This window comes from Lactuca sativa, chromosome 3 (assembly GCF_002870075.4).
Source record: "Lactuca sativa cultivar Salinas chromosome 3, Lsat_Salinas_v11, whole genome shotgun sequence".
In the NCBI taxonomy this organism is placed as follows: Eukaryota; Viridiplantae; Streptophyta; class Magnoliopsida; order Asterales; family Asteraceae; genus Lactuca; species Lactuca sativa.
The window spans coordinates 32,955,359-33,027,447 of NC_056625.2; the positions used below are offsets into that span (position 1 = coordinate 32,955,359).

The 72,089-nt window shown below is 37.1% G+C and overlaps 2 protein-coding genes across 5 annotated transcripts; one reads left to right on the plus strand and one right to left on the minus strand.

Moving 5' to 3' along the window:
- The first annotated feature begins 14,892 nt into the window (after window positions 1-14,892).
- On the plus strand, window positions 14,893-23,181 carry LOC111917267 (phospholipase D zeta 1). Its single transcript, XM_023912952.3, has 19 exons — window positions 14,893-15,386; window positions 15,809-15,910; window positions 15,985-16,103; window positions 16,213-16,354; window positions 16,444-16,788; window positions 16,933-17,175; window positions 17,266-17,382; window positions 17,468-17,607; window positions 17,702-17,851; window positions 18,388-18,544; window positions 18,640-19,161; window positions 19,559-19,669; window positions 20,027-20,173; window positions 20,263-20,460; window positions 20,644-20,745; window positions 21,658-21,789; window positions 21,903-21,968; window positions 22,183-22,244; window positions 22,579-23,181. The coding sequence occupies exons 1-19, from the start codon at window positions 15,159-15,161 to the stop codon at window positions 22,826-22,828; spliced, it is 3,333 nt and encodes a 1,110-aa protein (XP_023768720.1). The 5' UTR covers window positions 14,893-15,158; the 3' UTR covers window positions 22,829-23,181.
- A 667-nt stretch (window positions 23,182-23,848) lies between these two features.
- LOC111917266 (probable protein phosphatase 2C 80) lies at window positions 23,849-26,421 on the minus strand. 4 transcript variants are annotated; one of them, XM_023912949.1, is made up of 5 exons: window positions 26,217-26,421; window positions 25,034-25,805; window positions 24,612-24,936; window positions 24,390-24,539; window positions 23,849-24,283 (listed from the first exon to the last, which is right to left on the minus strand). In XM_023912949.1, exons 2-5 carry the CDS (start codon window positions 25,675-25,677, stop codon window positions 23,981-23,983), a joined length of 1,422 nt encoding a protein of 473 aa, XP_023768717.1. In that variant the 5' UTR covers window positions 25,678-25,805; window positions 26,217-26,421; the 3' UTR covers window positions 23,849-23,980. The 4 variants fall into 4 exon arrangements, with proteins under 4 accessions (XP_023768717.1, XP_023768719.1, XP_042755972.1 ...); XM_023912951.3 differs by having other exon boundaries at window positions 26,173-26,398; XM_042900038.2 differs by lacking the exon at window positions 26,217-26,421 and adding an exon at window positions 26,109-26,131.
- Window positions 26,422-72,089: the final 45,668 nt, after the last annotated feature.

Genomic DNA, 72,089 nt, shown 5'->3' on the forward strand with positions numbered 1-72,089 from the left:
CTGTCCCTTTCTCTTACTCCCAGACTCTCGCTTCTTGCTCTTAAGTTTGGGGTTTGTAGTGCCTTGATAAGGTGTCTGTAACGCCCGTAGATCCGGGCTAATCAAGTTTTATTATATGTCACAAGGTTTCCGTGCATATAAAGAAGTTTCGCGACAGAACCGGCACGACCCAGCGCGACGTAAATAGTGAATCTAAGGTAGATAGATATATATCCTTAGTGATCTAAATGAGAATTGAAGATCTCATCGATAGTAGTGCAACGACGGAAAGACGGATGAAAACGGAGTTCAGATGAAGGAGTTATGAATTTCGAACGGAGTTTTCCTGTCCCGGCCTACTAAAGATAATATATAAGTAATATATTTATAATATATTAAAAATAAAGTCAAAATTAGCCAACGGAGTCTAAACGAGATTTGTAGAGCATAATCTCACCTTCGAGTCGATATAAATAACATCGAAAATAGAGTTCGTATGCGAAAGTTATGAATTTCTGAAGTTCGGGGCGCGAAACCCCAAAACTGTCAGAGACCACGACATGGCAAGCAGTGCCACGACGTGGCAAGTCTCCTGACACCTCCGGGAGTCCCCCAGATGCAACTTGCGATGACGCATGTAGCGACGACCAAGCCCACGACGTGGAAAAAGGTTGCCACGATGTGGCAAGGGCCAATTTTTCCCTATAAATAGATTTGATGGGCCAGCCGTTTAGGGTTGCTATTCTCTCTTCTCTCTCTCCCGTTTTACCTCGATTTGCGTGCAAGAAATATCCCGAAGCCCCGGTATCAACCCTGAGACCTGAAGCAAGTCCTGAAGCACCGAAGATCCCGAGAAGAAAAGAGTTTCCGAGCCGAAGCTCTACCCGCGAGAAGTCCGGTGTGTGAAGAGATCACAGTTTCACCGAAGGATACTACTTCTACAAGCCGTAGTGTTGTCCGATCATCTTCTGATCAAGTGAGTGTGTGGTCACTTTCATTTTACACGTAAATATTAAGTATTTGCTATGAAATACGTGCTATGTGTATAATATATTGTTGTTTATTTGAGATGATTGTGGAATGAATGAATTATATAAGTTTTAATGAGTTAAACTATATATGTATTTTGTATCTAAAAATATGTTGGGTAGAACATGAGTAGATGAGATTGTTGGTAGGTGATAAAAGGTGGGTTGGACCATGAGATAAAAGGATAAAGAGATAAACTAGTTTTAGATCCGAGAGTATGGATCAGAGCAGGAGGTTAGTTTTAGATCCAAGGGTATGGATCAGATCAAGAGGTTAGTTTTAGGTCCAGGAATATGGATTAGGTAATGAGGAAAATTTAAGATTCGAGAGTACGGATTATGTATTTTAGAACTACGTATTCATTCGATAAGGTATCATGTGTATAGTCCCTTTTAGGAATCGTGATTTTAAAAACGAGTATTGATTATAATATGAAATATACATATATATGTGAAGTATTTGTCATTGTCCGAAATACGTGTTAGATATATTTGATAATATACAATGTGCGAATCAAATATGGTTCAATATGTGTTAAGATGTGTATATATGATACTATTACTTAAAAACCTTGTGTTAAGTATACACTAGTTAGCGTTTCCTAAACGGAGATAGTATCAAAAAGTGATTATAAACATTGTAGGTTTGCCTAGTGATGGGTTAAGACTTAAATGGGATGTTTAGTTCAATTAGGATTGGGATTTGGGTAGTCTCTTATTAAGAGTACGTGTGGGGTGAGATTGATGATTGGTGGAGTACGTCCTACGTACAGAAGTACATTTTATGTACGAAGTATTTTTCAAAGCTCTGTGTCTTGGGTGCTGCTTGTGCCAGGGTACTATTATGTTCTCAGGTACGATTCTTTCGCATACCAGAGTACTATAATGTGCAAGAAGTACTATCTTGTACAAAGTCTTTTGACACTTTTGTGTGTCGGTTACGGGAGCGTACGGGAATACTCTATTAGTATTTCCCCATACTTTTATTTTGAGAGAGCTTTGGAGTCAGCGTTTCTTTTATGAAGTGATCGACCGAGCTTCATATGTCAGCGTTTTCTTTCACGAAGTAATTAAGGGAACTTCGTAGACTACCTAATAAAGTGCGTTGGTAATAGACCATTGCTAGGTATGTCTGGTGTTATATTGCTGGGATAGGTAGAGTCTGGGGGTATAATACCTCATGATAGTCGGACCACACCTAGGCATTGTTATCTAGATAACTACCCCTGACTTAAAATGTCTTGTGGTTCTTTCTTTTGCGAACGAAGGTTCGTGGTGAAACTTGTTCCATTCCCCTCATTTGATGTCTTTATTGATCCTCGTTTGCTGCCAGGGAATTTCCGAAGCAGCTTCATCAGTTCTTATTCATATCGAATCCTTAGGCTAGATCTCGTAAGATCATTGTATAGGGTCAGTATGTGGGGATCGACGGGATGGGATATGCTGTTTTAGAAATATAATATGTGTTCATAATATCAGTGGTTTTGCAGGATCGAGATATACTTTATTGTCACGTTGTTTGAATTAAGAGCTTTCATACTCTATGTTCCTTAGATAATTAGGTTCATTGGGTAATATTGGAACTAAATGTTCTTTAGGTGTTCTTAAACTAGGTGTCCATTAATTATTGTGAATTGCGTGTTCACCAGAGGTGATCCAAGAACCATGTCAACACTAGACTTTGTGCCAATTCCTTAGGGCAATCCTTAGGAATGAATGGGAGAAGGGTAATCGGTTCTTAGGATAAATATTTAAGAAATAAATGGAGATAAAGGGGGTGGGTAATTGGATTGATTATTTGATAATTAAATATAATAATTATATTATTGTGGGTTGAAAACCCTATATGCTCACCAGGCTCCCAAGCCTGACCCACTCAGTTTTCTTTGTATCACAGGTATCGATACGAAGACATATTTCACAGAGAGATTTAAAGGAGATATAAATCATTAGTGTAATTAAATGTAAGTTCTGTTTATGCTTATATGTCTGTATCGGAACATGACATCCCGAGGTTTTATTATTAAATGAAAATACATTCTCTTTGAGAAATGTTTTGATAAGTTATTATCATATCTTGTTTTGGGAACAAATTCCGCAACCGTTTTCTTTAAAAGATTACTCTGATTTTATAAAACAAAGCATAAACAAATCGGTCTTTTCTGGCCGTGAAAATGGGGATGACACATTGTCACTCGTTGGTTTCCGTGGTTGTTACTTCGGCCAGAGTTGTCGACACTATTACCACCTCTGTTGGTGTTGTTTGCATTGAGTTGTGTCGTAGCAGCGGTTACGACAGCGGTTACAGCAGCTTGGAATGTAGCAGAGTCCATCTGCAGGATTGGTATCTCACGGGTATGCTTGTTATTTCTGTGGGATGACATTTTTTTTGCTGCATGATGACAAGAAAGATTGTAAGTAACGATGGTCATTTCTGGTTGTACTCTATAAATTTCACGTTTTGTTGTATGATTCACAATGTTTCAACCTACATCCCTATGATGTATTTATGGTGGTAAGTAATCGTAGATTTTGCACGAATATTAAGTCTATCCATAGAGTGCATAGATTATTTTGGTTTCGAGATCCTTGAGTATCTAGCGGTTTTGGTGGTTCGGTTGTGCTTTTAAGTGAATTCATGCAATAACATGAAATGGGGAAAACACATAATTGTTTCATTAGTAAATACCATCTTAGTACATGAAAAAGAATCATAACGAATAGTAGTGTGTGGGGGGGGGTGATCCTAATCGTGGGTAGATGCATCTGCTGGTGGTGCTCAAATGCCAAAATAGTGCGCAACAATGTCGGCCAATTCACTCATCTCTCAAGTCATCTCTTTATTCCTCTGCTCTGCTCGCACTTCTCAAGCTTCTGCTGTTAAAAGTTACTGTCTGAGGGTTGCAACCTCCTCCTCCAAGGAACACGTCCGGTCGGTGGAATCCTCTGGTGCTGCGGGATGGTCCTGTATCATTTCTGAAAAGTGAGGCTTGCTAGGGACCTCCTAAATGTCCCTACTTCATCCATCTCCTCATCAGATTTCTTGTACTCATAGTTTGTCTCCACATACTCCTCAGGTCCTAACCTAGATCTGTCCCTTGAATCATACTAGGTTCTCCCTCGATCAACCCATTGGCCACCAGGGCCTGATAGTAAAGGACACCCTATTGGAATTCTTCCATGATGGCTGCACGAGAAACGGAAGGGTGAGAAGTGTGTAAGGAGAGTGTACGTAGATAGCATTCCAAATACTCCTATAGTATTTTTAATTGTTTATGTTTGAGTTCCTTAAAAGATTTTTGGATACAAGGCTGGTTTCTAAATTCATTGCCCACCATGATTACTCTCAAACACATGTTGGTCGTATTTTGAATAAATATAGTTGATCAGGCTCTATTTATCTCCAATACGACTACATAACTGTCCGGGTTTAACCACTGTGGTCAATTTCCTCCAGAGACATTTAGTGTTATTGTATTAATGCACAGCTATGTATGTATTTTAATTATTTTGTTCAGAGTAGTTTAGTCCTATTGTATTTATAGTTGCATATCTTGTATGATTAGATATGTCAGTTCACTATAAACAATGGTCTGATACCAATCTGTCACACCCCCGAACCAGACGGTAGAAACGTCCGGGGGCTTGAGTGACTTCATTCTTGTAGTATCATCACAGTGTATATAATTGAAACATAACATCATCATCATCACACATGTAATATTACAACTGTAATTGCTTACATCAAGTATTGTATTTCAATATTACATGCAAAAATATCCAAAGTATGATGAAAACAAAACATAACAAAATATCCAGGTATTCTTGCTGACCAACCTGCTCAACGATTTCCTGAGAATACAAGTTAATTTGAAAAGGGTCAACATATATAATGTTGGTGAGTTCATAAGCATGTTTAAGTGAAATGTTTTGTATTACTTTGTAAGCACCAGAAAATCCGATATTTTCTGAAAAACGGTTTGAAATGTTTGTGGCCGATCTCGTACTAATGCATGTGTGTTAAGTTTGAAAATGTATAAAATGAATGATCCCAGATAATCCGATATTGTCTACTTATAAAATGTTGTGGTCTTAACACCCTAAGACCGAGTACCAGTGCATGTATGTTACCATGTAAATGTTTTTTGTAAATTTTATAATGGAGTTAATTTTTCTATGTGAGTCGTTATAACCATACTTGTTTAAGGTGAGGTTTGTCACCCTAGACTGGACTAGTCTAACTGTAGTGAACAACTTAGGTGTGCGGTGTCACCCCCGTATAGATCTATACACAAACTCTCACTCTCCTTCTAAAAGACTCTAGTTATGACTACATGCTACGGTTGTACACTCGATAGGTGTCAAACACAATGTCTCACAAGATCCTTAACAGTATTTACGCGAATATTGAATTGCACAGTGTATATTGTTTCCGTGTAAGTTTTAAGTTTACAAAGCCAAACGAGTATGTATGTGAATATGTGAAGTCAACAAGCATGTAGATGGACCACTAAGGCCCAATAAACATGTAAGGTATATTTCAGGCCCAATAAACATGTGAAAGGACAACTAATGTCCACTAAACATGTAACTTTTACTCCAGGCCCAATAAACATGTAAAATGACGTAATTGATCCGTTTGTTATTACGTTGGTTGTTAAGTTTAGTTATTTACCAAAATGACATAAAATGCCCGCTTTTTGTAAAAAGACATTTTGGGTCCTTTAAAACCTTAAGTTTACATTTAAGGGCTTGATTTGCGTGAAATAATATTTTTAACCCCACTTTTGTCAAAAATAGCACTTTTGGCCTCAATTTTATGAAAATTAACATTTTTGGCCCGATTGTGAATAATTTATCTTTTTGACCCAAGATTTAATAAAATCACATTTTCAGCCCTTTTTAACCGAAAATTTACATTTTTGGCTCAATTTTGTTTAAAATGACACTTAAGTCCACAAAAGTCCAAAAATTCTACAATTTTCGCCCAAAAACCGTGAAAGCCTAAGATGAGGCCCATTTGTGAAAATTTACACTTTTAGCCCTTTTAAAATCACAAATACCATAAAGATTCATATTTATCAAAATAAATCCTTTTTGGTCCCTTAAAACCATGGGTATAATATAAATACCTCATGTTTTGTTATTTTGTCATTTTTGGCCCTCTTATGCAATTTTCTTAGTTTTAAGTAACTTTGAAGTGTTTAAAACCTTTTCTTTGCATAATAAGTTGCAATAAATGTTATGTTCTACAAATATCATCATATTTTAACATATCTTCAAGTTTATGAAGTTTCTAACACATAACCATACTTATATCATGAAAAACACATAAAATCATGCATACACACATAGATCTACACAAAACAACTTGTATTCTCCCCCAAAACATAGTAAAAACCGAAAAATAGGGGGTATGAACTCACATTGGTTTGATGGTTTCAATTTTTGGAGAAGATTGGGAGTGTTTTCGGTCTTGGAGTGTTCCTTGGGAAGGAACTTCGATAACAAGGTGATCATATGAAGATAAACACGAGGATGGTGTTGTTTTGAGGAAGATCTTAGCATAAAGTGGAAGTTTAACATCTTAATATAATGTACTTACCAAGATAGATGAACTTTGGTGACAACTTGTTGAAAAAACTCACACCACTTCACAGTTTTCTTGAAGGAGATATGGAGGAGTTTCTTGGAGATTTAGAGAGAGTAATTCAGAAATGAATTGAAGTTGAAATGAAGGGTGGGAGGCCGAGAATGAGATAAGAGGAAGAGATGGATTTGATTTGTGGTTATTACATGGAGGATTAGGGAACAAATCCTAGATCTTTGTTAATTAATTAGCCTAGATATCCATTAAATAAACATGAGGTGTCAAGCCTTAATCTTATCCCATCTTTTTCTCTTTTTTTTTTGTAGAATCCGAGAATTAGAGATGGGAGGGAAAAGAAAGGAATTGTTTGGGACATTATGAGTATATTCAAAATTCATAAGCCCAAAGTGAAGGTTTTCAGCCTATTGGGCCCTCCTATGGGTTTACGGCCCAAAAAGGGTGAACATAATGGGTTTTCGGCCCATTTAAGTTTAAGAAGGTTGTTCATGGCCCATTAAGGCCCATGAAAATATAATTAGTCATTTTAGGCCTATTAAATCCCAAATGCTATAACTTAATGAATGTGGGTCCAATTAGGGACCAAATGAAGACGCTTAGCTTAAAAAAAATCAAGTTGAGGGTTTATTTGCCCATTAGGCCCAAAAAAAGGATCCTGGTCCATTCTGAGTTTGAACCGGGATATTAGGGTTTCAAACCTATAGTTGAGTATATGAGATGTATTGAATTAGGTTTTGATTCAAATGATTGTTTTTGGAATGAGCATTTGTTCATAACATCAACTTAGATCACAAGTTACACTAGGGTTGATTTCATGAAGACTGAATTTCCTAGCCAAAATGCTAGTTGTGACATACCAGTTCAATTTCCTACCTTCTGTCAGGAAGAGCCTCTGTAAGTTAAGCTACACTCTAGTCTTTTCTGTGTAACTTATATTTATAGTGATAAGTCGTCATTATGAACCTATAAATAAGATTTATCAGTAATTACATGTCGTGATACTGATTGATCTACTTACAGGAGAGGAGTCTATAATGGTCATGTTGGCTTGGTTGTTGGATTTCAGAAAAGTTATTATGTCAAAATGATCCTGCCTGACTGATCCTTACTTGATAGATCTTGATGGATACATTGGGATTAGTGAGGATCTAGACTATTCTTAGTCTCCAGGATCATTATACTAAAACTTTGTAGTAATTATACTTAGGTCACGTTAAGGAATATCTGAGGTGTTAGACGAAGCTCTGCCCAGATCACCAGTCATCAATTTTATCATGTGAGTGCATAGTTAGTTTCATCTTACACATAGATATAAAGTATTTAAGATAATTACATGCTATATGTGTCTATTATCTGTGTGCCTGGTATCTATGCTAGATGAACGATTTATAAATGTTTTACTTCATTTTAAATTGTATATGTATTTTATTACCTATAAATATGTTGGATAAAGAGGGGTAGATATAAGATGAAATAAATGATGAGAGATGAAAGATGATATAGATTATTAGAGGGCTTTACATTAAAGATGATCCAGTTGTCCAGCGGAGTATAGATAATGACCACAGACTATTCTAGACAGTCTAGTGGAACGTTAGCAGGCTCACAACCTGTAGGTGTTTTCTGAACTTAGTGTTTACCAAGTGTACTCCACCTCCCCCCATGATTGCCTCACTGACATATATTGCTATGTACTCCCCTAAGCATTATTGTCTATCCCGAAGATGATTCTTAGGATATGTCCCTTGAAATTAGATGTTAGGGACAAAGAGTGAGGATAGCAGGAAGGGTAATCGGGTTGATGATTTGATAGGAATCAATAAAGATTTAATTATTGTGGGTTGAAAATCCTATGTGCTCACCAGGCCCCCAAGCCTGACCCACTCAGTTTCTTATATTACAGGTAGTGGCATAAGAGCACAGGTGTGATGATATGATGGATGCCTATAGGCCAGTAGTTTAGACAAACTAGTGTAAGGCCTGTAATATTTTGTTTATGCTTATGTACAATATCGAAAATGACATCCTAAGGTTTTTAATATAAATAAATACGTTTCTTTGGAAATGTTTTGATAATATCATTATCATGTTTTTGGGAAAAATTTCACAATATTATTCTTGTAAGGATACTCCGATTTCAAAATAAGCATAAATAAATCGGTCTTTTCTGGTCATAAAATTGGGGATGTCACACAGTACATGACCATCATCCCCTTCATCAAAACTTTCATGAACCACAACGGTAGTGGTGTTGCTGTTTGATTCTCTCTTGAACTTCCCATTCTTCAGTTGTGGACAATTTCACTTGAAGTGCCCCTCATCCTTACAATTATAACATTTTGCATTCGATGAACCTTTAGACTTCAATTTTGAATGTGATATCCCTCTGTTTTCCCCTTTCCTCTCTTATATCCTTCCTCTCCTTACGAAAAAACTGAAGTTGGACACCTCCTCTCCAACATAAACTTTTTTTCAGTTCCTTAGACATCAGAGAGTCCTTCACATTATTCATAGTGACTGTTGTCCCACCATAAAGCATGATACCTACGAAATTTTCATATGAGTTCGCAAGAGAACATAAGAGAATTAGCATATGATCTTCATCTTTAATCTTCACATCAACCCCTTGTATATCCAGGATGATGCAATTGAAGTTATCCAGATGATCTTTCACTTGGGTACTTTGAGACATTCTGAGAGTGTACAAACTTTGCTTCCGATACAACATGTTCGTTAGTGAGTTGTTCTGGTACTTTTCATAAAGTTTATCCCAAAGCCCATAAACAGTTTTTTGATCCATGACCTCCCTCGGTACTTCATCTATTAAGCTCAACATAATGGTACTATGTACCTTCGTCAGAATGTCCACCTTCTTTTCAACTGCCATGTCTTTAGGCAGTGTCGCCTCTCCTCCCATTGTTGTTGCACATCCTTGAACTATAAGAGCCTTCATCTTTACCTTCAAAAATGTGAATTCATTTGAACCATTGAATTTCTCCAAATCAAACTTGTGAGTAGACATTTTCAATCACAGGAATACAAACCACAGCTCTGATACCACTTGTTAGGAAGTAAAGTGGATAACTAACAAAACTATACAAGAAACAATATTTACGTGGTTCGGTCAAGGTGACCTACATCCATAGGCACGAGGGGAGTATTCTTTATTTCATAGCTCTCAAACATAGGTTACAAGTACAATTTTTATAAAGATTCGCCTAACACTCTAGAATTCAAGATACAAAATGATCTAGCATGCATCTTTATTTATACTTGAGGGATTAGAGCTAAAACCCTAGTGAGCCAAGCTCATTTTCCCATAGGCCCATAAAAGGTTTCAACCAATCACAATCTGCCATGCATCATCTTCTGGAACATTCTTCCATGTCATACAATCCATGAGTATCAGCAGCGCACATGATGGACTACCTTGAACATAGTAGATCATCAGGATGCACAAGTGGTGTCATGAACACTAATGACCCAACATCCATCATGGTGGCACAACATGGTGTATTCTTTAGTATGATCATCTTCTAGGGAAACGTGGATCAACATGACACAATAAAGGAATTGAGATGGCGCATCATGTACCAAGATGGTGCAACATCTCACGAGGATGACGCAACTTCTCCTTAAGATGGAACAACTTCTCCTCCTTGGCGCAATTCCACTCCTTGATGGTGCAACATCAATCTCTTGGCGCAACTTCACTCCATCATGGTGCAACATCCATTCCTTTGGCACAACTCCTTTCCTATTGGTTCAACAACTTCATGAATGGCGCACGATATGATCCCAGGGCACAACATCCTCTATGCTTGGAGCAACATGTTGCTCCACGTTGCTCCAAGTTAATCCAAACCACTCCAAGTTGCTCCAAGCCACTCTAAGTTGCTCCAAACCACCTTTTGGAAGATCCATTCCTCTGTTAATCGATTTGTTTCTTTGTCTGATGATCCATTCCTTTCTCAGAAGACCCGTTCCTTTGTCACATGCTTTGTGAACCCTAAGTGCTCAATTGTGATCTAAGTGCTCCAAATGCTCCATGAGCATGATCCAAATGCTTATGTAACATTTAACAGTTTTTATGAACATCAAAAAACAAGTTTAATGATAATAGAGTACAAAAAAAGTGACCAAATATGAACAAAACCGATAGTTCGTTACCCTTTAAATTCATGTTCCCTATTTCCATGAATGAAAAAGATTTAAAACAAATAAAAACATTCCCATATTCATTAAACATAAAAAAATTATTTACCAGTTATTCTTTAACTTAACTTTTTCACTAAATCATTAGAAGTATAACAAAGTATTTTTTTCGTAGTAAAAATTATTGGCAACCTTCTTAACATCATTAGATGTTAAGGTTCAAAAATTCCATAAAATCACTAATAAAACTTGACTTGATGAGACAGTTCGCTTATAGAATTTCAAATGCAATTGCTACCAAACAACTATTGTTAGTGTTAGGTGCATAAACTGCACCTTTTTACATAATTATTTCATGTTTTTTATAGAATTACATGACATTTTAGTTTAGTTTTACATGTATTTTGCACCTACGAGACAATTCGAGTATCAATCTACTTTTCATGGTTTTTGTGCATGTTTTAGGGTGATTTGAAGATTGGAACATGCTTAGGATGTTCGAGGGAATCTCTCGATAAAGTTTTGCAACTTTGGAAGTCGAATTGAAGAAATTGCAAAATTAGAAAAATCACATTTCTCAGCTTATTATGCGACCCACACTTTGGAGTTTCTCAGCGCATCAGGATCATTACACGGCCATGTAATGTAAGGCATATTATTACACGGGTCGTGTAACGTGGTCTCGTAGTTTTTTATGTTTGCAACTTCTAATTAAAAGAGATTTCTGGTCATTTTTCAAAGAATTTTCGAATCTAGACTTCAAGAGGGAGATTTTAGGAGAAAGTATCAATCATTAGCACTTTGGGAACACTTTGTCTTTGATTTTGTAAGTTTATTTTAAGATTAAACTAGTTGAATTTATGTTCTAAGTTAGTCATGTGTGTCTAACTTTTCTTATCATTTCCGGTTTTAGATTCATATGTACTTGTTTAGATTGTAATTCACACTAGATTCTATGTTTCTATCTAGTAATCTTTAATTGGTCTTCATTAAATGTTTGATTTGTACTCATTTTCACTTTATCAATGGAATTAGGGTTCTTATCATCCTAGTTATTCAAATTGTGAAATTTGTACTGTTTTGTGATTTGAAGTTGATAACAAACACTTAATTGGTTTCAAATAGATCAAAACCGGTGTAATCAAAGATGAGATGCTTTTACATTCCCGAGCATATAAGGAGTATTGAGCATTGTTAGTGATTGCTGTAAGATCTGTGATGTCATCTAATGATTTAATCCAAAAGCTTATTTGTATTGAACCAATTAGATGAGTTTTGCTTAAAGATCATATTTTGAGTAAAATACTTTTGTCAACTTAGAGATATAAGCATTTTAATATCTTGATCACCAACCTAGATTTAACATGAAGTGATGTCATATTACATCTTACAACATAATACTTGAATAGTATTTGGAATCATAAATGTATTTTAAATTAAGAATTTTAGTCTTTAAGTTGTCTATTTATGATTTTTAATTTGAAATTAACAACCCCCCACTTTTTTTAACAATTAGTAATGTATTGTGCGAAAACATGGTGAAACATTAAGTTTCGTATCTCTATTGTCTGACCCTGCTTATTATATATTATCTAGTAGTATATTGTAGCAGTAATTTGTATTTATTTGTTATTATTTATCCCTTTATTTGCTGGTTTGACACCCAAACAATCAGCTAGAAATGGTTAATAACTAAGGCAAATTCCAAGAAAGTCACTATATTACATAAAATTTCGATTTTGACACCGAGTTTTTTTACTCAATTATGTCATTATATTTAAATTTTTGTTGCAATATCAACCAAATGACCGGTTCTTCCTGTTCTCCCAGTGATCACTTTTCTCAAATTGAAATAAAGTCATTGTATTTCCACAAATTTCGATTTGGCATTGAGGTTTTTTTCCATTTATGTCATTATATTTACATTTTGGTTGCAATATCAACCAAATGACCGATTCGATGAAAACCCTATAATTGAAATTCAATCCTTCCATATAAGATATGATGTGGCTTCCACATCGTAATACCGACATGTCATTTATTTGGTAACTTGCTAGAGTGATGGTAATCGATCACTCGGAGCAACATTAATAATATTTGAACATAGTAAAGGAAGAACAAGTTCAACAACATTGATGTTGGTATACCCTCGTGACATGAACTCTAGAAGAATGCCAATAATCCTTGGGCGAGTCACATAAGTTGGTCTCTTCTTTCCATATATGTGGGACACAAATTGATCAAACATGAGTTAAGTGAAATCCAAATGTTTATTTTTGAACATAGCATACAAGATCTCGAGTTCAATTTAACTGGTCAATACTTCCAATTTTATGCCCTAGGCATTTACCAATGACACTAGTGAGAAACTTCCAGCTAGGGAGAAGACATTGTCTAAGAACAAAAGTAGAAGCATCTCGGGTTCCTTGAAGGGAAAGATCATACCCTAACCCGACAAGCACAAAATTGCTCTTCTTTTCAGATGGGCAAGTAGAAAATGCAACATAATTAGGAAGACATTGTATTGCAAGGTTTGGGGAAGAGAGCTCGTCTTTAACGATGATACTAAACAATCTATTTTTGAAATGTGTCATGCACCTTTCTCCTAGCGAACTCCTGATTTAAGCCCATAAAGTTTGACTTGAGACCTCCTGTATGGGTGCCCGGTGAGTCGTGAGTCGTGAGTCACCAACTATACTATAGTTATGACTTATGATAGAAATGGAACCAAAAAAAGTGATGCCACGAGTGATAATTATTTTCCCTAGCTACTTTTAAGTATAGTTCTTGTTTCAAATAAAAAATTATTTGAAATTATATGTATCTTAATTCTTGAACATTAAAAGTAAATATCATAATGTAAATGTATAAGGATCAAGCTCTCTCTCGCCCAAACATTGCAAGAGTTGAAGGGAAAAATCATACCATCAATCTAGCAAGTTGCAAAACTGATCCGTTCTTGTTAATGAGGTTGTTGAAACTAATTGCATACATCGTCTTCTAAATTATGTCGTGTTTTTTTCTTCTTCATCTGAAAAGAAATGTAATTTTGTGCTTGCTAGGTTAGGGTATGATCTTTCCCTTCAAGGAACTCGAGATTGCTCTACTTTTGTTCTCAATCAATGTCTTCCCCTGGCTGCAACAAAAGACTTACTTATGTGACTCACCCAAGGATGATTGGCATTCTTTTGGAGTTCATGCCACCTGGGTATACCAACATCAATGTTGTTGAACTCGTTGTTCCTCTACTATCTTTAAAGATTATTAATGTTGCTCCAAGTGACTGATTGCCATCAGTCTAACAAGTTATCAAATAAATGGCATAACAATATTATGACGTGGAAGCAACATTGGATCTTATGTGACAAAATTGAGTTTCAAATATAGGGATTGCATTGAACCAGTCATTTGGTTAATATTACAATAAAATTGTAAATATAATGACATATTTGAGAACAAAAAAAAAAATCGGCGTCAAAATCAAAATTTTGTGGTAAGATAGTGACTTTATTGCAATTTGGAAAAAATGGTTACCGGAAGAACCGGTCATTTTGTTGATATTGCAACAAAATTGTAAATATAATGATATAATTGATAAAGAAAAGAATCGGTGTCAAAATCGAAATTTTACAATAATATAATGATTTTCTTGGAATTTACCCTAATAACTATTAGTTGCCTAGAGTTGAGAACACTACAAAAATATATATAGACATGTGGAACTAAGGCCTCAAAATAAACCTATCCAACAAAAATGCAAATATTGTTGATGAACACTAAGTATTAACTGAAATTAAAACCTCACAAAAAAATTGAAACACCACACAAATGTTTATAAAATAGGTAATTGGTTGCTATAATGATAAATTCTATAAAGTATATTGCTATTATAAAATAATCAAAGTACAACACATTTTTTCTGTATAACATTAAAATTTAAAAAAAAAAATACTAATAAAATGAAAGGAAATGAAATATGTTGCTAAACACTTGCAACGTGCGTTAAATAGATGAATATTCAAAAACCAATAAGAGAACGAGGAAAAGGTTGGATTTGTTTGTAGGCCGCTTCGAAGACATAAAACCGGTGCGACGTCCACAATGGAGAGAAAGCGGAAAAGCCAAACCCGACCCGACGTAAAGATCGGGACCCATCCATAATCCACGTACAATGTGCTTCGGAACACAATCATAATCACTTTCCATGGTTTTGGCGATTTTCTTCAATCACTAACCAATTTTTTCGTTCTTTCGTTTGAATTATCAGATTCAATCTCACTTTTTGATCTCAAACAACAAACATAAGAACTTGTATAAATCAATACACGTTCGTAATCTTTAATTTGGTGATGATTATCGTATTATTTTGATCGGAATTGTGCGATAAGATGGCATCGGAACAATTAATGCCTGAGGGGGGAAGCGGGTCTCGTTACTCGCAAATGCAATCGGAGCAATCGGCGATGTCGTCGTTCTTCTCGCTTCAGAACCCGCCTGAGGCAAGTCGAATTTTCGATGAGCTGCCAAATGCTACAATCGTTCAAGTATCTCGTAATGAGGCTGGTGATATTAGCCCCATGCTCCTGACTTACACTATTGACTTCGAATACAAACAGGTCTTGTTTTATGTAATATATCTTCATGAATCATGATGGTAACAATTGTTTTTCTTTTGCGTTCTTTCATAAGGCTATTTTTTAAAGCCCCGACAATGCATCTTATTAGTCAATTATGATTTACGACATTAAAGCGCGCAAACAGAGACGTATTCTTAATGAAAATTCGTCCTTAAAAATTCCAATTTTGCTATGTGGACCCTTCTAATTTGAGATTCACAGTTTTCTGATTATGAGTGGCATTGTTGTAGGACACGTCCTCTGATGTTTCAAAATAAAGCTAAATCAAGTGATTAGGTTTTCTAACAACATTCTGTCGTTCGTTTACTGTTATGATAAATTACTTTCGTATAACATATTGAAATTCATCACTCACTTCCGTTTTTACTGATTTACTCTATGTGTTTACCATGGGATTGCAGTTTAAGTGGCAACTAGTGAAGAAGGCTTCACATGTATTTTATTTACACTTTGCATTGAAGAAACGTGCCATCATTGAAGAAATCCATGAAAAACAAGAGCAGGTGAGTTTATCTTCTTATTTAGTATAAAATAAAGTTGTGGCAAAGTGGGGTTTACAGTGGTCTTCCTCTTGAAGGTCAGAGAATGGCTTCAAAATCTAGGAATCATGGATCACCATGCAGTTGTGCATGGTGATGATGAAGAACCCGATGATGATGTCACACCAGTAACCAATGATGAGAGTGTCAGAAACAGGTGATTGCTGAATATCTTGAATCTTTTCAGGATTGGTGGATGTGTTAAATGTTGATTCATCCTTTCTTGCTATAATGATTATAGTTCTTACAGGTGGTTTTTTGTTCAGAGATGTTCCATCAAGAGCAGCATTGCCAATCATTCGCCCAGCACTTGGAAGACAACATTCCATGTCAGACCAAGCAAAGCAATCAATGCAGGGGTATTTAAATCATTTTCTTGGGAACCTGGACATTGCAAATTCCAGAGAGGTAATTAATTAATGCTTTTCTTCATCTCTACTCATATATAATAAAGTAAGTTCTTGAATCTTGATTGACATGAACAATCTTTGATGCAGGTTTGCAGGTTTATGGAGGCTTCTAAGTTATCGTTTTGTCCAGAATATGGCTCAAAACATAAAGAAGAATATGTACTTGTGAGACATTTACCGAAATTTCCAAGTAATGATGACAGTAGAATGTGTTCTGCTTGTCATTTGTTCAGTTGCTGTAATGACAACTGGCAGCAGGTTTGGGCTGTTCTTAAACCGGGTTTTTTGGCCCTGTTAAAAGATCCGTTTGACAAGGAGCCATTAGATATTATTGTCTTTGATGTTCTACCTTCATCAAATGCAAATGGAGAAAATGGAGTGTCATTAGCACTTGAAATCAATGAACATAACCCCTTACGCCATGCATTTGAGGCAAGTCTAATGAACTGTTTGAATCTGAGTAAATTACTATTTTACCCTTCTGTTCCTTTCACCTCATGCTTTCTTTTGCACCTCACACAACACTTAAAAGAAAACATGTATACTTATCCTTCTTGATCTTGAAAACGACATTAGGTGTCAAGTGGGAATCGAAGAATAAGATTAAGAAGTAAAAATAAAGCTAAAGTAAAATCATGGGTTACTGCCATTAATGATGCTGGACTCCGGCCACCTGAGGGCTGGTGTCATCCTCACCGGTTTGGCTCTTTTGCTCCACCTCGCGGTCTGACTGATGATGATAGTCAAGCTCAGTGGTTTGTTGATGGTCGTGCAGCTTTTGATGCAATTGCTTTAGCAATTGAAGAGGCAAAATCAGAGGTTCTTTTCTTGTAATGTTATCTTAATTCAAATTCATTTCTAGTCTCTTTTTTATTAACACCTTTTAATATGATTATTGTCTTCATGCAGATATTTATGTGCGGATGGTGGCTGTGTCCAGATTTGTATTTGAGGCGTCCTTTTCATGCAAATGCATCCTCTCGCCTTGATGCTTTACTGGAGGCAAGAGCCAAGCAAGGTGTTCAGGTAGACTTAATTGTTCTTTTGAACCGAATTATTAGATTCATTAAAGAGTTTATGGAACTTTACAGTTTAAAACTTTTAAATGCAGATTTATATTCTCATGTACAAAGAGCTTGCTCTTGCGCTCAAAATTAATAGCTTTTTTAGTAAGAAAAAGCTGGCAGCTCTTCATGAGAATATCAGAGTTTTACGTTACCCTGACCATTTCTCTAGTGGTGTGTATCTATGGTAAGTGGTCTACATTGCAATTTGTATAAGTTTAATATTTTTGTTTTTCTTATTGTTTTTGAAAACTAATTCGTTTACTTATGGTAAAACGTAGGTCCCATCATGAGAAATTGGTCATTGTTGATTATGAGGTATGCTTTATTGGTGGACTAGATCTTTGCTTTGGTCGTTATGACTCATATGAACACAAAGTGGGTGATCACCCTCCTACGATATGGCCTGGAAAGGACTACTATAACCCAAGGTAATTCTTTTTTTACTATCATACATGAATAAGAATATGAATAGCGGAATAGGTATCTTCCATTAAGGGGCTGCTTCTTTTTGACTTAATAGGCTTAATGTTTTAAGCACTTAATCTGGATAGTATACATGACTGTTTCTTTTTGACTTAATCGGGACAAAATGACATAATGGGTTATGCCAAAAAAAAGTATGGCTTAATGTATTAAGACACTAACCCTTCAACTATATTCCCTTCTCTTTTCCTCTCAACTCATCTCGCGATAAAATTGATGAATACTTTTTGTATTGATGTATATTATGGAATTTATTTTCTGGAATGCAATAGTAAAATGGTCATTTGGTTTCATTAAGACGGTTTATTCGGTCTAGAAAAGAAACATACCTTGTGTATACATCACTTTATCAAGATAGCCACTTTATCCATACAGTGCTTAAGGGAGAAAAAGAAACAACCCCTAAATCCTGTTAATGGAAGTCACTTGGATATGTTCCCATAGAAAGTTCCCTTTAAGAAATTGATCCCAATTTTTACAGGGAATCTGAGCCTAATTCTTGGGAAGATACTATGAAGGATGAACTGAATCGTGAAAAATATCCTCGTATGCCATGGCATGATGTCCACTGTGCCTTGTGGGGACCACCATGTCGTGATATTGCTCGCCACTTTGTTCAGCGTTGGAATTATGCTAAGGTTTTTACTTTTTTTTTTTTTTTTTTTCTCAAAGGTAAAACCTTTATGGCCAAAATGTTTTCTTGTGGTCTGATTTGGGTATATAATTCTTTCAGAGAAATAAAGCTCCCAATGAGCAAACAATTCCACTACTTATGCCTCAACAACACATGGTTATCCCACATTACATGGGTTCTGGTAGAGAACAAGAAGATGGAAATACTGGACTCATGAATGCAACCCAACCAATCAACAGACAGGATTCATTTTCCTCTCTTGCTGCCTTTCAAGACATCCCATTGCTAATCCCACAAGAAGCTGATGGAGTTGATTCTGCTAGTGGAAATTTAAGACAAAGTGGATTGGGTAAATCAAATAATAATTTTCATGGCCAGCCTCAGCCAAGCAGGCCTCCAAGGGCTCCTTTTTCTTTTAGAAAATCCAAAATTGCACCTTTGTTTATGGATATGCCAATGAGAGGGTTTGTAGATGAACAAGGGAGGTCTTCTGTTACAGTTGTGCACCCTCCCATGAAGTCTCATGATAGAGAATGGTGGGAGAGTCAGGAGAGAGGTAATCTTGTTGTTTCTGCAGATGAAAGTGGGCAGGTTGGTCCTCGTGTTACGTGTCGCTGTCAGGTGACTTTCTTTTCTTTTTTTGACTCAATGGGCTTAATGGGTTAATCAGTTAATCTAGACAACTATGCATATTTGTCTCTTTTTTACTTAATCTGGACATAATGGCTTAATGGGTTAAGCCGAAAAACAAGGCTAAATGTATCACGACACTATATAACCTTTTACCTATTTTCTCTTCTTCTTTTTTCCTCCCGACTCCTCTCATGTAAAAATTGATGACATTTGCTTTTGTGAATGTAAGGGTAAGATGGTCATTTAGTGTCATTCATACGGTTTATTCAATCCAAAAAAGAAACAGGTCAAATGTATACAACACTTTATCCATGCAAACACACATCATTATCCATTCAACCACTTTACCCATACAGAAGTTAATGAGACATCGGATTTATTACAGGTTATAAGGAGTGTGAGTCTTTGGTCGGCTGGCACAAGTCAAGTTGAAGGGAGCATTCACAATGCTTACTGTTCCCTTATTGAGAAAGCAGAACACTTGGTCTACATCGAGGTATGTTATAAACTCACCCATATGGGAATTTTCTTAGATCTTTTTAGTGGACGAATTTTGTAAAATGGATTTAATAAATAACATGCTTTGAAGGGTATACCTTAAAGATACCAAAGGGTAAATGTTCGTCAGTAAAGGGGTAACGTAACCCTAGTACCCTTTTGACAATTAAAAAAAAAAAACATAGTTTTTCTTTTGTGATATTTGTCTATGGTATGCGATGTTTCTTTCTTAACTACGTTACATAGAGCTCAAATGGTCTAAACTCTCTCCATGGATACACTAACTTTTACTATTAAAATACTTGCCATCATTAAAAGTGTGGTGTAACTTATATCTGATTCAATTTGTGCCCAGAACCAATTTTTCATCTCAGGTCTATCTGGAGATGAGATCATACGAAATCGTGTGTTGGATGCCTTGTACAAGCGCATTTTGCGGGCATATCAAGAAAGGCAGTGTTTTAGGGCCATCATTGTTATACCACTATTACCTGGATTCCAGGTGCTTATAATCTTCTTGGACATTTATCAACACACATATTCATAACTCTCTGTTTGTTTGTTTTGGTTCATCTAAATTAAGTTTTACAGGGTGGACTAGATGATGGTGGCGCAGCATCTGTAAGGGCTATTATGCATTGGCAGTATCGAACAATATCAAGAGGACCCAATTCCATATTGCATAATCTCTCTGATCGACTTGGTCCCATTGTTGATGACTACATATCTTTTTATGGTCTGAGGGCTTATGGTAGACTTTCTAATGATGGTCTTGTTGCCTCCAGTCCGGTATTTTTCTTAAATTACTTCACTTTTTAATCTTTATACCATTGACATTATTAGTCTTGTCTTCTAAATTTGAACATAGAATGCAAAAGGGGTTGAAGTTTGACCTGATCAACTATCATTTTGAGGATTTAGTGTGGTCTTATGTGGATTGTCTATTTACATTTGATCTCCTAATCAATGTAGGTATATGTACATAGCAAGATCATGATAGTAGATGATACTGCAGCCTTGGTTGGGTCAGCTAATATCAATGACAGGAGTTTACTTGGATTACGTGACTCCGAGGTAATTTATGCATCATTTCTTTCCCACAATCATCTTTAACTTTTTTATGCCATTTTTTATGATGGTTATGGATTTTAAATACAGAGAAAACTACCAAAAAAAAAAAAAAACTTTCACCATTTTATTGATTTAAGCACTTAACTATTTTTCGTAGTTATTAAACCATTATACTTTTTTCTAACGTTTAAAAAACCTTATTCCCTGGTTTTGGAAAAGGCCAAAATGCAGAACAGCAAGTTATTTCACCATTTAACCATTGAACTATTTATTTTTTATGATTATTAGTGGAGTGAATTACATTCTTGGTTCTTGACTGTAGCTAATTGTTAAAATTTTGGACCCAAAAGGTTTTCTCTTGCAATTATCATCCTTATCTGAGGTTTTTGTAACGTTTTTGGTCCATGTTCCAAGTAAAATGACTATTTTTGGTCTGTAAATATACCTGATTTTTGCAAATTTGGTCCAAAAATAATCATTTTACTTGGAACATTGACCAAAAATGTTACAAAAACCTCAAATAAGGACAAAAACTGCAAGAGAACTTATTGGGACCAAAATTGTAATATACTGCTATTATTTTATAGTAGTTCAGTGCCCATGTTAATAAGATGGTAAAAAGTACCTTGTGCTTTTCAATATTTTTTTTCCTTGATATTACTATTACCTCAAAACCAGGTAACCAGGAATTTTCTTTATAATTGGTCAAAAAAGTATAATGGTGTAATCACTACAGAAAAAATAGTTGAGTAGGTGCATCAATGGAATGGTAAAGGTTTTGCATATGTTCATATGATGCATCTTTTTCATCATTCCACCTTTTCTTTATAAAGAAAATCATTGGCCTACTTCATGTCCAACCTACAAAATACACCTTTTGTTTTGAAGTAACATTAATTAGATATATTTATCCAGATTGGAGTACTTATTGAAGATAAAGAAGTGGTTGGATCGTATATGGGAGGCAACCCATGGAAGGCTGGGAAATTTGCATTGAGTCTTCGTCTTTCACTATGGTCTGAGCACCTTGGTCTTCATGGTAGTGAGGTTGGTTGGTTGTTAAATCAATTTTACCTCTTTGGTCCCTCACTTTCCTCCACTTTTTACTTTTTATTTCCACCTGTATGAACAACTTTTTATGCTTATATCCATCTTTCTAGATCCACAAAATAGCTGACCCTGTAATTGATTCTACCTACAAAGACATATGGATGGCAACTGCTAAGGTAAACATCATTTCAAGACTTTATAGAGTTAGGCCATGTTTCTTTTCATTATCTCCGGATTAAGTCAAAGTTAAGCAGTCATCATTAGCTGTCCAGATTAAGTGCTTAAACCATTAAGTCATTTGAAAACAATATTACCAATTGTTTTCCTTCAGTCTTCTTCTAGGAATAATTCTTCTCTAATTTCATGTTTTACTCTTTTTTATATTAACAGGAAAATACCATGATCTACCAAGATGTCTTCTCTTGCATTCCTAATAATCTCATACATTCCAGGTACAATCAATTCAATTTTATTTTATCTGTTTTATCCTATTTTTTTCCCATTAAATCGGGGAAAATTTATAGACAATTAAGACTTAAAGGTTTATGAAGTCGTTTTTTTTAATATAAAGTAAAAAAGAAACATGCATATATTATTGGGTAAATTACACGAATGGTCCCTATGGTTTAGGGTAACTTGCGCGTTTGGTCCCTAACTTGTTTTTTTAACTCGGAAGGTCCCTACTGTTTGTTTTTGTAACACGCTTAGTCTTGATTAAGTAAAGTAGAAACAGTATCCAAGATTGTATTGATTGAGAAGCTTTGTAAAATGTAAACTAATGCACAGAGCATCTTTGAGGCAACGTATGGGTGAATTGAAAGGAAAAATAGGGCATACTACCATCGACATAGGAATAGCTCCAAAGAAGTTGGAACCATATCAAGATGGAAATGCTAAAGGAAGTGACCCCATGGATAGATTAGAGGGTGTAAGAGGGCATCTTGTTTCTTTTCCTTCAGATTTTATGTGCAAAGAAGATCTAAGACCCGTGTTTAAAGAAAGCGAGTATTATGCATCGCCTCAAGTTTTCCATTAAATTTATTTCATGCCATTTCAGGCATGCGGTGCCATTTCAGGCATGCGGGTAAATAGATACCATTCTTTTTTGTTTCCGGTTTGTTGGGACAAAATAACATTCTTATTTTTGGATTTGTTGTATAGATTCCATTCTTTAATGTATGCATGCCTCCAATTATTTGATCATATATGATCTTTGATTTGAAACTGTGATCAATGGTGTTATCTTTATATGTAACTGAGATGTTATATTAACTTTTGGATTGCTTTTAACCAACTTCTAGTGAAAAATGACAAAGAAAGTTGTGATGTTGAAAGGGAAGAAAATGAAACTTTCTTTAAGTTATTGTGAATCATGTGCATTTTGGTGAAGAAAATTTGGAACTGTGATTGATATCAAACTCATTACAATTACTAATCACATAGACTACATATGAGTCAACGTTTTTTTTTGCCTTTACTTCATGTCCTTAGTCTCATTTAAACTTGGAAAGGATCATCATGAACATAAAAATTGGTTATTCTTGCTACATATAGTATTTCTTTTAATAAATGTTATGCTTTATTAACAAAAAAGGAGCATGTGTTGAACAACCTCATAGGACATGTTTTGAAAAAGCATTACACTTTTCAAAAATAGAATATTTTGCTCAAAAGACACTAAAAGTCCAACAGTTTTAGAACACGTAAATCCCATAGATGATTATGGAGAATGATGATAGATGAAAAGCAAAGATATTTAGAAGGCTACATTTATTTATGTATGGTTTCACTTTTTGACTTATATTTTAATAATTCGTTGACACGCCCTCATATAACTAAAATTAAAAACCTTGAAACGTTTAAGTTGGAATTGTGGGACCTTTATTCTGAAAAATGATTTTTAAATTCATTAAATAATTTAAACTTCACTCATGTTTTCAACTTTTTTATAGCTTGCAAACAGATCAATGAATATGATTTTTAAATTCATTAAATGATCTTAATAATCTTGATTCCGATCCTATTTAGGAGAATAAAAAAGAAACAAAAAGATAACTAGTATCAAAATAAACCCGCCTCATAAATGTGAAGGATAAACATAAACAATACGTCTCATTAAGTTCTCTAAGCTTGGCTCCCTATGACAAGTAGTAACATTTCAAAAATTAAAAAGTAAAAGTAAAAAAACTCAAACCTCAGTTGAGGTTGAGGCAGTAACAAATGAGACAACAACAGTAATATCATCAAGTTTACCACCATGATAACGGAATCCCGCTTCCTGAGCTGCAGTAGAAAATGGTGACTGTCGTTTCCTGTCTAAAGCTTTAACACGTGCCAAATCCGCTATATTTTTAGCCATTGCTTCAGGACTTAGCCTTGACCTAACCCCTTGAACCACAAGAGCCGTTACTTCATTGTTATATAAATTATCAAACAATCCATCCGTTCCCGCAACAATTACATCACCCACTGCCACTGGAATCTTGAATACCTGTTTGTTTGTTTGTTCATCACAAAACAAAATACCATTTTTTAGGGTTTTGGATTTTGGTTCAAATCCTCCATCCAACTATTTCTAAATGGTGAGGTGAACTTACTTGACCAGAACTTGGCTGATCACCTTCATTGCCATTCGCAAGCTGAAAAGTAAAATTGAAGTCATGCTGTTGTACAGGGGTGTGAAAGATTGTGCATCCATCTCTGATCACAACAAATCCACTATCCCCTAGATTAATCGCATGAAGACCCTGCAATAAGATTTTATTTCCCCATTTTATCATATTTCCTCAAACATCATTAAAATGAAACATGTTACAAACCTCATCTCTGAGGGCTATGATGCATGCTGTAGAGGAACCCTGTGCTTTTGTGGCTGAATGAGCTTTAGTCAACACTCTAGCAGGGTCAATGGCTTCCTTTGGTTCATCCTGTATTGCTCTCACAGAATTAGACATGAGAGAACGTGAATATAATCCAGCGTTTATTCCAACATCTGCCCACCCTCCAACTCCATCTGCTACACCAATTACTTGCTCTTCAACACAAATGAAATGAGCATCTTCTCCACCAGTTGCTTCTTTATCAGGATGTGGCAGGTATGAAGATCCAGATAATAGTTTCAGAGTTCTAACATGCATGCCCTTCCTAGATACCAAAAAATATAAATACTATAAATATGTTTTATCAAGATATTCAGAAATATATATACGATTAAGTGAAGTACATAGTACATAGTACATACCCATTGGCTTCAATAGCAAGACTTGTGATTGTTTCATCGTGTGACGATTCTTTCAGTACCTCATCTGAAACTCCACCATCTGAATAACATGTTGAAGAGGAAGTGTTGCATCTTCTTTGCAATCGTCCACCAGGTGTATGAATGTTGCTTGTTATGTGAGTAACGCCATATATAAAATACCCATGAACTCCATGGCTTTTGCTTGGTTCTCTATTTTTCATACCCATGCTAGCTGTATGAAAGCTCCGGGTATTTCTTTCAAAAAGGTGACCAGAAGGTTGGGCAAAATTTGACACATTGCCACAACTTGAAATGATATTATCCACAATGAGATCCCCTGAAGCAGTTACAGAACCCGAGGTAGCCATGGTTTTTGGAAAATATGGGTTTTTAGTGTACCCAAAAACCTGACTACTGTTAAATCTGGATACAGAGATACAAGAATGCAACTTGATAACACCTGCAACTTGAAAATCTTTCCTCAAATTCCCAAACTTTTGATCTGAGTTTGGGATGAGGGCTTTTCCTGGTTTTAAAGACGAACAAATACTTGGTTGGACCTGGTTTTTACTATGCAATCTAATGCCTTTTCGAAGCCCAAAACCAAGAGGAATATTCAACTTAGAAAGAGAACCGGTTGGCATAATTCTACTCGCTGAAACAGAACCAGTTGCTATATCCGTTGTGGGATGAAATCATCATATACAGCTAAAAGCATTTAGAAGTCCCTGATTTTGATGTACTCTGTATTCTGTCCCCCGAGTGCAAATTCCTGCAGATTTTACAATTCACATATGAGAACCCTCCAAAGGCAAAAGAAAACTATTCAATTTGGTGACTTTTGCCGACATTTACATTCTGACTGAAATCAGAACTTTTAATCTTGTGTTGGATACTTCCAGGGTCGAGGAAATGAGTTTGAAAAAGAGAAAGGTTATCTTTTGACTTTAAAATTGAACCAATAAGAAAAGAAAAGAATGTCGTGTTCAATTAACAACAAAGTTCTTCTGATTTTGGAAAATACTACTAGATTCTACATCATGAATCGAAGTGCAGCACTTTGGTTTTCCCCTACCAGATTAGATATGAAGAAACATAAGCATATTTAACAAGTAATACATTAAATGTAAGAGCATTACGGCAACATAAAAGCTATAAAATTAGGCGATAGATTAGCATCTACCTGTTCACAGGTAATGTATGGATAGAGATGGAGAGACAATGAGAACGTTATCCAATGAAAATGGAAACTTGAAAGGCGTAGACCAAACAAAAATCGAACAAATCCAAGTGAAAAAAAGAAAAAAAAGAAACCCTAATAAAAAGAGGGGAATATCCGCTATTATATCGTCTTCTATATGAAACTTCTGTTTCCTTGGTTTGTTCATCTACTTACCCATTCTCTAGGAATCAAGTAGATCCGGGTAAAACTCGCCAACGCCCCAGACCGGTTCAAATAGGACTTACTCACCCGGTCCACGTTCATGTTCAGGTCCAGATTTTTTTTATTTTCCTAACTAAAAGCCCGGCCTGCATCTAGGACAGTCGACGGGCCAAGGCTGGACTTCCATAAAAACCGGCTTTGAGGTGGCCTGGTCTGGTTTTTTTAGATTGATTTTTTTCCTATCGTTTTTCCATTTTTTTTTTCAGATAATAACGAGACAAATGATCATTTACCTATATGAACAACCATCAACCGTGTAGCGGCTAGTTTTAAGGCTACATAGGATATCTTCCAAGAGTGTTAAAGATCAGAATCTTTTATATATATATATATATATATATATATATATATATATATATATATATATATATATATATATATATATATATATATATATATATATATATATATATATATATATATATATATATATATATATTTTCCGTTTTGCAAGATTGTTATCGTAAGATTAAATCGGATCATAAGATCCTACCAAAAATATTTTAAAACATAAAAAATAAATATTCATCAACCAGTTAACAATAAATATATCATTTAATGATAAACAATTCAAAATAGATATTCTACGTAGTTAGTCCAATAATAACATTAGATTTTTAAAAAAAAAATATTAACGAGCCTATGATCTTATGATCCTATAGAAAAACGATCCACGTAAGATCGGAATCGATTTACCTAGGTGGGATCATAGGTTCGTACGATCCTACGATCATGATCGTGATTTTAACAACCTTATCTTCGGCAAACTAGTTGGTGGGCAGAAACTAGAAGTTGTAATTTTTATTTGTGTATATGTGTTTTGGCGAAAGTCATAGCGAAAACGAATATAAAGAAGTCATTCAAAAAACTTAATTGTTTTGTGTTGGTTCGAGGTTTTTGTTCACATTCTAAGACAAGTAACAATATTAAAGGTTTTAATGTATACATTTTGTTATATATTACGGGAGTAACTTAATAGTTTTGGTTATGTTTCATAGATTAAAAACGGTCTCGCAGTAACTATCGATGAGAGAAATGTGAGTGTATGAAATGAATTTCACAACTGGTTTTTATCGACATTTTAAGTAGACACTCTTAGGGAAACCTCCAGAAAAGTCTCTACATTTTGGTCTAGTTTCTGAGAAAGTCCCAAAATTTATTTTGTTAACAAAAAAAGTCCTGATTACCAGATAAAAAAAATTAATAAACCTTTTTTTACCGGTAACTATAATTTACCCGGTTACCTTCAGATATTATTTTGGCCAAGTTTATGAAAAAGTCCTGATTTTTTTCACTTCAACTTTTTTATGATTTCACTAAAAATGTAGAAATTTCTAGGTTCAAGTTATGAATAGGAATAAACGTTATTAAGCTCCATAAAACTAATGATTAAAGTCATCTATAACAAATTATTTGCCACAAAACAATGACGTTAGTGTCATTTTGAACTCACCATCGTCCATATATGTAATATCTATTTCTAGGTATTGCTCTCGAGACCCATCATTTCTAACTTTGAGAGTTTTTATGGCTGCCACGACGTGGTAGCACTCCATAAAGGAACGCACGTTTTCAATCACCACAACGTGGCGGCGACCGAATAAGAAACCTAATTTCGGGTCTTGTGCCATATTCAAACAACATTATGGTTAAGGTATGCTCTCAACTCCAGCCTCCATCCATTTGAGAGAAATTCTAGAGAGAGAGGGAGAGAGAGAGAGAGAGAGTGGGTGTGTGTGTGTGTATTTATGTGTGTTCTTGGAAAAAAAAAGTGTGTGTTCTTGGCCTTTCAAGGTTCTTTGAAGAAGGAAAGGGTGATTCAAGCTTGTGATGCGACTTGTTGCTGTTGAGGGCTGCTTTTACTTCAATCCTTATGTTCCAAGAGGTATGTTAGGTTCATTTTATGCACCCATTTTGCACTTTCATTTCATTTCATTGCATTGCATTTAGGCTTAAGCTTATACATTTTATATGTTTTATGGGATATTCCATGATATTATTTCACTCACACACTTTTGTGATATTTCATGGACTCTTGGAGGTGGGATCTCGCTTAGGGAGGTGACTAGAAGATGCGGACAAGATTTCACGACTTTTGGAGCATCGGGGAGGAGGATATGGAAAATTTGAGGAATGCAGCCATCCAGGGACTTCATGGCAGTGTAAATTATAACCATGAGTTTACACAGGCCATGTAATCGAGCACATTTCAGCAACGCACTTTGAAGGCTCAAGCATTTTGAGTAGTCTACTTATTGCATTTCCACGGGCCGTGTAAGCGTCAATGTAAATTTACACGGGCCGTGTAAACATTGATGTGGGTTTAGTGATAATTTTTCATCTTTCCTAAAAAGAGGCAACTGATTTCATATTTCGATCTATCGAATTTTGGAGCAGAGAAAATGATTTTCTAGAGATTTTTGGAGTTAATTAACACTTGGGAACATTTGATTTCATTTTGTAAGTACTTTAATTCCATTTTCTAGATTTGTGATCTTGTTCTAGTCATGTGTGACTAGAACCCTAGTTTCTCCAACTTAATGTCTTGACTGTTTAGTTGTTTTTTCAATCATGTGATTTGATGTTTGCTTCCAATTTTTATCTGGTGAATTTAATTTTGTTTCAATTGAGTGTTTGATTCTAATTGTGATTCTTACTGGCCATTTAAATTAGGGTTAGATCATTCAAGTTATCTAATTGCATAATCCGTAATTTTTTTGTAAATTGGACTAAGTAACAAGTACTAAACCGATTTCCATTGAATGAATTTAGTGTAAATCTTATTCACGTACTCTTATGCTCCCGAGCTAATGAGGAGTATTGGTTGTTGTTGGGAACATTCACATAAATCTTATAGCAACCTTTTGATTTCTATCTAAGAGCCTGTTTAGACTTAAAGTAGAAGGTTAGGTTATTTTAAAAGAGCTTGTTTTAGATTTGACAACTTGGTGAGTGGTAAGTGTTAGAGTTTGTTAACACTTTCAAGTACCAACTTAGGTACAATTGATTAGACATCATATCATCCTTGGAATCGTATTGCTAAATTGTCTTCCATTGAGTTGGAGTCCTCACATATCCTGAATTTGTTTCATTTAATGGATCATTTACTTATTTCTTTGTTCTCTTGTTTAAATCATTGCATATAAACCCCTATTTCCGTGGCCATTTTTGTACCTTACACAAAAAGGTATAAGCATTTGTTCCGTGTCTCTGTTGATCAACTCTGCTTACCTTGTGTTACATTTTTAGGTGCAAAGTAGCAGTGTTTTTGGAGTCATTTTGTACCCATTTATTTGTTGGGCTTGACACACCTAAAAAATTGGCACCATTTCAAGGGACACGGTGTTACTAATTTTTTATGTCTAAATCTTTTTGTACAGGTATATCATTACCAATTGACACGGAGATAGAGAAGACTACAAAGAGGTTATGGAAGCAAGCCAAGCTTCGTAAGAGGCAACTGGGTTCCAAGACTTCTTCATCATCTACCCCTTCGGTCATCAACATTTGGGAGGATACACCCCTCACAAGTATGTCAGAAACTGAAATAGAAACCCTCTCACTCCCATCTCATCCATCCTCATCTAGAAATACCACTCCACCCTTTTCACCTACTCATAACATCCCAAACTCAACACCCACAGAAACCTTAATTCCTACTTCTACCATGGGAGACCAAGGAGGAAATGGAGGCAACAACAACAAAAATCATGGTCAACAAAACCCACCCGAGCAAACCCTTCGCCAATGGGCGAGGCAAGAGGTTACTTAACAACCTCTTTGCATCGCTTATCCGACAGCCACAAACCTGGAACTAAAATCCGAACTCATCCACTTACTCCCAACCTTTAGAGACCTTGAAAACAAAGATCCCCACAAGTTCCTCACCAAATTCCATGTTGTATGTGTTGGCATGAAACCACATAATCTCATGGAGGATCAAATCAAGCTTAGGGCATTCTCCTTTGTAGTGCAAGATGGAGCTAAAGACTGGCTTTATGATCTCCCACCGGGGACAATCAACACATGGGTAGATCTTTCACGCCTCTTCTTAGACAAATACTTCCCAAAATTGAAAGCCTCAACTCTAAGAAGAGAGATAATTGGGATCAAACAACACAAGAGAGAATCCTTTCATATATGTTGGGAGAGGTTCAAAAAGCTTTGTGCTCGTTGTCCAAAGCATGGTATTAGTGAGTATAAAATCCTCCAATACTTCATTGAAGGCATGACTCCTTGGAAAAGAATACTTCTTAATGCTTTAAGTGGAGGATCCTTAACCAATAAGACCCATACCGAGATTCGGGATCTCATAAAAAACATGGCGGAGGATTCAAAGCATATGAGTCAAGATAAAGATTGGTATACGGATACGCCCTAAGGTGTAAAATAGGTGTATACTCCTCAAATTGAAGGTCAACTATCTGAGTTGACTAATGTGGTAATGATGCTTGCTAAGGACAAAGATGTGCAATCCACACCCCGTCCTTGTGGTATTTGCACTCAAGTGGGACACCCACCCAATATGTGTCCTCAATTGTAAGAAGAAGATTATGAATAAGCAAATGCTTTAGGAGGTTTCCTTGGGAAAAATCAAAGAAATTTTGATCAGCCCCGAGGCAATGAAGGGTGGAACTACAACCAATGGTAGGGAGGAAATCAAAATGGGGGTTACTAACAAAGACCACAATTTCAACCAAATCAATAAAGACCACCATTTCAACCTCAGAATTTCCAGCCAAGGCAGCCACAACAACTACCTCAACAAGCGGGTTCATCAAGCATGTCTTTGGAAGACATAGTCACTACTAGAAAATACCCTTTAATAACATGCATTGCGTGTCATAAAAGGTATAGTTGACACACAAATACGTGTTAAGGAAGGCCTTGTCATAAAGGAAGACGACACACATTTGCGTGTCGTTGCGCATTTACGACACACATTGCGTGTCAAGGAAGCCCTTTTCATAAAGGAAGACGACACACATTTTTGCGTGTCATAATTTTAAGGTTTTTTTTTTAAAAAAAAATTTATCGATTTACTAATTTTCAAATAATATGAAAATTAATGTATCATTATATAAAAGAACATATCATACAAAAAACAATCCATTTCACAATATATAATATTAATATTTCAAATATAAATAATCATTCTAATGCTAAATAAATGTAATACATTGATACTAAGGGTCTTTCCCTAACTATATAATCTCATAGTACATTGTCATACAATTAAGTTGCATAATTTTAGTGTTTTGTCTAGTGCAAAACTCTTATAATGCCATTTCTCTCGTTATAGCTCCAACCAAGACTTTTTCCATTGCATGTAGGAATATTTATTATATTAATACAAAACACAACATTAAAAGGAACTCTTGAGTAATTTCTCCTTTCATAGTCTCCATTGCAGCTTTAAGCCTTGCAACTACACTTGAGTATGCATCAACTCAACCAATGTTGACTCATTTTCTACAAGTTTTCTGCACTTGGGGACATAAAATGACTTATATAATGAAAACAATAAATTACGATTTTTTTTCAAGTCAAATCAATTAAGTATGCTACTATTTCTTGTATTTTAACTAAAAAGGGCCTAAATGGATGAAATAGCAACTTACTTCAACTTATTTCTAGTAAAAGAAGCTTAAATGTAAGAAATAGCAAAGTATATTGTTATTTCCTGCATTTGGTCTTGAAAGCAATTAAATGACATATGGCAAGTAAGAATACTTACATAACTTGCAAAGATGTGATGTTAGTTAACTGCACTAGGATTGGACTAGTCAAATTGTAATTGTTGAGCTAGGACAAGTATCTTAATTCTTAAAGATGATCATATAACATCATAGGTTACAAAAGTCAAAGCATTGATATAATTGGAATTGAAACATGCATATCACATACATTAATTAAAAAATGCATTGTTTTGTTTAAGACATGTATGTATGTATGTATGTATTGTTGGATTAGGTGTATAAGCCCATAACTATAATTGGTATGTACTTGACCCGATAGTAGCATGGTCCTTTTAGGTTGCCTTCAACGGAGCAATTTGATAAGATGGATATTTGAGAAAGAGGTTATTTGTGATATATTAATATATTATAAGAATAATATATTAATTGAGAAATCATATTATTTAATTGGGCCCCGCCCACTGCATCAGGCCCCGCCCGGCATCGGACCGAAGTCCGGAATAAACTACACATAACATAAACATGAACATATAACATAATCACATATACTGCATCGGGCTTGCCCAACATCGGACCGAAGTCCAGAACATATAACAAACATCATAAACATGCATGAATCACAAAGACATCACGCATACGTACTACTTCTCGGGACTACCCCGGCATCGGACTGAAGTCCGAAACTACTATCATCTAAACAGGTCGGCATTATGGTCGTAGACCCATTCCTAATGGAAGGAAACTCACCTCTCAACTAACTGTTGAATAACTTGTGCAAAGGTGACACCGTTGACTGCTCCAACTACTCCTCGACTATACTGACCAAATAAACATTTAGTCAAAAACTAATGGCTCTTCTATGGATGAAATGACTATTTTACCCCTTCGATTTAAGTTGGACCATGACCTAGGCCCACTCCATTCTAGTCCTCACCAGGGTCCATTAAGTCCCCAAATGGCCCAATTTTCTAAATTGGGCCCAACTCTTCAAATGGGCTTCCTTCCAAGCCCAAACCAACTGTTGGGCCCATAACTGGCTTCTTAAGACCCATCACGGCCCAACTACTGCTATAACCAAAGCTAGGCCCAAACCAAGGCCCAATAGCTTGAAACCCACAACCTGAGCGTATGCTGAGCGTACCCATCTGTACGCTGCGCGTACTGCTTGAATGGTTGTACGCTGCGCGTACAGGCGTGTACGCGCAACATACTCTCCTGTTAAGCCATCTTTTCCAAAACAACTTAATCCCTTAAGACAGGACGTCCAACTTACAGATCTGAGTCGCATGCTTCGTCCTAGTCCTTAAAGTTGGTCACTTGGTGGCTTGCAATCCACCAAATGAGCCCAATACTAAAAATGACAATGAACTTCCAAAGAAAAGGCTAGATCTCTTGCATGGCTTCATAAGAGCCTCGAAGCTTGCAACTTTACTGCTAAAGGAACCCATTGAGCTTCAAGGGTGGCAACCCTAAGCTCAAAACCGAAGTTGCATGATCAAGATCCAATCTTTGGACCTAAAAAGGTCCAAATCTTCCAAAACCCTAGATCTAGACTTTGAGGAGGAAATTTAGGAGCTTTATACCTTCTCTTGATGCTAAATGATGAGCTTAATCCAGATCCCTAAGCTCAAGGTACTCAAAGGCTTCTTCTCCAACCTCTCCTTCTCTTCTTCAAAGCTTTTCTTCACCAAAATGAGCTCAAAAAGGTCAAACACATACAACAATGGAGTAAGAGGCGTATTAGGGTTTTCTGAGGGTGAGGGGGCTGGTAGGAAGGCCAGGGGTGGCTATAATGGGGTATTTATATGTCTTAAACCCTAAAAATTAGGGTTTGGCATCTGCTCACGTACGCTGCGCGTATGTGCGCACGCCCCCCGCATCTGATGCATGCCTCTACGCCCCGCGTACGCCAAGGCTACGCCCAGCGTACGTCTTATGGGCAGCCCAAATCCTTGGCCCCTTTGCTTAAGTCCTATCCAATAGTCCTTTTATCTAATATGGACCCAACTATAATTTTTAGGAAATAATAAATAATTGATACCTCAAAGTCGGTCGTTACAATTTGAGCTAGTTTCTCCATGTTGTGATGTTTTGAGAGGTTAGCTGTAATAAAGTTTGCAACTTTATTACTCGATGAGGTCACAAGGGTGTTATATATGTTTTAGATCTGGACTCACTTGTTTTGGTGTGATACATGGGGTTTTGATCCCATTTCTCACCATTTTGACCTAAAATGGTGTGGGACATGCATTGGGCATGCATGCCCATGAAGTTATGATATTTATGAGTCATAGGAGTAAAATAAAGGCCTTTCATCAAGTATGAGACTTGGACGTTAGATTAAGCAATTAATCGATTAAGTGGTTCACCAGCGAGGCCACGACGCGAGAAAGGCCTGGCTGCATTGCGGTGGTGAGGAAGCCATCGTGATATGATGTCAGGACCATGACGCAATCGAGGGCTTGGCACGACGTGATGGTTGGTCCTGGTTGACCGTTGACTGTTGACTTTTTGACCACTTTCACTTTTGGTCAAACTTTGGTAGAATTAAGTATATGACTAAGGACATTACTGAAGCAACTATTGAGCTCATGTTGAGTAGTTCATGTGAGTCTTCTCACTATACTATGTAGTACATTTGATGTTACTTGTCTTTGTGACTCTTGCATGGATTGTGTGAAATACCAAGATTTGACCTCTGGCAATTATATTAAAGACCAGGATTTGACCCCTGATAATTGTTTGAAAGACTAGGATTTGACCCCTAAAAATGTATGAAAGACCAGGATTTGGCCTCTAGAAATTGTATCAAAGACTAGCATCCGATCCCTGGGAGGAAGTGTCCATAAGACTATGATTTGACCAATAGCATTTACTTGGGGTTGAAATAGACCCGTTACTTTTTGTATGATTGTATGTGGTATCTTGGGGAACTCACTAAGTTTTGTGCTTACGATTTTATGTTTAAATTGTTTCAGGTTTTCTTATATTGAAGGAAAGGTGTGACTTGATTGTATCGCATCCTTTGGAGATTTTTCCGCACTTAATAACTCTTATGACTATACTCTGATAAATGTTTTGAATTTAATGATTTTACTAGATCTTGGAAGTTGGAGTTGGAAGAAATACTTTTAAATTTCTAAATGAAAATTTTGGTTTGAAATTTGGTGTAGCACCTGGTTCCTGGTACGTAAATCTTATTTGACTATTTTCCATTTTTAGCCTTGGACTCGGCGAGTCATAGGTCCGACTCGCCGAGTAGAGACGGGACCCGGGGCATGTTTAAGTTGGCGACTCGGCGAGTCCATATCCTGGACTCGGTGAGTCACCGCTGTTTGATGAAACCCTAAGTTTCAAGGGTTTGCACCCTATTTAATCTCTCATTTCCGCCCCAAGCCAGCCCCCATTCACCCTCAGAGCCCTATACCTCGTTCTAAGCCTTAATTCTTGTGGATTTGAAGCCTTTGGTGTTCTCTTGAAGCTTTGGAGTGAGAAGGAGAGGAGATCAAGAAGGAGAAGAGGAGGTCAAGCATCTTTGAGCTATCTCAGAGTGTTCACTAAGGTATGGCTCGTTTTCCCCCATGTTTTCATGCTTATGGCCCCATTAAAGTCCTCCTTGAACCATTTCCAAGCTTGTGTTTACTTGAGGACTCGTAATAAGCAGAGTAGCTTTAGATCTAAGTGGAATCGAGCTCCAGGAGCCTGGATCTACCACCTTTATGGACCCATGTTGCTTGTTCACCCTAGATCTACCCTTTTGAGGCATTTTGAGCCCTAAATCCCTTATTGGTGAGTATCTACACGTAAAGTTGGAAAGTTTACGTGTTATTCATACTCTAGGAACCAGATCTGTGGATAGCATAAGATGGATTCAAGCAAAATCGACCATTTAGAGACTGCATGGTAACGACTCGACGAGTCGTTCATCTGACTCGGCGAGTCTGCTCACGAGTCTTCGAGTTGTCCCCTTTTCGTTGTGTCGAGTGTGAGTAGTGAGTCACGGGGTGTGACTCGGTGAGTTGGAAGCCGAACTCATCCATGAAGGAACTCGGCGAGTCATTGCCCAACTTGACGAGTTCAAGGCAATCTCCTTAGATCAAGAACAGACTCGGCGAGTTGTTCATACAACTCGGCGAGTCGCAACATAAGTGTTCATCGGATGAAGATGAACTCGACGAGTTGTTCATACAACTCGGCGAGTCTCAACATAAGTGTTCTTCGGATGAAGACGAACTCGGCAAGTTGTTCATCAACTCGACGAGTAGGATGAAGGACTTGAACCTCAGTTTAGAAGAAGAACTCGACGAGTAGGGACGGGATCCAGGACAATCGAGTGGATAGGGACTCGGCGAGTTGGAGAGCCAACTCGGCGAGTCGGGTCAACTGAAAGTTAACTCTGACTTTGACTTATGACATGATCAGGGGTAAAATGGTCATTTTACCCAAAGGACATTTAGCAGTGATTGATTGAGTATGTTGTGGGAATTGCAGCCGGAGGATTTCCGGAGCAGCAACAGCAGCAGTAGTCAGTCAATTCCCGATCAGATCAGCAGCTACTAAGAGGTGAGTTACCTTCCAGTAGCGGTGGGTCTACGACCACAATGCCGGCCCACCAGTAGGAGTCGTATGTTAGATGATTGTCTTTGTGATGTCATCTAGGTTTGCTACTACTTGATATGTTATATGCTTGCATGACATGTTTTATATGATAGAAGTAGAGATCGGTTGTTAGGACTGAAGGGTAGTTCAGACACCCCAGAAATGTCTGACAGTATGTGATGATATGTTTGCATGCTAGCTTGCATGTTATATGCGATATAGGTAGTAGGAGGGGACTAGTCCCCGAGGATCGGTTGTCAGGACCGATGGGCAGTCAGCACCCCAGAATAGCTTGACACGGGTAGTCAGCACCCCAAAATGGCTTGACACGGGTAGGACGGCACCCCAGAATGGCCGCACGGGTAGTCGGCACCCCAGAATGGCCGTATCGGGTAGTCAGGCACCCCAGAATAGCCTGGCAATATGTGCGTTATGTGTTTGCTTGGTATGTGGTACGATGGGGGAACTCACTAAGCTTTGTGCTTACGTTTTTCAGTTGTTGTTTCAGGTACCTCTTTAGCCAAGGGGAAGGAGCAGGCGCGGTAGCCCCTCATCACACACACTCCTTGATTCCGCATTTATGAGTTTACCCTGGGATTAATACTCTGATATTTTGGTTGTATAACTGTTATGGATTTCAAATTCGGTTTTCGATGTGAAATGGGTTAATTAAGCAATGTTTTAATTATTAATGTTTGCTAAAGTAATGTTTTAAAAACGAAATTTTTGGACGTGAAAATTGGGATGTTACATTTGGGACGTTACATTCTGTGCCAAATATGCACTATGCCTATAATTCAGATTTTTGAGAAAAAATTGTTCAGGAGATCGACCTGATCAAAACCCCTCTTATCCATTCTAGTCCCGTGACTTTAGTTTTCTATTGTTAATTTGATCAACTCTTATTTGTTTGTATGTGTGGACCAATATGTGGTACGAGGTAGCAAGTGCTACCCCTCAAGTGTAAATTTAGCGAAAATTCGTTCAAATCTGTCACAGATTTGTCACAAAGTCCAATAAGTAATTTTAGTGTTAATTTGTCGGCAAAACCTTTTAGTGACAGATTTTATGATAGAAACTGACGTTAGAAATGAATTTTCTCTAATATTGCAACCCGATTTTTTTTTTTGGTACAAGTCCTTAATTTTTCTTTATGGGTCTGCTGTTAAATTTGCGAGTCTAATAAATTCATTCTAGATATGAGTTTTGTTACTTATGTTTTGTGATATATATATATATATATATATATATATATATATATATATATATATATATATATATATATATATATATATATATATATATATATATATATATATATATATATATATATATATATATTTCTGGGCCTTGAAGTTTTATCAAACTCTTCTTTTGGTTTTCTTTTATCATTATTGCCATTAATATTGCTAAAAGAAGAAATAAGTAAGAAAATAGAAGGAAGGGAGGGATCTGAGAAGAAAGATAACACAACCAATTAAGTACGTACAACTATCATTTAAGTAGTCAATCTTGTCACATCCCCATAAAACCGAAAAATGGCAAGGGATGGATTCAAGGTAGGTACACACCAAGTATTGAAGTACATAAGATAGCAGCAAGATAATTGTAGCTAGGTATATCTAAAATTACTAGCTACTAATTAATAAAAGAACCACCCGTTATGGATAGGCTTCCTGTTAGTTTTAGGGTAGTCCACAAGCAGAGTCCCACCATACATGTTTGCCGCCTGGTAGGAATCTATCACCATCTCTGTTTCTGGCGGTGCTTGTTGAACAAAATATGTCTGCTGCGGTTTGTATTGACATGGAAACATCTGTGGTTGAGTTCTATATGGTGGAGCAGTTGCTGCTGCTGCTGCTGATGCTGATGAACGCTTCGAGTTTTGCCCACGTGGGCAATGATCATCGAGGAGAGAAAACCCTTCGGCCCCAATCTTTTTGAGGTCGGTCTTTGCTTTTGAGTAATATGACATTTTAGAATAAGGTGATTTATCTAACCACAAGAGAAGAAGTAGATTTTTTGTTGTATTTGCTTATGGTGTCAATACAAGAGATCATATACATGTATATATAGAAATGTTAATGTAGCTCTTTAGTTAATGGCAATGTCCGTAATTTTTTTGTATTCTTCACCTTTTTGGTTTTTTGGAAATTAATATCTTAGTTACGTGTCGAATAATTTCTTTTTAATCAATTTACAAAATCACGTATCACTGTACCTACCTGCTAGTAAAGGAATTATCGTTTAAAAGTTCGTAAATGTGTTTTTCAGTACTTACATATTCAATTTAATAATTATTTCATTCTTCTTTGTGAATATCATTTTTTGTTATATCAATATACGTACAGGACATATGGATGTGTAAATATTTTTAATAACAAGTATTAAATCGATTTAATATATTAGGAATTGTTATTCTCCTATTTCTGCAAAATCTCTTTAATTAGGTAATTATCTAAACAAAGTTCATAATCACTGCTTTCGATTAGGGAATATCTAAAATACAAAAGATAATATTAAATAAAGAGGACTAAATAATTAATTAAGATACAGTCTGAAGTGAATCAGATTTGATGCAAATATAAAGTTGTATCAGATATATCATATCAGATCCTTGATTATCTATAAAATTTATTAGTTAAGATACAAAGCCAACGAAATTGGTAAAGGTCTATTATTCTCTTGAGTGCGTGTTTGTTTAAAATAGAAACTTCAAAAGATATTTGAATTTATTCCTTCCAATCTTATAGTTTAATCATGATTCTTTCTCCATTCGTTGTGGAGTCTTGGAGATTCCCCTCAATCATTTACATATATAGTGACATATCCTCTCGTGACGTATCATATCACATGTCATGTATGCTGTCTTGTTGAATTTCCATTTATTTTTGAGATCAAAGAACATGCCATTCTCGTTCTTGAGAAAACACTAAGATCGTTCGGAGGGTATGGGATGGACTCTTCTCTCATTTTTGGTGGGCCATACCCCTTTTTCCCTCACTTTTTTTTCCCTCACAAAAAAGCCAAGGAATTGGTGGGAAACCATTCCCTCCCTTTTTTTTTAATATATTTCATACATATATTATACTCATTTTGTAGGGAATTAAAAACCATGAATTTTGATATATTTTTTATACTTTTATAATAAATATATAATTTTATAAATATTAAAAAAGATAAAAAAAAAAAAATAACTGACCAATGAGAAGAGGAGAGAAAGTGCGGCACCCTCTCCCCCCCCCTCTTTTCCCGCACTCCATTCCCTCACCCACAGAGTGGTGTTCAAGAGGAGAGGGAAGCTTCCCTCACCCACTCCGTCCGGCGTAAGAAAATGGCTTCCATGGCTTCACATTGTAGGGCTTTGTTTTGAAAGTTTATCGATGACGTCGTGCTTTCTAACCTTGATTGGACCATATATATATATATATATATATATATATATATATATATATATATATATATATATATATATATATATATATATATATATATATATATATATATATATATATATATATATTCCAAGTTTAAAATGGAAAATTTTATTTATGACCTTGGTTTGGTATAATGAACATTGAAAACAAATATCATACAAATGAGAAATTAATACCAAAAAAAAAAAATCCTTTTTTCAGTCTCACTAGCTTCTAGTTAAAAATATTGTTGCTAAAAGCCTAAAAGAGTGGTGTTGACATGTTATGTTTAAAAAAATTGAACATTTTCTTTCAGTTTTATTAGAGTGCTTAAGACACAAATTAATTATGTTTTTTCAGTTATTATTTGTGTGTTTAAAACCTAATTAAACATAATATTGATGACCATTAAACCCTGTTCGTTACTTGGTTATAATTTGTGTGTTTAAAACCGTGTTAATCATGATAATGGTGACAATTATGATTTTGATGTACAACTAACCACGAGTACATACAAAAAGCAGAACGAAAAAAATAATTATGCTTCCACTTTGCTTCATCTCGTTATTGATTAATCTAAAACTTTTACATGTGCGTAAATTAAGTTCTGGTCTAATGGCATCAGGAGTCTCAAATAACTATTTCAGATGTTGTATTACTCGAGCCAAACATTCAATAGTGTGAGCGTAATTGTGATGTAATCGTTTGTTCTAGCTTCTCGTTAGTTTTGAAGTCTTGTTATTCAAATAAATAAATAAATAAATAGTGTGAGCATAATCTGTTTCAAGAAAAGAAGTGTTTCACACATACCTCAGTTAACATGCACATTCTCGACATACGACTCGAACTCAAGTCGTATAGTTCAATTACTTTTTTTTTCTTCATGTTTTGGGGTTAAATTATTAGTGTCCAGTTTTACATTAATCCATAAGTACTTCGTGATGCATCCATCTAAACCGCATGGGTTATTACGAAGAAGCTGGAGTTTTTGGAGCAGATTAGATGATGTTACATTAATTATATGTATGTGTACGTATATATAAAAATTAATTATATGTATATTAGTGACATTTGGATAAGAAAAAAATAATTAGTTAAAATGATTAACAATGTGAAATAAAAATGTGCTTTCAGTTTTTATAAATATGTTATCACAACACTTTATAATAAATGTTGCGTATTTCCATGAGAATAATACGTACTTACAAATAAATTTACGTTGTTCTACAAACTTTAACAACTCCAAGTGCTTCTTTTCTCTTTTTTTTTTTAGTAAATTACACAAATAGTCCCTATGGTTTGGTTAATTTGCATGTTTGATCCATAATTTTTTTTTTTTAATTCGGAAGGTCCCTAAGGTGTGGTATGTAAGGTAGGTAAGGTAAGGTGGAAGTGAGGTTGGGGTGTGTTTATTTGAATAAATAAAAAAATCAAGGGCAAAATAGTTTTTTTAGGTAAGACAGAGACCAAACACGCAACAAAAACAAACAGTAGGGACCTTCCGAGTTAAAAAAATAAGTTAAGACCAAACTTACAAATTATCCCAAACCATAGGGACCATTCGTATAATTTACTTTTTTTTTTTTTTTTTTTTTTTTTTTTTTTTTAATCTTGATTTTCTCAACAAAATATGCAACATCTAGGAATGAAGTGTAGCATTAGATGTTAAGTTCTTTTTAAATCATCATATTTGGTTAATGTCACAGTAGTATTTTCCGAGTGTAATTTACGATGGATTACCGACGTAATAATATCATATTCATATTACAACGGTTATCCATTTATAATTCCGTTGATGATTATATTAGCAATTGATGAAATAATTTATAATAATTAATTATGTCCTTGTAAACTGTTGATGTGCAAATATTACTTCGAATGTATGTTAGAGTACAAACTCAGGAAATGTAGAAAGCCAATGTATAATTTCAGGCAATTATATAAGTAGACTGGACAAATGTCCACGCGTTGCACATAAACATCTATATAGTTGATGTCTTTACAAATATATGTTTTTCTAAATATAGAAATAACGTTGTTGTTAAATTTAATATAATAATTCGTATACTAAATTGATATCATATATTAATTATTTTGAATTATATGATAATATATACATCTATTATAACTGCATAATCCCAATCGTTTGAATGACTTCTATCCGTGAGTTACACATGAATAAAATTAAATATGATATATGGTTTAATGTTATTTATAGTTGTTGTTATTTTAAATAAATTTTTTAAAATTTATTTGCTTAATGTTTTAATTTATATCATTATAATTATTTAAAACATCAAACATTGTTTTTTGATTTTAAAGATAACAATATAATCATTTATATAAAATTATTTTTAACTATTGTTAATGTAAGTTATCTTAAGCTACTTATTTGAAAACTTTTAACGATTATAAAAATATCTTTAGGAAATATTTTAGTTAAATTGAGATTACAATTTAGTTTTTGTATTTATCACTATAATTTATCAATTTTAACTATTTATAAAATGTTCTTTGATTTTTTTTAAGTGGAACTGAAATTTCTATTTTCGTTAGCATTGTAATGTTATATTTAAATTAACAATTTAAGTATTTTGTCCAAACTGTTCAAAAGTTGTAGCTTTAAACTGATAATGGTTTACATACAACAACATATTAAATCTATTAAATTAAGTATAATATGTTAAAAGTTAAAGACATAACTTTATAAGTAGAAGTAAATATATTATTTTAACATTGAACTTTAGTATATTTATGATTACACTTTAGGTTTGATATTTATTATACTTATAAACCAACTTATAATCATTATTAGAAAGACACTACAATTAATCACTTTTAACTATTTACAAAATGTTCTTTGGGTTGTTGAAGTTAAGCTAAAATTTATACTTAAGTTGACCCTGTAATGTTATATTCAAATTAATAGTTTAAATATTTTATACAAATTGTTCCAAAAATTGTATCTTTAAAATGATAATGGTTTACATCCAAAAATATACTAAACCTAATAAATTAAGTATAATATGTTAAAAGTTAAAAAACATAACTTTATAACTTATAAGTAGAAGTAAAGATATTATTTTAATATTGAAATTTAGTTTATATATGATTACACTTTAGATTTGATATTTATTTAACTTTATTAACCAACTTATAATTATTATTTGAAAGAAATTGAAAAGTCATGGGAGTTTCAAATGAATGTGGTGAAAGGAAAAATACATAGGAGTTTTAAATGAATGCGGTGAAAGGAAAAATGCTTCTTTTATAATATAGTTTGATATGATATGATATGAAGATTCCATGAACCCACTACTAGAAAAGTGAGTATTACCACCATTGAAGAACGACATAACCCTAGCTGGCGTCGATGCAGTTTGTGTTTCTCCTTCGTCGGAACCAAGAACCTGTAGTCGTTGCTCACTGACGTCCATCAATACCCCGCCATTAATCGATTGTTTGCCTCATGTCTGTCTCGTATTTGACGTTCCCCTGCACCAAAGCCACCGTCTGTCGCCGACTATTGCTTCCGTTTCACCGACATTCACTTCCGACATCAATCAATCTTCCCTAACATCTAGGTTTTTGGTATTGTACCCTTCACCACTCTCTTTTCTAATATTCTACATTTCACCGTCTAATTTCTTGTGTAAATTTCGAGCACCGCAGTTAATTAAAGACTATTTAAGTTTCGGTGCATCTATGTTTGCATATGTATGCATTACCTTATGTATATAATCATATTCTCATATGTCCATTTCCATAACTATCAGATGCTTGATAAAATTCCCCAATGAAGGAAAATGGGTTAATATGAGCTTCTATGTGTATACAAACATGTTTTGGTGCATCTATTGGAGAACTAGAGAAGTTAATTAATTTCTAAGTCAAGGTAGGTGATGTAATGATAGCTTACAAATTGAAATCTATATGTAATATGTTTTATTTTTACTTACTATGAGAAAATATCAATTTTCTTAAATTTTCAAAGGAAAAGATTGCTTTTGTTCGAGAAAGTTTATCTCCTACAAGGGAGTTAAAGCTTGAATTCAGATTTACCAAAAGTAGTACAATACTTGATCCCTATAAAAATATAAACAAGTGTGAAGAATTGTTCATTGATGTCAATTTTCTTGTTGATACTTGTTATTAGGATTCCTTCTTTGATTACCTTGAAGGAAATGATTGTTCTGATGCAGAAGTGTATCCAATTGTAGAAGGATCAGTTGTCTTATGTAAAATACCCCTGATGAGAGTTAAAGGACCAATGGTTGTGAGTCAATCAGTTAAATGAACTGTTTTACATTTACCCCACAAGATAGTTTTTGAAAGAATGTTAATTGAAATGCATTTATATTTTGTTTCTTACAGGTGGTTTGGTTGTTGGAAGCTCCTTATGTGAGTCTTATAAGTTATGCATCATTAAAATTCAAACTTCTTCTTGAATTAGGATACAATATGTATTGTTCAACCTTATAATCTTACAATATTATTAAATAATTATTATTTTGCCCTAAGTTCCACTTTTTTGGCAAGTTGATTTTGTTCCAAACTTTGACAGGTTGATTTTATTGAACCTTCTAATCTTTTGTCCTTTTTCCAAGACTTTGGAAGGTATAAGTGATATCTGCGATGAGAGTGATCAATCGGGAACACAGATAGTCATTGAGGTAGTTATATGAAATTCTTTTGTAAAGTAATTTATGAAATTTTATAAACTTAAACTTTTTTCATTCAAACTTTTCAGCTTAAGAGGGGCCTGATCCAACAATTAGTATGAATAATCTATGTTGCTCCACTGCTCTACAGTCAAGTTTTAGCCACAACATGGTTTGGTGAGTGGTTAGTAGTTGGTCACTTTTGTCCTAATTATGTCTTCAAATTTAAACAGGGTCTGATTGAATTTTGACTTTCATGTTTTACTCATCTGGTAGTATTCTTTATGGACAACCTAAACAAATGGGCTTAATAGAATTGCTTAAGGCAACTCATGAACATACATGCTCTCTTACTATATTTATATATAACCTATAGTCACTTTTTGTATTTATGTATGACCTACATGTTAGGTTTTGAATGGCTACAAAACACAAACTTTTAAATATATTCCATTTACTTAATCACTTATCCTATATGCTTTCTTTGATTTTAGACGCTGAGTGGTTGAAAGACGTGCAAGGTTTAAGCTTTTGCACAAGACAGCTAGAGACAAAAATCATATTGTTGAGGTATGTATGTTTGTATGTATGTAACTGTAACTTGTAAGTATATGTATATACGCATAAAATCTCTGCCCGACATTTGTTTACATGAAGATTTTGGTCCTGAATTGGACCACACTAAGAAATGAATGGCTAATGACTGTTAACATATTTTCTTTTCTGCGTAAATGAAGGGTATCTTAATTGGGCTCAATGATGCAATTGATATGATCAGAAAAATTACAAGTAACTCAGTGGCATCAACTGATCTTAGGAAATATAAGGCACACTATTGTTTTATTATCTATACAGTGAAGTGACATGATTAAAGTATTTACTTGCTCTTTTGAGTTCATGATGTGAAATTATGATTATGATCTATATTGTAGAATTTTAATTATCCGAAAACAAGTTGAAGAAATATCAGATATCAACTTATGAAGACTTACATTGCTTGAGGTCCTACGCCTTCTCTATTTGTTTCCATTTTTATTTTGAATATTACGTATTTTACTTATCTTTTTAATCACATTAAGAAATGTTGGGAAAATTAGGGTTTGCGGTGGAGATTTAGATACCAGCTTGGATCGTGATATCACTTTCCGAACTGATATTTCTACCCTATGTCTGGGTTACAAGAAATTTAGCCTAGGATAATCCAAGCGGACACCTACGTTTCTAGGCACAGAAAACGTAAGCTATTATGCTAAAAGGTTCTGTGAATGTGTGATGAAAAACGAGAGCTAAAGAACGTCCGTCTTCTGGAAAGGAAGAGTTGTTTATATACTAAACACGATCAGAGTTTCATTAGGGTTGGGACGTCATTACTTGCTTTGGAAGCAAGTAATATTAATCCAGATTAGGGTTACCAAAAACTAACGAGTTTCGTTAGTTTTTACCATAATCACCCTCAAGAAATTGAATTTTCCATTATATACTAGCGGGACCCCAGCCAGGGGGCTCTGCCCCTTGGACCCCGCTAAGGGCGCTGCCCCTAGACCCCGCCAAAGGGGCACTGCCCCCGGACCCCCCGACTAGTCGTCGAACCGGCTTCTGACTCGATCTTATACATGCGTGAACTCCGCACAACCCCGTACATGTATTAGAGTACAAATCATGAAGCCCCTTAGCTCACATGTTAGTTTCAGTTACTTAAAATGACATGGTGACACTAAAATCACCAACAAGAAATGTCTTTTATTGTTTTGCATAGAGGTCAAGTACATTAATGAAGGAAAATCCTTGACTGACCAAATTTCTAACTTGGAGGAACTTCTATCAAGCAAATTGCAAATATTACTAGTATATCATATACCTTTTTGATTGTATCTATTAGTTTTATTTAGTATAAAGTATGTTATACATCTTTTTTTTCTATTTAGGGAATAAAACAAAAAGCAAGATATAAAGAATAAATTCTCAACTCCATGGCATTCCACTTTTGAAGATGCTGATAATGTCACACTTGATTTAGATGTTATCCCAAATGAAGAAATGCTATTGGTACTTCAAAACTCTAAACACTCAGTTAATTTCTGTTTTATTTTATAAAGCTAACAACATTTTAATCCAATGTCAGACACTTTGTGAAAAGGGTTATGTCAAAAGAATGAAACCAGACACTTTCAATCAACAAAAACGCGCCTTCTCTTGAGACATTGTTGTTTTAAGAAGGCTCGGTTAGCATTGAGCAATGAAATGAGCTATCTCTTAACAAGCCTTCAATTGAGTCCCTCACTCAAACTATTAGCAGTTTTCAAACCAATGTATAATAATTTTTATAATTTTTAGTTTCTATTATTAAAGTACAAACATACGAATTAGTTAATTAATTATTTAGTCCCTTTTTGTATGTATTTGAAAATTTTGGATTTAATGTACGTCGAATATTGAAACTTTTTTACTTTTATATCAGTTAGGTTTTAAAATATAGATTTGATGCATGTCTTAAGATTTGTATGAGTTGAATATGTAGTTATTTTTTTTATAATGCCAAAATCCGTCGCTAATCTGTTACAGAAAATTTGTCGGTAATCCGTTAGTAAGTTATTTTGGGATTCCGTCGGTAATCTGTTAGTGAGTTATTCCGTCGGTAATCCGTTGCAAACACATTCCGTCGAAAATCTTTTGCAAAATATTTCTGCTAGTGATCAGTTACTAATTACAGATGGAAAAATCCGTCGCTAAAAATTTGTCGTAGCCATCGGAAATCCGTTACAAACCATTAACGACAAGAATATACCGACGGATTTTGGTATGTTGCAATTCCGCCGGTAGAGCCTATAGCGACGGATTACTGCCGGTTTTGGCCGTCGGTAATGCTTTTTTTTTTGTAGTAGTGATCGATCCAACAGTATCAGCTGTTACTCTCCCTCCTTGATGTTGAAGACTCAAGTCTCGTCGTTGACATCTATAGAATTAAAGAGTAGATTAGATTTGCTATTAAAGAAAAAAAAATAGATTCGAAGATGAAGTGTTAACTGCAAGATTGTATGTACTCGTTATATTAAAATTTTAAAGTGTACATAAGGCTTATGCACTAATTTGGGAACATATGCGATAAGTATGGAGTTTTAACTAACTTTGACCAAACTATATATAATTCCCCATGATTGAAGTTTATGCACAGTTTTTGGTACATCTGCTGTATACTGACTAGATTTTAGGTAACTAGAATTTGTTAATTTATGTTCGATTTCAGACTATATTTGATATCCGCAGCTATCACCAAGTTCTTAAATGGACCACGTATTTGTGTTGAAAGATTCGATGACTGTACCACTTATTTGTGTTGAAAAATTTGATGACTTATGGCAGGGACGATCACATTCCACCAAACATGCAGAGACCGAATGTCATCGGCACAAAGCGATTGAGAATCATTAGTTTTTAGGTTTTAACAAACCGTTCTAGTTTAAATAAAAATCTTCGTTTGATAGTACGAGCGTTTAACTTTTAATTTAAATAAAACACTTCAAATCTAAAAGCAACTCAATATAGCGTTTAACAAAACGTCACTGAGCTTTTTAAATCAATTTCTAAAATTGCATTTAAAAATATATTTATATATTTATCTTTTTTAAACAATCGTCTTTTTATGTTTTAAATGTTTCAAAAGTTTTCAACTATTTTTGTCAAATAATCATATAAAAAATAAAAACAACAGCTTCTAGCTACATAATAGTTTTGTCAAACATGCCCCTAATGATCTGAAAAATGCTACAATCGATGCTTTTGCCGGTAACATTTTCAAAAAATTTGTTAAATATCAAATCTTTTTATTGTTATTTAACAAAATTATTCAATTAGGCTATCATGAATACCCATCATATCACCGCACGCATTAAAAAATATTATCGTGTCTCACAGCTATATCATCATAACATCCACACTGTACCATTATATGATACTTGTAGTCATCACTCCATATCACTTATTTAATTTTCATTTTCATTTTTGTAATAAAAATCATAAATGAAGCAAATAAAAATATTAGATTTAATAGAAAAAAAACTTATATTAATTTAAATAAAAGAAAATGTACATATAGACTAAATAAAAGTAACCGGTAAAAAAATTACAGCTTCCTTTATTTATTGCGGATTCGTTTTTTCACCGATAAAAATATTTTTATGTCTTCATCCTCGAGATTGCTAGGCATCTCGATTACGGTTTCAGTTTGTTGGTGGAGTATTGAGATTTTGTTAATGGCAGCAAAGTAAGATACATAGTATTTGAAATTTAAAAAAAAAAAAAAAAAACTTCATAAATGGCCCATGTGGTTTTGTAGAATATAGGCTTTAGTCCCTAACTTCAAAAAACTTCATGAAAGACCCTTGTGGTTTTCAATTTCTATCGTAGTTGGCCCTTCACTAATATAAAAAGACTTTTATACCCATTTTATTTCTTTTTATAATTAATTTTAACTAAAACTATTAAAAAATAAAATAGATAACCACTTTCTCTCCAATCTTTTTTTTTTCTTGTTCCTCACATGCACCGTCATTCTCTTCCCTTCTCTTGTTTCGGTACCCTCAACCCAATCTTCATTAACCTCCACCATGATTTGTCGCAATATGAACTCCAAGAATTGTTGTTCTTGAAAGGGAAGAATTTCATCAACATACAAACATACAAGAAAGATGTAATCAGATTCAACCTGAATGTATTGAAAACACAAATGAAACTACAATTGCTTTGAAGAGAACAGACATGCAAAAGGTAGAAAGAATAAATTATCCCTAAAAAATTATACAACACACAAACAGACCCATTGATTCCTCTATCATTATCCAAAAGGAACAAATCAATCACACCATTGAAGAAAAAACAACTATGTTCAAATTCAAACGTATAAAGATCCAATTGGATCAACAATTAAAGCTATAAGTTTCTCAAGATAAAGAATCGCTACCAACAATCGAAAGCAAACCTCCATCTATCGCCTTTTGTTCATCGAGAAACAAGTCATCTGGGCTTCTAATAGCAAAAATGGAAAACAATTACCAAACTGAAACCCTATATTTTGGGATGTTATTGCTAATGGATTTGTAAAGGTAAAGGGATAACACCGTAAAAATTAAAACAATTTTTCGCATTTTCAAAACACATTTTCCAAACACATTTATTAATAAAATGTCATTGTATCATATCCTTGTTTCACAAAACATCCCCCAAGATCGAAATACATAAAATCCCATGTGTGTGTATGAATCATGCCGGCGCCTTCCCACGGTCATCACCGGTACCTGAAACACATAACACATAACACTGTAAGCATAAAGCTTAGTGAGTTCCCTAAAATACCACTCTAACATATATTAGCCACTCGAGGCTATAACTTTGTTGACCCTCTGGTCAATGTGTCTCAGTGGGACCCTCCAGCCCCAACTCTCTGTGGGCCCTATGGCCCTAACTCTATGGACCCAAAGGCCCTAACTCTATGGACCCACTAGTCCTACTCTATAAACTCTAAATCATGCATATCACGTATCAAAATAAATCACAACACATAAATAACATGCAAATACACTAGCACACAGCTCTAAATTACACTGTCATATGACTCTGTTACCACACTAGGTAAAGTATAGTGAGAAGACTCACATCTGGTATCTCGGTAAATCTCTGTCTCGGTAAACGCTGGCCTAGCCTCCGCCTAATCATATGAAATAAATACTCTATTTAATATAACTCTCAAAGGCTAGACTATGTCCTCTTATGACACTCTTAGAAGGGTAAAAGACCATTTTACCCCTCTCATAACTCAAAAGGCCCCTTAATAGACCATACCCTAAAAGTCAACCAAAAGTCAACTTTCCGGGTTACGCTGCGCGTACCAGATGTGTACGTTGAGCGTACCCGGCTGCCTCTCAAAATCAGGGAACGCCACCCAGTACGCGTCGGAATTACGCCCGGCGTACTCCCCAACTTCAGCCCCTTAGCTCTTGAGGTCTTAAACAGTTAAGACCCACGTCCAACTTCTAGATCTGACCACATCTAAGCCTCTTAATCCATAAAGTTGATGACTTTAAGCCTTTGCATGACTGAACAAGCCACTAACTCCCATAATATTCCATCCTCTAACTCTAGAAGGCTTAATACTCAAGCATGACCTCAAACTAACAACCAAGATGGAAACTTTATGGTTCTAAATCACTAATACCACTGAAAAGGGACAGATCTCGGACCATGGAGCACCTTATACTCATAAAGTCTCCACCTTTGGGGTTTTTAACCCTAGAAATGGCACATGCAACAACAACCAAAAGAAGAGGAAAGTTTTGAACTTATACCTCTAAGTGTAGCCCCTTTCTCTGTATGTCTCAGATCCAAATTGACACTTCAAGCTTTAGCTTCCAAGAGCTCATTTCCTTCTTCTTCACTAAGCCACCAAAGCACAATTAGCTCCAACAACACTCACACACACTAAGGACGATGGGAGGCTCTCTCTTAGGGTTTCACTCACTGATATGGAGGCTGAGAAATGAGCCTTAGCACCCTTTAAATAGTGCACAAGACGGATTAGGGTTTTTGCTCCTGGGCCAGGTACGCCCGGCGTAACTCTGGGTACGCCCAACGTACCTTGGCGACTCCGCGTCCAAACTAAGCGCATGAGTACGTGCAACGTACCCCTCTGGTACGCCCAACGTACTCACTTGCTAGTTTCCCTCCACTCAAGGACTAATCATGACCAATTGACAAAGAATAAGGGTGAAAGAAATGCACCTGAATCTTGGGGTGTTACAATTCTCCCCCACTAGAACCAGACTTCGCCCCCGAAGTCTCATTCCTCGAACAACTTTGGGTGCTGCCCTCGCATCTCCGACTCTGACTCCCAAGTCATCTCGGACCCCTTTCGATGTTGCCACTGAACCAAAACCAGAGGCACTCCATGCCACGATACCACCTCTCTCACGTACAACTCTGCCAACCTTTCAGCGGAAGAGCTCTCACTGATAGCAAGGAAGTGGGCGCTCTTCATCAACCTGTCCACAATCACCCAACTTGCATCGACTCCCCTAGTAGTCCTCGGCAATTTGGTGATAAAATTGTTGGGTTTTGAGCAATCTAACACTTCCTAAGTGTGCATGCAACCCTAATAAACCTTGGATCTATGTTTATCTAAATACATGCAAAATAATAATTTTCGAAGGTTTATAACCTATCTAACATGGCATGGGGAACATTTCAACATAAAAGAGTTAGAAGAGATTACATACCTTTTTGATGAGTTTGGTTCTTGAGGAGTTTGAGGGCCAAGCACCAATAGTGTGAATGCCTTAAATGGAATCACAAAACACCACAAACTCTTGGAAAAATTTGAGAGAGTATACACACTTGTATATTTCGGCCACACACAAGCTCACACACACTAGTTCACTAGTTCCCATTTCATGCTCCAAAAGCATGCTTATATAGTGTGCATGGTTAGGGTGAAACCCTAATAACCCATGACCTTTCCTTTTCCAAGGATCCATGGGTTAAAAGCTCCATGGATCATCCATGGACTTCCATCCAAGCCTAGCCCATTAACAAATGAGTGTTAGCCCACACCATATAAAACAAATAGCCCATAATCTAATTAGTCTTCCTTTTAATCTCTAAATTAATTCATAATTAATTTAAGACTAAAACTAATTAAATAACATAACCTCATATTAATATATTATAACTTATAATATATTAATAAACATATGTGTATAACTCTCATAAAATTATCCATAAATAGTTCGGGTGAGATGCAACCCAAATGGACCATGCCGGGTCGGGTCAAGTATATACCAAATAAGTTATGGACTTAGACACCTTATCCAACAGACTCCCACTTGGATAAGTCTCATAACTGTATTTGCCTATATAACTTCAGGAACCAACCAGCAATCGTAGCTCTCGAAAACTCCGTTGAACTATGAAGCGCCATTTTAAGACAAGTGATCATATTATCCTCTGTTCTCATGATATCAGCCGGACAAACACATGGAACTATGTCTTGCTTATTATTTGGCAGTTGTTTCTCGATTTACGATTTGTTTGACAAAGAACTTCACTGAACACATCGGTTTAGTTCTGATCGGGCCCGGTACATGGGTCAACACAAAATCATCGAGGGGCCCAGATATCGCTTCTATTTCTAGAAGGAACAGATAAACTTCGACTCATATGCTCGTTCTACTACTTGTTGAATTGTACACAAAGGCACGTTTTATAACATCAAGTTACTGATGCGTTTACGTGCAATCAATGTACAACCAACTCATAGGTAACAACTCATATCTCTAGGTTTGAAGATTTATATGATATTATCGTCTCACGATCACTCGAGATAAATTCCATGAAGTGATACAAGTGAGCGTGGGTTTATGCCAATACTCATAACTTATGAGTACTCATGAATGTTGCAGCAACCATTGCCATGTATAAACACCTTTAGCCATCTACAAACCCAATTCATGACAATCTTGATTCATACCTACTTCCGACGTATGATCGATTGTGGAGGTTTGAATAAATTAATTATTCTGGAAGTCAAAACATGCAAAACTGAAACAATAGTAAATAATTGACAATGACAGTAACACTTTACTCATAAATAAATCACAAATTTTATTCATCATCAAACGTCGATTACATTTTACAAGTTTCAGGAAAACTATCTAATCTGTAAAACTAATATCGTCCCTCAGCCCGATGCGCCTCGCATGCTGAAAATGCTTAACCCTCGTCAGTCCCTTCATAAGGGGATCTGCAGGATTCTCATGCGATGATATCCTCCTTGTCACGAGGAGTCCTTCTTCAATCTTGTGTCTTATGAAGTGATATTTTCTGTCAATGTGTCGGGATCTGCCATGATCTCTTGGTTCCTTGGCTAAGGCAACCGCACTATTGTTGTCACAGAAAATCTCCATAGGTTCCTTACTAGCTGGTACAACTCCAAGGTCTCCGATGAAGTTCTTTAGCCATATCGCCTCCTTCGCTGCTTCACTCGCTGCTATATACTCTGATTCACAAGTCGAATCAGCCACCGTCTCCTGCTTGGAACTCTTCCAAGAAATTGCCCCTCCATTTAAGGTAAAGATCCAGTCCGACTGAGAGCGGAAGTTATCCCTATCAGTCTGAAAACCAGCATCACTATACCCTAATACTCTCAAGTCATCACTCCCACCAAGGGTAAGGATCCAATCCTTAGTCCTCCGCAGGTACTTGAGAATGTTCTTTACGGCGGTCCAATGAGCCTTGCCAGGGTTCCCCTGATACCTGCTAACCATGCTCAAAGCAAAGGCCACATCAGGGCGGGTACAAGTCATAGCATACATGATCGAACCAACAGCGGAAGCATACGGTAGTTGGCTCATCTCAGCTATCTCTGCCTCTGTACTCGGACTCTGATTTTTACTCAGTTTGGCATTGCTTTGGATTGGTAAATCTCCTTTCTTGGAATTCTCCATGTTGAACCTTTTCAACACCTTATCCAAGTAGGTACTCTGACTAAGTCCAATTAGTCTTTTACTCCTTTCTCTTAATATCCTTATCCCTAGGATATAGGCAGCCTCCCCTAGGTCCTTCATAGCAAAACACTTCCCAAGCCATGACTTAACCTCGTGCAAGGTTGGAATGTCATTTCCTATAAGTAGTATGTCATCCACATACAGTACCAAGAAGCTAACTATACTCCCACTAGCTCTGACATACACGCAAGACTCATCTTCGCTTCTCGAGAAACCAAACTCTTTGACCTTCTCATCAAAACAAAGATTCCAACTACGAGATGCTTGTTTTAATCCATAAATGGACTTCTTAAGCTTGCATACTCTATTTGGGTACTCTGCACTGACAAAACCCTCTGGCTGATTCATGTACACATCCTCAGCCAACTTTCCATTAAGGAAAGTGGTTTTGACATCCATTTGCCATATTTCATAATCATGAAATGCGGCAATGGCTAGCATAACCCTAATAGACTTAATCTTTGCTACCGGCGAGAAGGTTTCATCATAATCAATACCCTGAGTCTAAGTAAAACCCTTCGCAACCAGTCGAGCCTTATAAGTATGCACTTTTCCTTCCATGTCAGTCTTCTTCTTGAAGATCCATTTGCACCCGACTGTTTTACGGCCTGGTACATTATCAACCAAGTTCCAAACTTGATTGTCATACATGGACTGTATTGATGGGTTTTGAGCATTCTAACACTTCCTAAGTGTACATGCAACCCTAATAAAGCTTGGATCTATGTTTGTCTAAGATACATGCAAATAATTATTTTTCCAAGGCTTATATCCTAACTAGCATGGCATGGGGAACTTGAATCAAATAAAGCTAGTAGAAACACTTACCTTGTAGTTGTAGTTGATTGCTTGGAGTTTTAGAGCCTAGCACCAATAGTGTGGATGCCTCAAATGAAAGTCACAAATCACCACAAACTTGGAACTTTGAGAGAATAGTCACACTTCTCTTGAAATCGGCCCTCACCTCAACATGTGTCAACTACTGTGATTTCAAGAGCCAAAGCCTCCTTTATATAGTGTGGTGGATTAGGGTTACATCCATGTAAACCCTAATACCCATGTCTCTTCATTTCCATGAGATCCATGGGTTAAAGTTCCATGGAGTATCCATGGACTTCTCCATCCAAGCCTAGCCCATTCCAAATAAGCATAAGCCCACACTATATAAATATAGAAGCCCATATTTAATTAGTAATATCTTTGATCACTAAATTAATCCTAGATTAATTATAGATCACTACTAATTAAATAATATGATCTTATATTAATATATTAGAACTTATAATATATTAATAAATCATAACTTGTACTATTCTCAAATATTATCCATAAATTGTTCGGGTGAAGTGCAACCCAAATGGACCATGCCGGGTCGGGTCAAGTACATACCAAATATAGTTATGGACTTAGACACTATATCCAACAGTCTCCCACTTGGATAAGTCTAATAACTATATTTGCAAGTATAAATTCAGGAACCGATCAGCAATCGTAGCTCTTTAAACTCTGTTGAACTAGAACGCGCCATTTAGATAAGTGATCATATAATCCTTTGTTCTAGATATCAGCCGGACAAATACATGGAACATTGTCTTGCTTATTGTACAGGATTTGTTTCCCGATTTCCGATTTGTTTGACATAGAACTCAATTGAACACATCAATTTAGTTCTGACCGGGCCCGGTACATAGGTCAAAACAAAATCATCGAGGGGCCCAGATATCAGCTTCTAATCCAAGAAGGAACAGATAAACTTCGACTCATATGTTTGTTCTACCACTCATTGAATTACACACAAAAGCACGTTTTATAACATCGAGTTACCAATGCGTTTACGTACAATCAATGCATAATCAACTCGTAAGTAACAAATCATATCTCTAGGTTTGAAGACTTATATGATATTACCGTCTCACGATCACTCGAGATAAAATTCCATGAAGTGATTCCAATGAGCGTGGGTTGAGTCCAATGCTCAGAACTTATGAGCACTCATGATTGTTGTAGCCATGTCCAACACCTTAGACCTCTGCAACCAATCATGACAGTCTTGATTCATACCTACTTCCGACATATGACCGACTGTGGAGATTTGAATAATATGATATACCAAACATAATTATTCTGGAAGTCAAAACATGCAAAAGAAATATAGTAAAAGATCAACAAGAGATAGCAACACTTTACTCATAAATAAAACACCTTTTATTCATCATCAAATGTCAATTACACTTTACAAATTTCATAATTTATCTAACTACTAAAACTTATATCATCCTTCAGTCCTATGCTCCGAGCATGCTGGAGATGCTTAACCCTACTCAGTCCCTTCGTGAGGGGATCTGCTGGGTTCTCATCCGATGATACCCTCTTTGCCATGAGGAGTCCTTCTTCGATTCGATGTCTGATAAAATGGTATTTTCTGTCGATGTGTCTGGATCTCCCGTGATCCCTTGGTTCCTTGGCTAAGGCAACCGCACTATTGTTGTCACAGAAAATCTCCATTGGCTCTTTTATAGCTTGTACAACTCCAAGGTCTCCGATGAAGTTCTTTAGCCATATCGCCTCCTTTGCTGCCTCGCTTGCTGCTATATACTCTGATTCACAAGTGGAATCAGCCACTGTCTCCTGCTTGGAACTCTTCCAAGAAATTGCTCCTCCGTTTAGGGTAAAGACCCAGCCCGACTGAGAGCGGAAATTATCCCTATCAGTCTGGAAGCTAGCATCACTATACCCTACAACTCTCAAGTCATCACTCCCACCGAAGGTAAGGACCCAGTCCTTAGTCCTTCGCAGGTACTTGAGGATATTCTTTACCGCAGTCCAGTGTTCCTTGCCAGGGTTCGCCTGATACCTGCTAACCATGCTCAAAACAAAAGCTACATCAGGTCGAGTACACGTCATGGCATACATGATCGATCCTACAGCTGAAGCATAAGGAAGTCGACTCATTTCTGCTATTTCAGCCTCACTACTAGGGCTTTGTGTCTTACTCAATCTGGCATTACACTGAATGGGTAACTCACCTTTCTTGGAGTTATGCATGTTGAATCTTTTCAACACTTTGTCCAAGTAGGTACTTTGACTAAGTCCAATTAGCCTTTTACTCCTGTTTCTCAAAATCTTTATCCCTAGGATATAGGCAGCTTCACTAAGGTCCTTCATAGCGAAACACTTCCCAAGCCAGGACTTTACTTCCTGTAGGGTTGGAATGTCATTTCCTATGAGTAGTATGTCATCCACATACAGTACCAAAAAACTGACTATGCTCCCACTAGCCTTGATATAGACGCAAGATTCATCTTCACTCCTCGAAAAGCCAAATTCCTTGACTTTCTCATCAAAGCAAAGATTCCCCCTGCGAGGTGCCTGTTTCAATCCATAAATGGCTTTCTCGAGTTTACACACTCTATTAGGGTACTCGTTGCTGACAAAACCCTCTGGCTGACTCATGTAAACATCTTCAGCCGACTTTCCATTAAGGAAAGCGGTTTTGACATCCATTTGCCATATTTCATAGTCATGAAATGCAGCTATGACTAACAGAACCCGAATAGACTTAATCTTGGCTACTGGAGAAAAGGTCTCATCATAGTCCACTCCAGGAATTTGAGAGAAGCCCTTTGCAACCAGTCTCGCCTTATAAGTGTGTACTTTACCATCCATGTCGGTCTTCTTCTTGAAGACCCATTTGCACCCTATAGTCTTACGACCTGGTACATTCTCAACCAAGTTCCAAACTTGATTGTCATACATGGATTGTATCTCGCTATCCATGGCCTCTTTCCATTTAGCAGCCTCAGGGCCTGCCATGGCTTCCGTGTAGCTGTTAGGTTCATCCAGACCTACTAGTGTCTCATCACTAATAAGTGTCTCACCTTCCGCAGTAATATGGAAGCCATAATAATGCTCAGGTGCATTTCTAAATCTCGTGGAACGCCTCAGAGGTACGGGCACATCAACTGGCTCAACAGGAGTTTCCTCCTCAAGTTGAGGGCTAGGGTTCAAAGTTCCTTCACCACTTGACTCTTGAATTTCTTCAAGATCAATTTGCCTCCCACTGTCTCTTTGGCTTATAAATTCTCTCTCTCGAAAAACTCCTCTTCTTGCTACAAAGACCACATTATCACTAGGTCTGTAGAAGAGGTAACCAAAGGATTGTTGTGGATAGCCGATGAAAATACACCTCTCGGTTCGAGGTTCGAGCTTATCATGAGTCTCGTGTCTCACGAAAGCCTCACAACCCCAAATCTTGATGTGGTCTAGCTTAGGTACTTTGCCAGTCCACATCTCGTGAGGAGTTTTGGCAACTTTCTTTGTAGGGATAAGATTAAGAATATGGGCGGCAGTCTCTAAGGCATACCCCTAGAATGAGATTGGTAGTGTAGCTCGACTCATCATGGAACGAACCATATCCAACAAGGTTCGATTACGCCTCTCAGCCACACCATTCAACTGTGGTGTCCTGGGAGGTGTCAATTGTGAGACAATCCCATATTCCCTAAGATAGTCGAGGAACTCTGAACTAAGATACTCACCTCCTCGATCGGATCGAAGCATCTTAATGTTCCTGCCCAATTGATTCTCGACTTCCTGTTTAAATTCCTTAAACCTCTCGAAAGTCTCTGACTTATGCTTGATTAAGTAGACATATCCATATCTACTGTAATCATCAGTAAAAGTCAAATAATAACGATTAGCATCCCTTGTGGCATGTTTGAATGGTCCACACACATCCGTGTGTACAAGGTCCAAGAAACCTTCACCCCTTTCACACGAGCCTGTGAAGGATGACTTTGTCATTTTTCCAAGTAAGCATGATTTGCAACTATCATCTAACTTTAGGTCAAACGACTCCAAGACTCCATCCTTTTGGAGTTGGCCTATGCGTTTCTTGCTTATATGTCCAAGACGACAATGCCATAATGATGCTTTATCCAAGTTATTATGATTAGTAGAATCAATACACAAAACATTATTTCCTAAGTTATCTACAACAGATATAGCTTCATACACACCATCACAAGGTAATGCTTTAAAATAAAAAACATTATTATAGAAAACATCGACAGAACCAACTTCATTATTAAATGAAAAGGTAAACCCTTGTTTGTACAAAGCATGAAAGGAAATAATATTTCTTGCCATTCCTGGCGAGTAACAACATTTATTCAAATCTAAATTAAACCCACTACTTAGCGATAAAGTATAAACTCCAATCTTGGTGACAGGTGAAACTTTCCTATTCCCCATGATCAAGTTTATTCTTCCTTGCTCCACATCCTCACTTCTTCTTAGTCCCTGCAAGTCACAACAAATATGAATACCACAACCGGTATCAAGGACCCATGATTTAGAATGGGGTGAGTTATTAGAAATGATAGTGTAAGTACCTGCATGGTTGGGTTTGACTTTCCCATCCTTCACATCCTGCTGGTACTTTGGGCAGTTCCGCTTCCAATGAGATTTTTCATGGCAATAGAAGTATTCAGCCTCTTTTGGGTCAGAAGAAGGAGTGACGAAATCTTTCTTGGTTCCACTTGAAGAAGAGCCATCAAGGGTCCAAGCCTTGGTACCCTTCGAGGATCTCTTTCTCTTCCTCCATCGACTTTTCCCAATTGCCAAAACCGAAGTTGAGTTTGGAGTAGGAGTGATAGCAACCGACTTCCCCTTAAGACCTGATTTCGCGGTCTTGAGAAGTCCCTGAAGTTTGCTGAGTGTGACCTCTTCCTTATTCATGTGATATGTCATGCGGAATTGATCATAGCACGATGGTAAGGAGTGCAAAATGATATCTATTGCAAGATCCTCAGGGAAGTTCACATTAAGCTTTAGCAAACGATCCACATACCTTTGCATTTTCTGCATGTGGCTCGTGACGGATTCCCCGTCCTTCATCATGGTTGTTATCATGGAGCAGATGATTTCATACCTCTCTTGTCTTGCACTTTGATGGTATCTTTCCATCAAATCTTGGTGCATTTCATAAGGGTAGAAATCCTCATAAGACTTTTGGAGTTCCGATGTTATCGTGGCCATCATGATGCAAGCCACTTTCGTAGCATCCCTTTCATGGGCCCGAAAGTCAGCGATCTCCTGAGGAGTTGCAGTGGTCTCATCAATCTCCTTAAGCTCCTTGTCAAGGACATATTCTTTTTCCTCGTAGCGGGTAATCATCCTGATGTTTCTGATCCACTCATTGAAGTTGGATCCATCAAAGGTGACTTTCCCACACAAGTTCATAAGGGTAAAGGAGCCATTAGGATTAGAGCCAGAAGCAGCATTGTTTGAAGACATCTGAAAAGAAGAGATCAAGATTAGTTTAGATATAAGAGAGTCCTTAATAAAACACCCAAATGTAATATTAAGGCTAGGATCCAATCACAATATAATATAACTTAGAAGAGGTATGCCGTAATCTAAGCTATACCATATTTGAAAGGTAGGTGAATGACGATTCACCAATTTCCACCACGAAAACCGAAATATTTAAGTATTAGGTTTTTGATTGGTTCTTAGAAATTCCTAGATTCTTTGAGATTCAATGAACTTTTCAAAGGCATGTTTCAATCTCGAGTGTGCCCTCCAGGTTTTGTGACTGGGATGTCGAGGATCACAAAACGAGGTGTGAAGTAACCATGCAAATCACTTGGTACCCTTAAGGTTTATCACTCAATCGATGTGCCGGTAAACCACAAACGCTCCATCGATACTATAATAAACCCTAAGTCACCCTTTACCTACCTTGTTAAGTCCAAGTTAGTGTGCCGGTTAACCACACACGCTCCACCAACGACTTAATCAAAGTGTAAAGTGTGATTTCATGGATTAGCACCTTATTCACATTTTTCCTAAAGTAACTAAGATTGGGAATTTAATAAAACATTTAGTTACTTTATAATATTCATCATACTTTGAATGAGAATTTATAAGTCCTTGTCTTACCCGTTCGGCTAACGACCCTCCACCAGTCAAGCAAGCGGTGGGTGAGAGTGGACACCCATTAAGTCACCATTTTATAGGCAACAACCTTATACCCACCTTATAGACCGGCTTTGTGAATGAGGCGTACTAGCGGTAAGACGACTTTGTTCTTATACATATATATATATATAATTATTAAATCATAATAATATAAGTATAAGGGTTGAATTTTAACTTTTAAAATTCTAAGGGTTGGAACTAAAGTTTTAACTTGACTTTACTTGTTCCAAAACTTGAGGGCAAGTTTTGTAAACTTTCAAAACTTTTCATATCTTGTAACTTATGAGTTTAATAGAGTAATAAAATGAAGACTCTTCACTTTTCTAACTCTTGTGTTCTTTTAATGGTTTTCAATCCAAGAGAACCTTTTGGTTTTCCATAACTTGAGGACAAGTTATGGACTCCATTAAATAACATTATGATCAAGAATTAATCTACCACATAGGTTACAAATAATTCCTATGATCATCTAAACATCATAAGAACAAGATCATGAACATGAACACTTTCATATATCAAAATCACACTTAATCTTTGTAATTTTGATAACTAGTTGTTGTAAATGAGTTAGAAAAGACATTACACCTTCTAAAACAAGTTTTCAAGTACCAAAACAGTTTAGGATAATGTTTCTAATCCATTTCCAGCAACTAAAGTCGAAAAACTGCACTCTGTCGACCCTACTCACCGAGTGCATGAACCTACTCGGCGAGTAGGTTGAAGATACAAGTGGAATCGGCGAGTCCCCCCATGGACTCGGCGAGTCCATCAGTCAGACAACAAGATTTCGACTTTTTCAAGCATATTGCAACAAGTATCAAACAAACAAGCCTAGTCTCTGATACCGCTGATGGGTTTTGAGCATTCTAACACTTCCTAAGTGTACATGCAACCCTAATAAACCTTGGATCTATGTTTGTCTAAGATACATGCAAATAATTATTTTTCCAAGGCTTATATCCTAACTAGCATGGCATGGGGAACTTGAATCAAATAAAGCTAGTAGAAACACTTACCTTGTAGTTGTAGTTGATTGCTTGGAGTTTTAGAGACTAGCACCAATAGTGTGGATGCCTCAAATGAAAGTCACAAATCACCACAAACTTGGAACTTTGAGAGAATAGTCACACTTCTCTTGAAATCGGCCCTCACCTCAACATGTGTCAACTAGTGTGATTTCAAGAGCCAAAGCCTCCTTTATATAGTGTGGTGGATTAGGGTTACATCCATGTAAACCCTAATACCCATGTCTCTTCATTTCCATGAGATCCATGGGTTAAAGCTCCATGGAGTATCCATGGACTTCTCCATCCAAGCCTAGCCCATTCCAAATAAGCATACGCCCACACTATATAAATATAGAAGCCCATATTTAATTAGTAATATCTTTGATCACTAAATTAATCCTAGATTAATTATAGATCACTACTAATTAAATAATATGATCTTATATTAATATATTAGAACTTATAATATATTAATAAATCATAACTTGTACTATTCTCAAATATTATCCATAAATTGTTCGGGTGAAGTGCAACCCAAATGGACCATGCCGGGTCGGGTCAAGTACATACCAAATATAGTTATGGACTTAGACACTATATCCAACATGTATCTCGCTGTCCATAGCCTCCTTCCATTTAGCAGACTCCGGGCCTGCCATGGCTTCCTTAACACTGCTAGGTTCATCCAAATTTACCAGTGTACTATCGCTGATAAACGTATCACCTTCCGTAGTAATATGAAAGCCATAATAAAACGAAGGTGTGTTCCTAACCCATGTGGAACGCCTCGGAGGTACAAACATGTCAGCTTGCTCAACAGGAATTTCCTCCTCAGGTTGGTTGCTAGTGTCTGAGGTTCCTTCACCAATTGCTTCTTGAATTTCTTCAAGATCAATTTGCCTCCCACTGTCTCCTTGGCTTATAAATTCTCTCTCAAGAAAAACCCCTCTTCTTGCTACAAAGACCACATTCTCACTGGGTCTGTAGAAGAGGTAACCGAAGGATTTCTGTGGGTAGCCGATGAAAATACACCTTTCACTTCGGGGTTCGAGCTTATCATGAGTCTCACGCCTTACGAAAGCCTCGCAACCCCAAATCTTGATGTGGTCTAAATTGGGAACCTTCCCAGTCCACATCTAATGAGGTGTTTTGGTAACCTTCTTTGTAGGGACTAAATTAAGGATATGGGCGGCAGTCTTTAAGGCATACCCCCAAAAAGAGATTGGTAACGAAACTCTACTCATCATAGAGCGAACCATGTCCAACAAGGTTCGATTATGCCTCTCAGCTACACCATTCAACTGTGGTGTCCTGGGAGGAGTCAATTGTGAGACAATCCCACACTCCTTAAGATAGTCAAGGAACTCGGTACTAAGATACTCACCACCTCAATTGGATCGAAGCATCTTAATGTTCCTGCCCAATTGATTTTCTACTTCCTGTTTGACTTCCTTAAACCTTTCAAAGGTTTCTGACTTATGTTTGATTAAGTAGACATACCCATATCTACTAAAATCATCAATAAAAGTCACATAATACCGATTAGCATCCCTTGTGGCGGTTTTGAATGGCCCACATACATCAGTATGTATCAGGTCCAACAAACCCTCACCCCTCTCACAAGTTCCAGTGAAGGGTGATTTTGTCATCTTTCCAAGTAGACAAGATTCACAACTATCATCCGATTTAAGGTCGAATGATTCCAAGACTCCACTCTTTTGGAGTTGGCCTATGCGTTTCTTGTTTACATGTCCAAGACGACAATGCCACAATGATGCTTTATCTCGGCTAGTAGAAGAATCAATATACAACACATTATTTCCTAAGTTGTCTACAATCAACACAGTTTCATACACACCATCACAAGGTAACGCTTTAAAATAAAACACATTATTAAAGAAAGCATTAATACCACCACATTCATTATCAAACGAAAAGGTAAAACCTTGTTTGTACAAAGCATGAAAAGAAATAATATTCCTCGCCATATCAGACGAGTACACACATTTATTCAAATCTAATTTTAACCCATTATTAAGCAACAAAGTATAAACTCCAATCTTGGAAACAGGTGAAGCCTTCCTATTCCCCATGATCAAGTTTATCTTCCCGTGCTCCACATCCTCACTTCTTCTTAGGCCCTGCAAATCAGAACATATGTGAATACCACATCCTGTATCAAGCACCCAAGAGTTAGAATATGTTGAGTAATTAGACAATATAGTGTAAATACCTGCATGGGTGGGTTTCACTTTCCCATCCTTTAGATCCTGCAAGTACTTAGGGCAGTTTCGCTTCCACTGTGCCTTTTCATGGCAATAAAAGCATTCAGCATCCTTGGGAATGGCAGAAGGAGTGACAGAACCGCTCTTGGTCTTCGATGAGGAGCCTTCAAGAGACTTTCCCTTGGTACCCTTCGAAGGGTGCTTCCTCTTTTTTCCCTTTGCCTTGCCTGATAGCCAAAACAGGGGTTGGAGTAGAAGTAGGAGAGGTAACAACCGCCTTGCCCTTAAGACCGGTTTCAGCGGTCTTCAAGAGTCCTTGAAGCTTGCTGAGGGTAACTTCCTCCTTGTTCATATGATATGTCATACGAAAATGGTCATAACAAGAAGGTAAGGAGTGCAAAATGATGTCAATTGCCAACTTCTCAGGGATGTTCACATTCAGCTTCAGCAAACGGTCCACATACCTTTGCATCTTTTGCATGTGAGCTGTGACGGAATCACTGTCCTTCATGCGGGTAGTTATTATGGAGGAGATTATTTCATACCGCTCCTGACGAGCACTCTGATGGTACCTTTCCATCAGGTCTTGGTGCATCTCAAAAGGGTAGAAATCTTCATATGACTTTTGGAGCTCGGCTGTCATCGTGGCCATGATGATACATGCCACCTTAGTAGCATCTCTCTCATGTGTCCTGAATTCAGCGATCTCCTCAGGAGTAGCAGTAGACTCATCAAGCTCTTTTAACTGCTTATCGAGGACATATTCCTTGTCCTCATAACGAGTAACCATCCTGATGTTCCTAATCCAATCCATGAAGTTGGAACCATCAAAGATGACCCTCCCACAAAGATTCATGAGAGAGACAGAACCAGTTGGGTTAGAGCCTGAAGCATTAGTGTTGGAAGACATCTGAAAGAAGAAAGCAAGTTTAGATTAGATATATAGAATCCTTAATAAGACACCCAAATGTAATATTAAGGCTAGGACCCAATCACAATATATTATACTTAGAAGAGGGATGCCGTAATCTAAGTAATAATATATTTGAAAGGTAGGTGAATGACGATTCACCAATTTGCACCATGAAAAACAAAATGAATTATTAGGTTTTAATTGGATTTGAAATTCCTAGATTCTTTTGAGATTCATTGAACTTTTCAATGGCATGTTTCAATCTCGATTGTGCCCTTCAAGTTTTGAGACTGGGATGCCGAGGATCACAAAACAAGGTGTGAATAACCATGCTAATTCACTTGGTACCCTTAATATTATCACCTAATCAATGTGCCGGTTAACCACACACGCTCCATTGATCTGTGACAAACATTAAGTCACCCTTCGTGATACTTACTAGTCCAAGTTAGTGTGCCGGTTAACCACACACGCTCCACCAACGACTTGGTAAGGTACAAAGTGTGAATTCCATGGACTAGCACCATGTTCACATTTTTCCTAAAATAACTAAGATTGGGAATTAAAAGGTTTAGTTACTTTATAATAATCATTATACTTTTAATGAGGATTTAAAGTCATTGTCCTACCCGTTCGGCTAACGACCCTCCACCAGTCAAGCAAGCGGTGAGTGAGAGTGGACAGCCATTAAGTCGCCATTTTATAGGCAACAACCTTATACCCACCTTATAGACCGGCTTCGTGAATGAGGCCTACTAACGGTAGAACGACTTATTCTTATACATACATATATATATATATATATATATATATATATATATATATATATATATATATATAATAATAATTAACCATTAATGTTATAAATAGTATAAGGGTTGAATTTTAACTATTAAAACTCTAAGGGTTGGAATTAAAGTTTATTAAAGTGTGTGAAACTTTACAAATTCCAAAACTTGAGGGCAAGTTTTGTAACTATCCAAAACTTTTCATTTCATAACTTATGAATTAAAGGACCATAAAAATGAAGACTCTTCATTTTCATGTAACTTATGTGTTTAAATGTGTGTGTTAAAGAAAGTGACCTTTGGATATCCATAACTTGAAGACAAATTATGGACTCCATTAAAACACATAAATGATCAAGAATTAATTCTAAACAATTCAGCAAATAATTCTTATCATCTTCTAAATTCATAAGAACATGAACATGATTATCAAAATTTCAAGAATTATATGAACACATAAAAATCATGGAATTTTGATATATGCTATTGTAAATGGATTAGAACAACCATTACACCAACTAAAATAAGTTTTAAAACACCAAAACAATTTAGGGTAATGTTTCTAGTCCATTTCCAGCAGTAGAAGTCGAAAATCTGCACTCTGTGGCTCCTACTCGTCGAGTGCATGAACCTACTCGGCGAGTAGGTTGAAGATACACATGGACTCGGCGAGTTCATCAGGAAGACAACAAGTTTTTCGACTTTTTCAACTATTTTGCATCAAGTATCAAACAAGCAAGCCTAGGCTCTGATACCACTGTTGGGTTTTGAGCAATCTAACACTTCCTAAGTGTGCATGCAACCCTAATAAACCTTGGATCTATGTTTGTCTAAATACATGCAAAATAATAATTTTCTAAGGTTTATAACCTATCTAACATGGCATGGGGAACATTTCAACATAAAAGAGTTAGAAGAGATTACATACCTTTTTGATGAGTTTGGTTCTTGAGGAGTTTGAGGGCCAAGCACCAATAGTGTGAATGCCTCAAATGGAATCACAAAACACCACAAACTCTTGGAAAACTTTGAGAGAGTATACACACTTGTATATTTCGGCCACACACAAGCTCACACACACTAGTTCACTAGTTCCCATTTCATGCTCCAAAAGCATGCTTATATAGTGTGCATGGTTAGGGTGAAACCCTAATAACCCATGACCTTTCCTTTTCCAAGGATCCATGGGTTAAAAGCTCCATGGATCATCCATGGACTTCCATCCAAGCCTAGCCCATTAACAAATGAGTGTTAGCCCACACCATATAAAACAAATAGCCCATAATCTAATTAGTCTTCATTTTAATCTCTAAATTAATTCATAATTAATTTAAGACTAAAACTAGTTAAAATAACATAACCTCATATTAATATATTATAACTTATAATATATTAATAAACATATGTGTATAACTCTCATAAAATTATCCATAAATAGTTCGGGTGAGATGCAACCCAAATGGACCATGCCGGGTCGGGTCAAGTATATACCAAATAAGTTGTGGACTTAGACACCTTATCCAAAAAAAATCCATGGTAATCTGTTCCCACTTCCACTCGGGAACCTCCAACGGCTGCAACTTACCATGCGGTCTCTGGTGCTCGGCCTTAACCTTACGATAGGTTAAGCACCTCCGAACAAACCACGCGGCATCCCTCTTCATACAGGGCCACCAATACTCTCTTTTTAGGTACAAATACATCTTAGTGGCCTAGGATGGATCGAGAACTTCGATCGATGAGCCTCTTCCATCAAAATGGTATGCGTCCCGCCCACAAACGGTACCCAGATACGACCCTGGAATGTCATAAGCCCCCGGCTATCGGTAACGAACTCTGATACCAACCCGACAACTCATTCTCTATTATGGTTTTCTGATCTCACGGCCTCAGCCTGGGCCCCACGAATGGTGTCCAACACCGGAGTCATCACTGTCAACCTCAAACAAACATGTCGCATCGGGGCGCTCTCCGCCCTTCGGCTCAGTGCATCAGCTACAACATTAGCCTTACCCGGGTGGTACAGGATCTCGCAGTAATAATCCGTTACCACATCCAACCATCTCCTCTGTCGCATATTCAGGTTGGGCTGTTCCATAAAGTACTTCAAGCTCTTATGGTCCGTGTATATGGTACACCGAACCCCATACAGATAATAACGCCAGATCTTGAGAGCGAACACCACTGCCCCTAACTCTAGATCGTGGGTGGGATACCTCGTCTCATGAGGCTTTAGCTGCCTCGATGCGTATGCTATCACATGCCCCCTCTGCATCAATACCGCTCCTAACCCTGATATCGACGCGTCACAATACACCACAAAGTCCTCCACCCCCTACGGAAGGGCTAAAACTGGGGCTTCGCACAGTCTATGGCGAAGTGTCTTGAAGGAGGCCTGCTGCTCTGGGCCCCATGAAAATGCAACACCCTTCTGGGTCAACCTGGTGAGTGGCACGACGATCTTGAAGAAATCCCTGATAAATCTCCGATAATAGCCTGCCAGCCCTAAGAAACTCCTGATCTCGGTGGGTGACCTTGGCACCTCCCAACTCATCACTGCCTCAATCTTGGCCGGGTCGACCAATATCCCTTTCTGGTTAACGAGGTGCCCTAGGAACTGGACCTCTCGCAACCAGAAATCACACTTGGATAATTTGGCATAAAGTCTCTATGATCTCAGAACTCTGAGGATCTCCCTCAAATGCTTCTCATGCTGCTATCTGGATCTCGAATACACCAAAATATCATCGATGAATACGATCACCGAGCGATCCAACATCGGCCTGCACACTCTGTTCATGAGATCCATGAACACCGCCGGTGCATTGGTGAGTCCGAAAGGCATCACCACAAACTCGTAATGCCCATAACGAGCCCTGAACGCTGTCTTCTGGATGTCCTCATCTCGCACCCTCACCTGATGATACCCAAACCTCAAGTCGATCTTGGAGAACCAAGATGCTCCCTGCAACTGATCGAACAAATCGTCGATCCTCGGCAACAGGTAAAGGTTATTGACCATCAGCTTGTTCAACTCCCGGTAATCAATGCACATCCGGTGTGAACCATCCTTTTTCTTGACAAAAAGGATAGGCGCTCCCCACGGCGAGCTGCTCGGCCGAATAAACCCCTTCCCCAGCAACTCCTGGAATTGCGAGGATAACTCCTGCATCTCTGGAGGCGCAAGGCGATAAGGCACCTTGGCGATAGGCGCGGCCCCCGGAACCAAATCGATACTGAACTCCACCTGCCTCACGGGAGGCACACCCGGCAACTCCTCCGGAAATACGTCTGGGAACTCACGCACTATCGGAACCTCATCAACTGACCTCGGTCTCTCTGAATCAACCCTCGTATCCATCACATACGCTACAAAGCCCCTACAGCCCTGCTGTATACACTGTCTCGCTCTAGCGGCCGAACAAAATACTGACCCAGAACGTGTACCCTCGCCGTACACCGTAAGAACTCCCCCACTAGGGTCTCGTATGGTCACCAGCTGTCGCTCGCTGTCGATAACCACTCCGAATCTGCTCAACCAGTCCATGCCCACGATGACACAGACATCCCCCATCGCAATAGGAACTAAATCAATCGGGAATTCAACACCGAAAATCTCGAGTATACACCCTCGGATCACCTCTGTGGCATACACCGCCCTCTCGTCAGCTATGGAAACTCTCAGAGGTCGACTCAACGCCTCACGACTAACACTGATGTGCCGACTAAAAGCCAAAGATACAAAAGACCGACTCACACCTGAGTCAAATAACACCAAGGCAGGTACAGAACTCACAAGAAAAGTACCTACGCATAACATAATATAAGCACACTATATCAACATCAAAATGAATACATGAAAGAATACATACCAGCCACGACATCGGGCGCTGCGCGGACCTCCTCCGTGGTCAACTGAAAGGCTCTCCCTTGTGCCTTCGGTGCCTCGGCCTTTACTGGCCGGCTCTCAGTAGCTCTGATAGCAGTAGGGGCAGATCCCTAAGATGCTCCCTATGCTGATCCCCACAGCTGTGTACACTCTGCCTTCTGGTGTCCGGTCTGGTTGCAGTGAAAACATACTGTAAACCCCTTGGGGAAATCCTTGGCCATATGCCCCTCCTAGCCACATTTGTAGCAAGACCCTGCTCTGCACACCCCATCGTGGCTCTTGCTGCACTTGCCACAAGTGCGGCCCCTCTGAGTCCCTGGTCTCGAATCAGCGGGCTTGGCCCGCTTGGCTACCGGCTGAGACTGCATTGGTCGCCGATCTCTCCCCTGAGACTCAACCTCTTCCCTAGCCTGGGTCTCCAGCTCTATCTCCCTCTTCCGGGCATTTGCCTGAAGCTCGGAAAATGTCCGGTATGTCGAGTTCGCCACGAACTCTTGTATATCCCTCCTCAAAATGCTCATATATCGGTTCATACGTGGCTACTCGGAGGACACGTACTCTGGGCAGAACATCGCCCGCTCATGGAAAATCCTCGTAATCACTGTAACATACTCAATACCCTGCTTGAGGGTCAGGATCTCCTGGGCCAAACGCTCCCTCTCCACCTGGGGAACATACTCATCTCGGAACATAGCAGTGAACCTCTCCCAGGTCACTGCAGCAAGCTCAACAGGCGTATAGTGTGCCGTCACAAACTTCCACCAATCCTTCGCTCCCAAGCGAAGCTGGTTCAACACGAACCAGACTCTCAAATGCTCTGGATATGAGCAAGTAAAGAAACACCCCTCTATGTCTGAAATCCACCTCATCGCCGCAATCGGGTCCCGGGTCTCGTCAAACTCCGGTGGTTTTGTGTTGCTGAACTCTCGGAACAACAACACATCACCACCCTGCGGCCTAGTCGCAGCTAAAGCTGCAGTGGCCGCCGCAACAATAGCCTCAGAAAGAGCAGCGTATCTCTCATCAAATCTCTCTATCAGTGTGGTCTTGATAGACCCGAACATCTCTGGTATCTCTGCCCTGATGGCCGCAGCCACCTCCTTGTGGATGATCCGACAGATCTCCTCGTCACTCGTACCGCTGCTATCTGGTGTGTGGCGTGTCCCAACCATGGTCCCCCTCTCTCTGAAATACAACATAAAAACATATCAGGGACTTGCTCGAGTATACTCACACTCGAATACTCCAACCTACTTGTTTCTTGGTACTCTAAGGATTCTTACTTGGACTGTGCACTGACCCGGTGTTTTCAGTAGTACGGGCCCAATACTACCGTCCACACCACATCAATATTCACCCCAAGTCCTCTTCCCAGAGTCCCAATCCCAAGCACTCTACTCTCTCTAATAATATGATACTCGCTAGCAGATCTCTCATAACCTCCTCGCTGCTATCTAAACACTCTGAAGCATCCCTAGCAGCAAGACTCCTAGACTAAGGCATCACATATCAGGCCACTCTAGTCCTAATAAGAATACCTAGTCTACTCTAGCATGCATAATATAACTCATCACATATCATATCATATCATATCTCATAACACTTATTGTAATGGTATTTTGGGAAATCACCGTTCGGGCGCTGGCTGTTCGTACACACGACTCTGCTCTGTTTTGTCTCGAAAGCTCTTTTTATTCTTTTGAAAACTATTTTATTATCAAAATTTCCTCTAATCCTCAGTTTGAGTTCAGATACGCCCGAAGGTGCACCCGAATCCCTCAAACCAAGGCTCTGATACCAACTTGTAACACCGTAAAAATTAAAACAATTTTTCGCATTTTCAAAACACATTTTCCAAAGACATTTATTAATAAAATGTC

What these genes read in the sequence shown, in the direction of transcription:
- LOC111917267 (XM_023912952.3), top strand. Translation starts at nt 15,159, where the DNA reads ATGGCATCGGAACAATTAATGCCTGAGGGGGGAAGCGGGTCTCGTTAC. An exon ending in AACACTTGGTCTACATCGAG is followed by an intron (nt 19,670 to 20,026) that starts GTATGTTATAAA and finishes ATTTGTGCCCAG; the next exon opens with AACCAATTTTTCATCTCAGG. An exon ending in TATGGATGGCAACTGCTAAG is followed by an intron (nt 21,969 to 22,182) that starts GTAAACATCATT and finishes TTATATTAACAG; the next exon opens with GAAAATACCATGATCTACCA.
- LOC111917266 (XM_023912949.1), bottom strand. Translation starts at nt 25,677, where the DNA reads ATGCCAACCGGTTCTCTTTCTAAGTTGAATATTCCTCTTGGTTTTGGG. An exon ending in CTTGCTATTGAAGCCAATGG is followed by an intron (nt 24,937 to 25,033) that starts GTATGTACTATG and finishes TTTGGTATCTAG; the next exon opens with GAAGGGCATGCATGTTAGAA. An exon ending in TCATAGCCCTCAGAGATGAG is followed by an intron (nt 24,540 to 24,611) that starts GTTTGTAACATG and finishes ATCTTATTGCAG; the next exon opens with GGTCTTCATGCGATTAATCT.